Raw genomic sequence first — 72,089 nt, forward strand, 5'->3', positions numbered from 1 at the left:
AAAAAGAAAAAAAAACCAATGAATTCTACTGAAAGAACACATTACAAACAAAGATTATGAATTTATGCTGTTGATGAAAACATTTGATAAGTATAACCCACTGCTAGAACTACGCCTGTCTGTGACCCACTGCTAGGACTACATCTGTCTGTGACCCACTGCTAGAACTACGCCTGTCTGTGACCCACTGCTAGAACTACGCCTCTCTGTGACCCACTGCTAGAACTATGCCTGTCTGTGGCCCACTGCTAGAACTATGCCTGACTGTGGCCCACTGCTAGGACTATGACTGTCTGTGACCCACTGCTAGGACTATGTCTGTCTGTGGCCCACTGCTAGGACTACGCCTGTCTGTGACCCACTGCTAGGACTATGTCTGTCTGTGACCCACTGCTAGGACTACATCTGTCTGTGACCCACTGCTAGGACTATGTCTGTCTGTGACCCACTGCTAGAACTACGCCTGTCTGTGACCCACTGCTAGAACTAAGCCTCTCTGTGACCCACTGCTAGAACTATGCCTGTCTGTGGCCCACTGCTAGGACTATGACTGTCTGTGGCCCACTGCTAGGACTACGCCTGTCTGTGACCCACTGCTAGGACTATGTCTGTCTGTGACCCACTGCTAGGACTATGACTGTCTGTGGCCCACTGCTAGGACTATGACTGTCTGTGACCCACTGCTAGAACTACGCCTGTCTGTGACCCACTGCTAGGACTATGACTGTCTGTGACCCACTGCTAGGACTATGACTGTCTGTGGCCCACTGCTAGGACTATGACTGTCTGTGACCCACTGCTAGAACTACGCCTGTCTGTGACCCACTGCTAGGACTATGACTGTCTGTGGCCCACTGCTAGGACTATGTCTGTCTGTGGCCCACTGCTAGGACTATGACTGTCTGTGGCCCACTGCTAGGACTATGTCTGTCTGTGACCCACTGCTAGGACTATGTCTGTCTGTGACCCACTGCTAGGACTATGCCTGTCTGTGGCCCACTGCTAGGACTATGTCTGTCTGTGGCTTACTGCTAGGACTATGTCTGTCTGTGGACCACTGCGAGAACTATGCCCGTCTGTGACCCACTGCTAGGGCTATGTCTGTCTGGGGGACATCAATGTTTTCGTTACCATGTATGGTTCTTTGAATATTTAATGAGTAAATACATTCTTTTGTTTGTATATTTGTGTAAGACAATAATCTTAATAACATATCACATAATTATAAAGATTATACAAGTTAATTCTATTCCCCATGTTTGTATACATAGTAAATTATTCCCCTTGTTGGTACATATTGTAAATTATTCCCCTTGTTGGTTTACAAAGTAAATTTCCCTTGTTTGTATACATAGTAAATTATATCCCTTGTTGGTATATATTGTAAATTATTTCCCTTGTTGGTATACACAGTAAATTATTCCCCTTGTTGGCATATATTGTAAATTATTCCCCTTGTTGGTACATATTGTAAATTATTCCCGTTGTTGGTTTACAAAGTAAATTCCCCTTTTTTGTATACATAGTAAATTATATCCCTTGTTGGTATACATTGTAAATTATCCCCCTTGTTTGTATACATTGTAAATTATCCCCCTTGTTTGTATACATTGTAAATTATCCCCCTTGTTGGAATACATTGTAAATTATTCCCCTTGTTGGCATATATTGTAAATTATTCCCCTTGTTGGTATATATTGTAAATTATTCCCCTTGTTTGTTTACAATTTAAATTCCCCTTGTTGGTAAATATTGTAAATTATCCCCCTTGTTGGTATACATTGTAAATTATTCCCCTTGTTGATGTACATTGTAAATTATTCCCCTTGTTGATGTACATCGTAAATTATTCCCTTTGATTGTTTACAATGTAATTTCCCCTTTTTTGTTCACATAGTAAATTATCCCCCTTGTTTGTACACATAGTAAATTTTCCCCCTTGTTTGTATACATAGTAAATTATACCCCTTGTTTGTATACATTGTAAATTATCCCCCTTGTTTGTATACATTGTTAATTATCCCCCTTGTTTGTATACATTGTAAATTATCCCCCATGTTGATGTACATTGTAAATTATCCCCCTTGTATGTATACATTGTAAATTATCCCCCTTGTTTGTATACATTGTAAATTATCCCCCTTGTTTGTATACATTGTAAATTATCCCCGTTGTTTGTATACATAGTAAATTATATCCCTTGTTTGTATACATTGTAAATTATCCCCCTTGTTTGTATACATTGTAAATTATCCCCCTTGTTTGTATACATTGTAAATTATCCCCCATGTTGATGTACATTGTAAATTATCCCCCTTGTATGTATACATTGTAAATTATCCCCCTTGTTTGTATACATTGTAAATTATCCCCCTTGTTTGTATACATAGTAAATTTTCCCCCTTATTTGTATACATTGTAAATTATCCCCCTTGTTTGTATACATTGTAAATTATCCCCCTTGTTTGTATACATTGTACAGTAAATCATCCTTCCCCTTATTTATATATACAGTACAGATTTTCCATGTTTTTATACATGTGTACAGTGAATTATTGACTTAAGTCCACAGGTAGAATATTACCCATCTAATATTACAACTTCTAGGTATAAGTGTACATGTTCATCGATAGTTTTAATAATAATTAAATATCACAATATTTTTACCAGTCTTCTAACCAAGGAAGGTACATACCCTCTTTACAAGTAAATACTGTTAGTGCAAGTACATTTTACATGCTTCACATTTTACATGCTTCACATTTTACAAGCTAACAAATAATGAAAAACAAAACGATAATGAGCCACATTTCAAAAAATAAGGAAAAACTGAAGACTGAAGCCAAATTCTAACCTAGAGAAGATCGGTGGTTTCAACAAGTACACAACCTGTATAGGGTTAACACATCTCCTGGGAGTGTTTATATAACCTCCATCAGTGGTGAAGGCAAATTATTCTAATTCTCTTACGTGTAGATAAACATTGAACACTATCTATATAGATAAGTAAATTTTCTTAATCAAATGTAGATATATAATACTCTCAAAACACATACTTTTGATTCATGGTCGATAAATTAAAGTGCACATTCTTAAATAATGTAGATAAACCTACCTCAAAATGGACAGTAGATAAATCTGTCTTAAAACATTAAAAAGTATGTTAACCTTACTCTATCATTTGTAGATAAACCTACCTCAAAATGGACAGTAGATAAACCTAACTTTATTAACTGTATGTATAACGTTATCATTTGTAGATAAACCTACCTCAAAATGGACAGTAGATAAACCTAACTTTATTAACTGTATGTATAACGTTATCATTTGTAGATAAACCTACCTCCAAATGGGCAGTAGATAAACCTTACTCTTTCAACTCTAGATTAAGGTCCCATAGAATACAGTGGAGATAAAACTCATAGACTAGCAACAGTATTAACCTACCTCAAAAGATGATGTAAGGTTAACCATACTCCTATCAAAATAAAGTTAAAACAGCCTACCTGATCACACCTGAAGGTGAGCACCATTAAAAATCTTCATTGCATTAGAAAATCTCTAAACATTGCACCTCCTCCCATACGTGTTAATTATAAATGATTATATACTATAAAACACCAGTCTATTTACATAATAAACAATATGTGTATTTTACACCAATACCTGAAATAAACCCATGGACAGAAGACATATTGTAATGAGCATGGAGTTACCTCCCCTCATTGTGTAGTTATCTTTCTATATAGTGATAGTGAGAGGACAGATAGCACTCATTTACTTAATCTCTACCAGAGTTGTAGTTCCCTACAGTCACAATAGGGTACCACAATGCACTCTGATTGTCATTTCCTGTGTGGAATTGTACATATCAAATAATGGTCTCACACACACATTCACTTCCTGACCAGAAGTACACATCCACTAATGTCAGGTATGAAATTCCACTAATGGACAGACGTACACATCCACTTATGGACAGATGTACACATCCACTAATGGACAGACGTACACATCCACTAATGGACAGACGTACACATCCACTTATGGACAGATGTACACATCCACTAATGGACAGACGTACACATCCACTAATGGACAGACGTACACATCCACTAATGGACAGACGCACACATCCACTAATGGACAGACATACACATCAACTAATGGACAGATGTACACATTCACTAATGGATAGACATACACATCCACTAATGGACAGATGCACACATCCACTAATGGACAGATGTTCACATCCACTAATGGACAGACGTACACATCCACTAATGGACAGACGTACACATCCACTAATGGACAGACGTACACATCCACTAATGGACAGATGTACACATCCACTAATGGACAGATGTACACATCCACTAATGGACAGATGTACACATCCACTAATGGACAGATGTACACATCCACTAATGGACAGATGTACACATCCACTAATGGACAGATGTACACATCCACTAATGGACAGATGTACACATCCACTAATGGACAGATGTACACATCCACTAATGGACAGATGTACACATCCACTAATGGACAGATGTACACATCCACTAATGGACAGATGTACACATCCACTAATGGACAGATGTACACATCCACTAATGGACAGATGTACACATCCACTAATGGACAGATGTACACATCCACTAATGGACAGATGCACACATCCACTAATGGACAGATGTTCACATCCACTAATGGACAGATGTACACATCCACTAATGGACAGATGTACACATCCACTAATGGACAGACATACACATCCACTAATGGACAGACATACACATCCACTAATGGACAGATGTTCACATCCACTAATGGACAGATGTACACATCCACTAATGGACAGATGTACACATCCACTAATGGACAGATGTTCACATCCACTAATGGACAGATGTACACATCCACTAATGGACAGATGTACACATCCACTAATGGACAGATGTACACATCCACTAATGGACAGATGTACACATCCACTAATGGACAGATGTACACATCCACTAATGGACAGATGTTCACATCCACTAATGGACAGATGTACACATCCACTAATGGACAGATGTACACATCCACTAATGGACAGATGTACACATCCACTAATGGACAGACGTACACATCCACTAATGGACAGACATACACATCAACTAATGGACAGATGTACACATTCACTAATGGACAGACATACACATCCACTAATGGACAGATGCACACATCCACTAATGGACAGATGTACACATCCACTCATGGACAGATGTACACATCCACTAATGGACAGATGTACACATGTTCCCTGTCTTTTTTATACCATCAGATATGCAGAGGTAACATACATTGTAACACTATATACATGAATGTAATATGCACCATAATGAAAACCTGATAAATTGTGCGTTGTTATGATTTCTAGTAAATATCGATTCATGCACCAAGATATATGAAGGGAAATAACTCCCTAAGATAATGTTGTCTCATAATAAAAATATGGCACTGATCACATTAACACTAGATACACGACACTGGCTATTATAAGTTCCCTTGTCAGAAGTTCAACATCATTCAAAAGTTTAACTTTGTCTTTACAAATGGCCATTGACTAGTCTTGATATTTCAATACACAAGGACATGCCACAGCTCCCCATCAGCAAGTCAGTAATTTCACATTTTATGACAATACAGTCAGACTGAGAGGGTGGAGAACCTTCCCATGGATTACAATACAGGGAGCAGGGCAGAGTATTAGAGATCTAAATGTGTAATCTATTACAGTAAAAGCTACCACTTAAAATGTCAAGTAATGAGTGAATTTAAAGATACCAAATTCTAAATCAACAGACTATCAAATAATTTCATTTTGTGTATGGGAGCAAAGGAGCAGGTGAGTGACAGGGAGGAAGTAAGAGAAAGACAAGAAGGGAGCAGGTGGAAAGGGAAGTATAAAAATATAGAGGACAGCTAAGTTAACACTTTAACAGTCAACACTAGACATAATGAAAGCTGATAAGTGGAGACTAAATTATAAATGTCTGGTAGTGAGAGGAATCCAGTCAAACTAATATATAGGATAATTTGTGTGGTGAGTAAACGCCCAAGATATTTCTAGGATAGTGAGAGAATGAACAACTGATTGAGGTACATTATAAGGAGGGGGGGGGGGGGGGAGGCTGGGTGGGTGGGGGGGATAGCATGAAGGAAGGAGAGAAAGAGATTAATAAATGAGATAAAGATCGTATGACTAACGTCATTTTCATTATCTAGATGCTGTGGAGTTTCCCGAGGTTTCAGATCCTGATACGGTAGAGGTAGATGCACTGTCACTATGGTAACTGTCATCACCTTCTCCTTTCATTTCTTTGTGGTTTTCCTTGTTTTTTTCCTTGCATAATTCCAGGGCCCTTTCATTTATACTGTGTTGATCCAAAATATCATGTAACCTTATCGAAGCACGCTCAACAGAACTTGTACACATGTGTAGTTTCTCTCGATGTTGTGGCTTCATGACGTCATAGACAAGATCACGTACTGTCTTACAAAGCTGGATACATGCTGATACAACACTCATACAGGACCCTACAACATAAACCATAGTCTGTCTCATCCTACACATATATATTTACTTCTTTGTCAGATTTTAATGAAAATTTAGGAGTTTATAACCAAAAGTTATATATAATTTCTAAGAACTGTACATGTATCAAATTTAAGCTTTCACCCTCTCAACTTCGTCTAAGTAGTGAACTTTCTTTGTTAGAATCAGGCTATTGATACTGTTGTTCTAAACATACTCACCAAGTATTGTCTTCTGTACATCTATTGCTTTTGATGTCAGCAGAGCTTGCTTTCCTGTAAAATCATCCTCTGTGGCAAAACTGACCAACGCTGCGGATGCTGCAAGAACAGGCTCACAGAAAACAATCACTCTGGAATGATGGGTAGTGCTAGGGTGGGATTTGTAAGACTTAATACTGGCTATCAGACATCCTGCAGCACATGTCACACTCTTCACACAAAGTTTGAACTGATCTGATGTGCTTTCCTCGTCAACAGATTCACCTGCCAAACGACAGATGTCCGTGATGATAGCAATGTGGCGTGAGATATTGGAACACAGGTCTATGATTAGTTGTGGAGTTAAATCTTCTATTCTTGCGCGCTTCAGACGATTGCAGCTCATCTTAATCTCTAACCCTGACAACAACATGCTATATTTATCAACAAGTCCATCTTCTGCTAATTCACAGCCAGGAAAGTCCACAGCAACTAGGTAGGCTGTGTGACTGCAGAGCTCAATCAAGTTGATTGTCGTAGAACTCAATTCTTGAAGCCCTTCACATATTTCGAGCCATTTCGTGGAGATCATATGTACATGGGCAAGGATTGCCTTCATCAAAGTCATGATAGTTTTCACAGTGTCTGATATTTTTTCATGGAGGTAGGACGGACTAACAATGTGACTAGAAAAACAAGATCGAAGTGGACGGGCTTCACAAGACAGAAGCAACATTTCTGCTATCATCTGAAGTTTATTCTGATTTCGTTCGCAAGTATTTGCGATCGCACGTGAATGTCCACTATTCATTTCATTACTTAAAATTAAGAAATAAGCACCAGCGAATAAAAAATGTAATTAACATGAAAAACTAAAAAATATTAAATATGGACTAGGCAAACAAGACTTCTTTCGTTTTTTTCACAAAAAACATATAAATAACATAAAAATGTATATCGATTAAAATCTCATGTCTATTTCTGTGGATTGCATGTTATGTCACAACAGTTGTACTATACGTCATCACGTGCGGATACGTGTGCCACTCTGCCACCGATACTGAAGCGGGCATCATCTGTTGAAAGACTCTTGATGTTGACCTATTGTGATCTTGTGTACACAATGTCCTTTGTACGTAAACAAACTTCAACCTCCCACATCTTCCCATGTGTACTTGTTGTGCATTTGCATCAGTCTCGTTACTTTACGAACCGTTAAAGAAGCAAACATATCTGTGTTTGTACACGCTTCTTTCTACCGATGTCATTGTTTAAGGTCAGAATCGCCAGAAATCTTCTCGGATTTGTTAAATTCCCGAGCTAAACTAAAAGTAAAAGGCGTGGCTATCTTTAGCAGGAAGTTGATTTGATGAAATCTCGTGGGCGATCTCGCCGGTGTTCGGTTATACTAAAATCAGTTCAAGAGGTCCGTTATACAGGGATTCGATTACACAGCTAGACAACAAGAACTTCATATATATCTACGTAAAGATCTTTGAAAACTTTTCAGTCAATTGTGTAATAACACCACGTATATATGCCCGATATCTAAATTAATTTAATATTTCAAGAACTGCCCGAAACAACATCTAACATCTAGACAAATTAAATTTTGTTATTATTTACCTTCATCATCATTAATGATCGTTTTTGAAAATTATTTGATATGTGTTTTTAATTATCAAGTGTTTCCAGTTTGAAAAAGACAAAAGCTAAAAGAAACCGCCAAAATGGGCGGGACAATCCAACAGGAAGTAACCTGAAATCGAAGTATCGCAAAGTATCGCCTAGTCCGCTATTTCCCGTTAGCCTTATCACCGCATAAGCTCGCTCGGTAAGTAGATCCAATATTGTAAGATTCCTTGCCCATGACTCATATTCATGAAGTATTTTATATATAATTTCCTGCATATATTTAAATTGAAAATATCTAGTTAACTTAAATATATACTTTTATGAAATTCAACTGATTTTAAGGAATAGGTTTTCACGGCGAAATAATATGATCCCATGTAAAAAGGTCCAAAGCGTTTCCGGACTACTTGTTTTATTTCTAACTTCCGGATGTCTTTGCTCACAAACGAAGTTTCAACCTTTAAGCACACATTAACTGGTAAAAATGTTTTATTTATATACATTTTTTGATTGTCTATTATGTGATTGTCCTATTGATTCGTATGTTTTATGAAGCTTTAGCGGATGTTGATACTTTGGGGTCCTTTTCCGCTCCGACCACATGCAACTTCCGCTGGTATTGTTGTTGACACATTGACAGTGGCGCATAGACGATGTTATACACTGTTAGCTCTTGTCCACTCTGCAGCAAACATAATACTTTGTACGAACATATCGTAGACAAATTAACTTCAGTTTCTATAAAAAGCCATTCAAATCGTGCGATGACTCAACGTAGTAAATAAGAGAGAGACAAAGTCTTTATGGAATTATCGGATTTAAAGAAGGCATATATGTATAACCTCGGCGCATAAGTTTCAGACCTCTTAAGAATCATTATTTCGTTAGCTACGCTATGAACTGCCATCAAGCAAATACAGAAATGACTTGAAATATGTTTACACTTATTTAAAAAACAACCGATAAATCACCGAGACGCTTAATGTGACACAGAAGTACACGTTTTATAATATATTAATGGTGCAAAAGTGGTGGATATCTGTGTTTATGAGTGCATCTTTTCAAAAGGGTTAGATTCAAGATTTTATCGTTTGATCCTTTTTTTCTCTCAAATGAGCCACATTTCTTGGTTAACATCTTTTTTATAATACAAACTATTTGAATAAAGTTGATTTTTCATCTCTCAGTCTACAACTCACCAGTTAAATAAAAGGAAAAAGTGATTCTGCATTGATAACAATCAGAAGTTGAACTTAAGTATTGATTGATGGTAACATACCCTATATTGTTTAAAAGAACAAAAAGTATATTCTGATGTTGATGAATGAAATCTTAAGCATACACTGTGCCAATGTTTTCATGATACTTTTATAACAATATACCTGATCTCTTTTTATTTTGAAAGGCTGGTAGAGCAAGGTTATTTCTCCTCTGGAGAATTGCTAATGCTTTACAGGCCATTCGAAGATAAAGGCAACATTTATGGAAGAGAAAGGGAGGTAATTTATTCCAATGAATTCCCAAACACTAGTTTTTAAAGAGCTGGACCTGAGAGCTGAACTCTTATCATAAAAGTGTTCCACTAGATTTGCAACACCCTTTCAGTGTGGGGTATACATTGGAACTTGAAGCATAGAGGATTTTACTCTTTTTTTCAGTTTGTTAAAGGACCAGCTTGTACATAGTGTTGAATACAGATTCTGTCATTCAGCTGACTGAGCATTCTTCTATGGCTCTGTTGGTAGAACCACAGGTAATAACATCAGAGAAAACAGGAGTGAAAGGACCCAATGTAGCTTTTACTTAGTATTGGTTGCAATTCATAAGCTTAAAAAATAGCTGTCAACATTCTTATGAGGTCTAAAAATCAATGAGCTAAGGATTAAGTACTAAAATAGCAAGAATTAGTAAAGTTAACTTCAGTGAAATGTTACTTTATTTTTTTCAAAATGCACTGACCTGGTCCTGATGAAAAGTCTTCAGTCTGTGAATTGGTTGTGTATTTTGTCATATGTGTGGACTGCTGGAGGAAGCTATTGAACTCCTTCGGACCAGACAGTTCATTGTCTTCATCAGTCTTTGTAAGCAACAAGAAACAAGTACAGAGCAGTGTCATTTTGTAACACTGTCACAGAAATCATACATATGCACACACACAGGACTGTAATTACCAGGGTAGATAATCTACTGACAGATGATTACCAGGGTAGATAATCTACTCATTGTCATTACCAGGGTATATAATCTACTGACAGATGATTACCAGGCTAGATAATCTACTGACAGATGATTACCTGGGTAGATAATCTACTGACAGATGATTACCAGGGTAGATAATCTACTGACAGATGATTACCAGGGTAGATAATCTACTGACAGATGATTACCAGGGTAGATAATCTACTGACAGATGATTACCTGGGTAGATAATCTACTGACAGATGATTACCAGGGTAGATAATCTACTGACAGATGATTACCAGGGTAGATAATCTACTGACAGATGTTTACCAGGGTAGATAATGTACTGACAGATGATTACCAGGGTAAATAATCTGCTGACTGATGATTACCAGGGTAGATAATCTACTGACTGTCATTTCCAGGGTAGATAATCTACTGACTGTCATTTCCAGGGTAGATAATCTACTGATTGTCATTACCAGGGTAGATAATCTACTGACAGATGAACACCAGGCTAGATAATCTACTGACTGATGATTACCAGGCTAGATAATCTACTGACTGATGATTACCAGGGTAGATAATCTACTGACAGATGATTACCAGGGTAGATAATCTACTGACAGATGATTACCAGGGTAGATAATCTACTGACAGATGATTACCAGGGTAGATAATCTACTGACTGTCATTTCCAGGGTAGATAGTCTACTGACAGATGTTTACCAGGGTAGATAATCTACTGACAGATGATTACCAGGGTAGATAATCTACTGACAGATGATTACCAGGGTAGATAATCTACTCATTGTCATTACCAGGGTAGTTTATCTACTGACAGATGATTACCTGGGTAGATAATCTACTGACAGATTACCAGGGTAGATAATCTACTGACAGATGATTACCTGGGTAGATAATCTACTGACAGATGATTACCAGGGTAGATAGTCTACTGACAGATGATTACCTGGGTAGATAATCTACTGACAGATGATTACCAGGGTAGATAATCTACTGACAGATGATTACCTGGGTAGATAATCTACTGTGTGGTCACCTTAAACCAGACTAGAACATTCCCTTTCTTTTATGACAGGTAAGCCTATTTAAGGCTTGATGCAGACGGTGAAGCAGATAAAGCAAGTTCTGGCAGAGGAAGTCAACATCGTTTTACCTAAACGTGAAGGCTTCAAGAACACCTCCGGTATGTCATTGGTGGATCTCGGTAAACGTCTGCTGGATGCAGCCAAGCGTGGTGAGACAGAGGAAGTACGAACACTCATGTCCAATGGGGCGCCCTTTACAACTGATTGGGTAAGTATATAATTACAACAGCAAACACAACATTCTTAACTTCCTCAATAATAAAGGATTCACCAGATCCAAGAACAGTTGTCTTTTTATCATGGTCTTGTCAACCTGTTTACAATATCATTCATGTACAGTTGAAACTCGAAATTGCTGGAGTCGAAATTCTGTTTGAGTCGAAGTAACTTTCAAGTCCCTATTTACATCTTTTTAATTTTAGTTCAGATGATTAAAATTTCAATGAGTCGAAATTTCTGTTGAGTCAAAGCGATTTTTCAGTCCATTCAATTGAACAGCAAGGGGAAAGTCATTGGTTGTCTCGAAATTCATTATTGCCAAAACATTGGCATGTCTTCTGACGAAATTGGTCAATACATACACAGAGTAGGAAGTAATCTATGCATAACACATGGCTAAGGAAGGCGTAACCCTCCATCATACACACAACACTTGGTCATTGGCGATTAATTACCAGTTTAATAATCCAAGGAAAGGTTGGCTTCTTAATTAGTGTCACCATCCTGAAGCAGTGACTTACCTGTACGTTAAAATACTAGCATGTTTACACAAAACATGGAAACATTTAGCTTGGTTGTGTGCATCTTTAGGAATGATGAAAACGAAACCGTCAAACAAGTACAATTTTTTTTACGAAATTTGATCTTCACAATGTGTGTGGGACGGAACGACGCGAGTACAATTGCATTTTATTAGAGGTGTTATTACATGTTTTGTTGTTTGGATGAATAAACAATAAAAGGAGAAAGTAGGATAAATTTATTTGTTTATTTACTGCCGTTTCAAATATCAGATCAAACTACACTGTTTGTGTGCTATCATAGCCCTACTTCATTCAATTGTAATCAACGTCAGAAAACTGATATCGTTGACCTTATTTATACACTTCGTTTGAGTCCAAATACAGTTAAATCAAAATGTTTTCCACTGTTCTTTGAATTTCGAAATAATGAATTTCGACTGTAGATGATTTTTGTTATCTCAGCTCAAGAAATCCTCGTAGCAGTGGAAACAAAGTGCCATTACACTTGCATGAGCCTGATTTCTGACCTTAAATTACCATGGCTACCAACTAGAAAGTATCACTGATTTTGACCCAAACCTACTGGTGCCAGAATGAGGTACTGGTTTGTGGTTCAGCTGGTATCAATGGACCATATAGATGAAAAATTTCTGCCAATCGGCAGATTTCCGCATTTTTCATGGCAAATTTGGTCATTTTTGAGATCGATGCAAATCTGGTGAGAAAATTTCAGGGGTAGGGAGGGGTTAGGTAAGTCTTGATGATGCATTTAATTTTTAAGCAATCTTCATCAATTCCGTTCTTAAATCCTTTGATTTATATGCCCTTATAAACTGTAAAATTAAACGTCGAGCAGTTTTGAGCACCGAGTTTCCGGTATTGTCAAATTGATGATACGAAGGAAGATAACTCTTACATCAGTCGAACGTGTGAAAGCTATAGTTGAATACAACAGATATGAAAAATTTCCACCAATCGGTGGATTTCCGCCTTTTCCGATGCCAGCCACTTTCATCTCTGATGGACGTTGTTTCCGCTTAGCATTTCAGCTGTATAATAACCACTTGCAGTGTCCTGTCCGACAAGCCAGCGCTCTCGTACTTCTTCACTTCAATACTGACAGTTGTGTAGAACCATTGAAAATAATAGAAATTTAACCTGTTGATTATGTAACCATTGTATTTGTGAAGGATGCTAAACCAGACTAAAAACCCCATAAACAGTAAAACATGACATCAAAATATCACTAACAATGGTAAATACTGGTTATTGTAAAATTATGTGATTTGGTGTATTTCTGTCAAACAGCTGAGCATTATGGGTAATATCACACTTTGCGGTATCATGTCTGAATCAGTTGTCTGGTTGGCATATTTTTGCTAATTGTCCAACACTTAAAACTACTCATTTGCTAGAAGAATTTGTTACTGAAACTTGTCAGAAAATTATCAGCACTGTCACCAACAGAGTACTCACATTTCAAGAAATCCTAACTCGGAACTACTTCACAACATGAAGTTTTGTTGACAATAAGGAAATCCCACTTGGTGTAAAACTAACATTTGGTGTGTAGACACAGATACAAGGAATAGCAATCTCTAACCTTAAACAAAATCAAATGGAGGAATAGGTATGAAATATGAAGCCCCACATTGTCGGCTTCAACATGGTTATACCAATTTTAGTGTAGGCAATGGAAGAGCAATGTGATGAAGAAGAACCCATGGCCAAGTATGTACTGCTACCTGGAGCTGCAGAAATGTTTCTGTTGAAGGCTTTATCAGTTTTTAATCTTTAGAAGATAGACTGCTTTGTGATTTGTTATTTTTTAGTGATACTCTTTTGTTTGATCTCTGTTGTGGTTTTATAGCATCATGATTTGTTTAACTGTTGTATGATCAAAGCATAAGATCTTTATCAGAATAATTGCCTGAGGTAAAATTATGTCAAGATGGCACAACAGACGGAGTGTTTGTTCCATTGAATATTTATATGACTTGCATCCTATCCTTATTTCCAGCTTGGCACATCTCCGCTACACTTTGCAACACAGTACGGCCACATAGAGACAGCAGAGATACTGCTGCGTGCTGGAATCAGTCGAGACGCGCGAACAAAGGTTGACCGGACTCCATTACATGTGGCTGCTCAGGAAGGCCATGTAGATATTGTGGAACTCCTCATCCAACACGCTGCAGACATTGACGCCAAAGACATGGTTAGTTATGCCAGACAAATCGAGAAATTACAAAAAAATTTAGGAAATGTCTTCCTTGGCTGTGTGTATAGGAAATGTCTGTCTTGTCTGTGTGTATAGGAAATGTCTGTCTTGTCTGTGTGTATAGGAAATGTCTGTCTTGTCTGTGTGTATAGGAAATGTCTGTCTTGTCTGTGTGTATAGGAAATGTCTGTCTTGTCTGTGTGTATAGGAAATGTCTACCTTGTCTGTGTGTATAGGAAATGTCGGCCTTGTCTGTGTGTATAGGAAATGTCGGCCTTTTCTGTGTGTATAGGAAATGTCTGTCTTGTCTGTGTGTATAGGAAATTCTGCCTTGTCTGTGTGTATAGGAAATGTCTGTCTTTTGTGTATAGGAAATGTCTGCCTTGTCTGTGTGTATATGAAATTCTGCCTTGTCTGTGTGTATAGGAAATGTCTGTCTTGTCTGTGTGTATAAGAAATGTCTACCTTGTCTGTGTGTATAGGAACTGTCTGCCTTGTCTGTGTGTATAGGAAATGTCTACCATTGTAGGAAATGTCTGCTTTGTCTGTGTGTATAGAAAATGTCTGTCTTGTCTGTGTTTAGGAAATGTTTGCCTTGTCTGTGTGTATAGGCAATGTCTGCCTTGTCTGTGTGTATAGGAAATGTCTACCTTGTCTGTGTGTATAGGAAATGTCTGTCTTGTCTGTGTGTATAGAAAATGTCTGCCTTGTCTGTGTATAGGAAATGTCTACCTTGTCTGTGTGTATAGGAAATGTCTGTCTTGTCTGTGTTTAGGAAATGTCTATCTTGTCTGTGTGTATAGGAAATGTCTGTCTTGTCTGTGTATAGGAAATGTCTGTCTTGTCTGTGTGTATAGGAAATGTCTGTCTTGTCTGTGTGTATAGGAAATGTCTACCTTGTCTGTGTGTATAGGAAATGTCTGTCTTGTCTGTGTGTATAGAAAATGTCTGTCTTGTCTGTGTGTATAGGAAATGTCTGTCTTGTCTGTGTGTATAGGAAATGTCTGTCTTGTCTGTGTGTATAGGAAATGTCTGCCTTGTCTGTGTATAGGAAATGTCTACCTTGTCTGTGTGTATAGGAAATGTCTGTCTTGTCTGTGTGTATAGGAAATGTCTGTCTTGTCTGTGTGTATAGGAAATGTCTGTCTTGTCTGTGTGTATAGGAAATGTCTGCCTTGTCTGTGTATAGGAAATGTCTACTTTGTCTGTGTGTATAGGAAATGTCTGTCTTGTCTGTGTTTAGGAAATGTCTATCTTGTCTGTGTGTATAGGAAATGTCTGTCTTGTCTGTGTATAGGAAATGTCTGTCTTGTCTGTGTGTATAGGAAATGTCTGTCTTGGCTGTGTGTATAGGAAATGTCTACCTTGTCTGTGTGTATAGGAAATGTCTGTCTTGTCTGTGTGTATAGGAAATGTCTGCCTTGTCTGTGTATAGGAAATGTCTACCTTGTCTGTGTGTATAGGAAATGTCTGTCTTGTCTGTGTTTAGGAAATGTCTTTCTTGTCTGTGTGTATAGGAAATGTCTGTCTTTTCTGTGTGTATAGGAAATGTCTGTCTTGTCTGTGTGTATAGGAAATGTCTGTCTTGTCTGTGTGTATAGGAAATGTCTGCCTTGTCTGTGTGTATAGGAAATGTCTTGTCTGTGTGTATAGGAAATGTCTACCTTGTCTGTGTGTATAGGAAATGTCTACCTTGTCTGTGTTTATAGGAAATGTCTACCTTGTCTGTGTGTATAGGAAATGTCTGTCTTGTCTGTGTGTATAGGAAATGTCTGTCTTGTCTGTGTGTATAGGAAATGTCTGTCTTGTCTGTGTATAGGAAATGTCTGCCTTGTCTGTGTATAGGAAATGTCTACCTTGTCTGTGTGTATAGGAAATGTCTGTCTTGTCTGTGTTTAGGAAATGTCTATCTTGTCTGTGTGTATAGGAAATGTCTGTCTTGTCTGTGTATAGGAAATGTCTGTCTTGTCTGTGTGTAGGAAATGTCTGTCTTGGCTGTGTGTATAGGAAATGTCTACCTTGTCTGTGTGTATAGGAAATGTCTGTCTTGTCTGTGTGTATAGGAAATGTCTGCCTTGTCTGTGTATAGGAAATGTCTACCTTGTCTGTGTGTATAGGAAATGTCTGTCTTGTCTGTGTTTAGGAAATGTCTATCTTGTCTGTGTGTATAGGAAATGTCTGTCTTTTCTGTGTGTATAGGAAATGTCTGTCTTGTCTGTGTGTATAGGAAATGTCTGTCTTGTCTGTGTGTATAGGAAATGTCTGTCTTGTCTGTGTGTATAGGAAATGTCTGCCTTGTCTGTGTGTATAGGAAATGTCTGTCTTGTCTGTGTGTATAGGAAATGTCTCCCTTGTCTGTGTGTGGAGGAAATGTCTACATTGTCTGTGTGTATCGGAAATGTATACCTTGTCTGTGTGTATAGGAAATGTCTACCTTGTCTGTGTGTATAGGAAATGTAGACCTTGTCTGTGTGTATAGGAAATGTCTTGTCTGTGTGTATAGGAAATGTCTACCTTGTCTGTGTGTATAGGAAATGTCTGCCTTGTCTGTGTGTATAGGAAATGTCTCCCTTGTCTGTGTGTGGAGGAAATGTCTACATTGTCTGTGTGTATAGGAAATGTCTACCTTGTCTGTGTGTATAGGAAATGTCTACCTTGTCTGTGTGTATAGGAAATGTAGACCTTGTCTGTGTGTATAGGAAATGTCTGTCTTGTCTGTGTGTATAGGAAATGTCTGTCTTGTCTGTGTGTATAGGAAATGTCTGCCTTGTCTGTGTGTATAGGAAATGTCTGCCTTGTCTGTGTGTATAGGAAATGTCTACCTTGTCTGTGTGTATAGGAAATGTCTGTCTTGTCTGTGTGTATAGAAAATGTCTGCCTTGTCTGTGTATAGGAAATGTCTACCTTGTCTGTGTGTATAGGAAATGTCTGAATTGTCTGTGTGTATAGGAAATGTCTGCCTTGTCTGTGTGTATAGGAAATGTCTTGTCTGTGTGTATAGGAAATGTCTACCTTGTCTGTGTGTATAGGAAATGTCTACCTTGTCTGTGTTTATAGGAAATGTCTACCTTGTCTGTGTGTATAAGAAATGTCTACCTTGTCTGTGTGTATAGGAACTGTCTGCCTTGTCTGTGTGTATAGGAAATGTCTACCATTGTAGGAAATGTCTGCTTTGTCTGTGTGTATAGAAAATGTCTGTCTTGTCTGTGTTTAGGAAATGTTTGCCTTGTCTGTGTGTATAGGCAATGTCTGCCTTGTCTGTGTGTATAGGAAATGTCTACCTTGTCTGTGTGTATAGGAAATGTCTGTCTTGTCTGTGTGTATAGAAAATGTCTGCCTTGTCTGTGTATAGGAAATGTCTACCTTGTCTGTGTGTATAGGAAATGTCTGTCTTGTCTGTGTTTAGGAAATGTCTATCTTGTCTGTGTGTATAGGAAATGTCTGTCTTGTCTGTGTATAGGATATGTCTGTCTTGTCTGTGTGTATAGGAAATGTCTGTCTTGTCTGTGTGTATAGGAAATGTCTACCTTGTCTGTGTGTATAGGAAATGTCTGTCTTGTCTGTGTGTATAGGAAATGTCTGTCTTGTCTGTGTGTATAGGAAATGTCTGTCTTGTCTGTGTGTATAGGAAATGTCTGTCTTGTCTGTGTATAGGAAATGTCTGCCTTGTCTGTGTATAGGAAATGTCTACCTTGTCTGTGTGTATAGGAAATGTCTGTCTTGTCTGTGTTTAGGAAATGTCTATCTTGTCTGTGTGTATAGGAAATGTCTGTCTTGTCTGTGTATAGGAAATGTCTGTCTTGTCTGTGTGTAGGAAATGTCTATCTTGGCTGTGTGTATAGGAAATGTCTACCTTGTCTGTGTGTATAGGAAATGTCTGTCTTGTCTGTGTGTATAGGAAATGTCTGCCTTGTCTGTGTATAGGAAATGTCTACCTTGTCTGTGTGTATAGGAAATGTCTGTCTTGTCTGTGTTTAGGAAATGTCTATCTTGTCTGTGTGTATAGGAAATGTCTGTCTTTTCTGTGTGTATAGGAAATGTCTGTCTTGTCTGTGTGTATAGGAAATGTCTGTCTTGTCTGTGTGTATAGGAAATGTCTGTCTTGTCTGTGTGTATAGGAAATGTCTGCCTTGTCTGTGTGTATAGGAAATGTCTGTCTTGTCTGTGTGTATAGGAAATGTCTCCCTTGTCTGTGTGTGGAGGAAATGTCTACATTGTCTGTGTGTATAGGAAATGTCTACCTTGTCTGTGTGTATAGGAAATGTCTACCTTGTCTGTGTGTATAGGAAATGTCTACCTTGTCTGTGTGTATAGGAAATGTCTACCTTGTCTGTGTGTATAGGAAATGTAGACCTTGTCTGTGTGTATAGGAAATGTCTGTCTTGTCTGTGTGTATAGGAAATGTCTGTCTTGTCTGTGTGTATAGGAAATGTCTGCCTTGTCTGTGTATAGGAAATGTCTGCCTTGTCTGTGTGTATAGGAAATGTCTGTCTTGTCTGTGTGTATAGGAAATGTCTGCCTTGTCTGTGTATAGGAAATGTCTGCCTTGTCTGTGTGTATAGGAAATGTCTACCTTGTCTGTGTGTATAGGAAATGTCTACCTTGTCTGTGTGTATAGGATATGTCTACCTTGTCTGTGTGTATAGGAAATGTCTGTCTTGTCTGTGTGTATAGGAAATGTCTACCTTGTCTGTGTGTATAGGAAATGTCTACCTTGTCTGTGTGTATAGGATATGTCTACCTTGTCTGTGTGTATAGGAAATGTCTACCTTGTCTGTGTGTATAGGATATGTCTACCTTGTCTGTGTGTATAGGAAATGTCTGCCTTGTCTGTGTGTATAGGATATGTCTGCCTTGTCTGTGTGTATAGGAAATGTCTGCCTTGTCTGTGTGTATAGGAAATGTCGGCCTTGTCTATGTGTATAGGAAATGTCTACCTTGTCTGTGTGTATAGGAAATGTCTGCCTTGTCTGTGTGTATAGGAAATGTCTGCCTTGTCTGTGTGTATAGGAAATGTCTGCCTTGTCTGTGTGTATAGGAAATGTCTGCCTTGTCTGTGTGTATAGGAAATGTCTGCCTTGTCTGTGTGTATAGGATATGTCTACCTTGGACATGAATGAGAAGTGATACTTTAAAATTAGGCTCACACATTGATAAAGAGAATGTAGTGAAAGTTTTACTTTGGATTTTTTTCAACAATCTTGCATTTTGTAGTTAAAGATGACGCCATTACATTGGGCAACAGAGAAAGGCCACCTTGGTGTGATTGAATCTCTAGTAAGACACGGAGCTGATACGAGTTGTGATAACAAGGTAGGTAACTCTAATCTGACTACACAGCTGATACGAATATTATATGTCTTGATTACAGACAGATGTACAAGTTAGTTACACTTTATATATGTCTTGATGACACAGACAGATGTACAAGTTAGTTACACTTTATATATGTCTTGATGACACAGACAGATGTACAAGTTAGTTACACTTTATATATGTCTTGATGACACAGACAGATGTACAAGTTAGTTACACTTTATATATGTCTTGATGACACAGACAGATGTACAAGTTAGTTACACTTTATATATGTCTTGATGACACAGACAGATGTACAAGTTAGTTACACTTTATATATGTCTTGATGACACAGACAGATGTACAAATTAGTTACACTTTATATATGTCTTGATGACACAGACAGATGTACAAGTTAGTTACACTTTATATATGTCTTGATGACACAGACAGATGTACAAGTTAGTTACACTTATGATATGTCTTGATGACACAGACAGATGTACAAGTTAGTTACACTAATGATATGTCTTGATGACACAGACAGATGTACAAGTTAGTTACACTTTATATATGTCTTGATGACACAGACAGATGTACAAGTTAGTTACACTAATGATATGTCTTGATTACAGACAGATGTACAAGTTAGTTACACTTTATATATGTCTTGATGACACAGACAGATGTATAAGTTAGTTACACTTTATATATGTCTTGATGACACAGACAGATGTACAAGTTAGTTACACTAATGATATGTCTTGATGACACAGACAGATGTACAAGTTAGTTACACTAATGATATGTCTTGATGACACAGACAGATGTACAAGTTAGTTACACTTTATATATGTCTTGATGACACAGACAGATGTACAAGTTAGTTACACTTTATATATGTCTTGATGACACAGACAGATGTACAAGTTAGTTACACTAATGATATGTCTTGATGACACAGACAGATGTACAAGTTAGTTACACTAATGATATGTCTTGATGACACAGACCAATTAAATAAGAAAAGAAATAATCTATTTGATCCTTTTCATTTGACTCCTGATTTAGTTTGACAAGACACCTCTTGATATTGCGGTCTCCAATGGACGGTCTGATATAGCACAAATGTTACAGTTAGCACAGGTAAGTACAACATACTGAAGAAATTTTAACACGTACATACATTGTTGTACCCGTTATTTGGAGTCCTATCTTGTTTCACTTCACCATTCCTGTGATTTGATATATTTAGACATTTAGTTCAAATGTATGTAAAGTTCAAGTAAGTAACTTCTAAGGCAAATTTTACTATTTATAGAAAATCATGAACTAATCTTAACATGATTTTTATCATTGATTTCTCAACTTGGAAACTGTATAGGTCTGTAATGATAGAACTCTGTAGTGTGTTTAGATAACAGATCTTCATTGTTTAACAGCACACAGAGATACAGGGTCTAGAGGAGGGAGAATCAGTGACCATAGAAACGACTGAGGTTGAGGCTGATGCCATTGAAACAGTTACCGTGACAACATCAGACACATTACAGTCTGAAGTTGAGAACAAAGATGTCCTCCCTGTGAATCTTTATCACAACATAGCCAAAACCTCCAAAGATGCCAGTAAGTTTGTGTCCTGTTTTATATCTTATCTCAGAGTATGAACATCATTTGTCACCTGTGGCTTTAAACATCTAAATCATAACATAAAATATAGTCACCCAGGTGGGTTTTGGACGAGATTTAAGTTTTCTAGATCATAACATAAAATATAGTCACCCAGGTGGGTTTTGGACGAGATTTAAGTTTTCTAGATCATAACATAAAATATAGTCACCCAGGTGGGTTTTGGACGAGATTTAAGTTTTCTAGATCATAACATGAAATACAATCACCCAGGTTTTGGATGAGGTTAAGTTTTGCACAGGGCTATATTTTATATAAACTAAACTTGACTTGACTTTATGAGTTCTATAAAGTCAGTGTTAGTTCACCAGGCCAGAAACAGAGATTAATGGTAAAGCAAGACCTCAAATCTAAGCAGACAACATGAACAAGCTAGACACCAACATTATCATTGGTCAGAACTATAAAGAGTGTGGTATAGGATAAATTATATGTCAGACATGAAGATTACGTAAAAAATGATGTGGTAGTGTTTACGTTAGATTGATATTTCTTTTTCATGATGGTACAATTTGAAAATGTGGCATGTAAAAATTAGCTCTGTTTTGAGAGAAATTTCCCAACGTTTTTAGTATATATTCTTGTTTATATATCAATGGGGGAATACTACCTTTTTCCGATAGTAAAGTTAGCAGCAGTGTAAGAATTTGGCCATTCAAAAGAGTTGTTCAGTAAAATAAAATCATAAAATATCCAAAGTTGGTGTGATGAATCATTTTCATCAGTTTAGTTCCTTGTGTGTAGAACTTTATAAAATTTGTTTATGACATGGTTACTCTACATTAGATGATGTGACAAACATACAGTGACTAACCTTCTAGTGTGTGCAAGAGTTATCTTTTCCTTAGCAATAACAGAATAACCAAATAAAAGAATTATTCGGAAATTAAACTAGTCGAGGAGGTTTTGTTTAATTTCAATTAAACTACAGCAGACAAAGAGAATATATTACCTTTTTATGTTGGAGATCAATTTATCTCAATCTCGGGCTGACTTGATATATCATTTGGAATTTCTTCAAATGAGATTTTGGGACAGAATGTCAGCCCTTGACTGAGATAAATCACTCGAATTCATACAGGTAGAACATTTTGTCAATGAAATATGTATGTGACAAAAAGATTTGAATTATAATAGCTACGTAGGCCCTGTACAGTTCAAATGTTGTCTACTAGGCCTCCTATGTAAACAAAATGATTTGATCAATTTTCTAGAGAGTTCGGACAACTCTTCAGTCCTGGCAACACTAGCAGCATTGGCAGAGGCGACTGCACCAGGAACAACAACACAAGGTAGTATACTAAGCCTTTATTGTGTTATGTACAGGTAAGGGGACATATTCCCTACCAACATGGTGTTAGGTACGGGTAAGGGGACATATTCCCTACCAACATGGTGTTAGGTACAGGTAAGGGGACATATTCCCTACCAACATGGTGTTAGGTACAGGTAAGGGGTCATATTCCCTACCAATATGATGTTAGGTACAGGTAAGGGGACATATTCCCCACCAACATAGTGTTAGGTACAGGTAAGGGGACATATTCCCCACCAACATAGTGTTAGGTACAGGTAAGGGGACATATTCCCCACCAACATAGTGTTAGGTACAGGTAAGGGGACATATTCCCCACCAACATAGTGTTATGTACAGGTAAGGAGACATATCCCCTACCAATATGATGTTAGGTACAGGTAAGGGGACATATTCCCTACCAACATAGTGTTATGTACAGGTAAGGGGACATATTCCCTACCAACATAGTGTTATGTACAGGTAAGGGGACATATTCCCTACCAACATTGTGTTAGGTACAGGTAAGGGGACATATTCCCCACCAACATAGTGTTATGTACAGGTAAGGGGACATATTCCCCACCAACATAGTGTTAGGTACAGGTAAGGGGACATATTCCCCACCAACATAGTGTTATGTACAGGTAAGGAGACATATTCCCCACCAACATAGTGTTATGTACAGGTAAGGGGTCATATTCCCTACCAACATAGTGTTATGTACAGGTAAGGGGTTGTATCACAAATAAATATTGTATAAGCAATAGGTAAAAAGGGTATCATGTACCAGTTGTATGTTAATTATGGATAAGGGTAAGAATAAGTAAGATTTTATGTTTGTAATTATATTATATATTGTAATTATACAAAAGCAATGCCCTTAATTGTAGGTGTGAACAGTAATGATGCCTTGAGCTGGTTAGAGAGTCAGGGAATCACAATGATTACAACATCTGAGGGAGGAATGATCACGTCAGCTGTGGAGAGTGGACAAACCATCACACTAACAGGTACAACATCTAACATTGTACAAACTATAACACTTACAGGTACTACATCTAACATTGTACAAACTATAACACTTACAGGTACTACATCTAACATTGTACACACTATAACACTTACAGGTACTACATCTAACATTGTACACACTATAACACTTACAGGTACTACATCTAACATTGTACACACTATAACACTTACAGGTACTACATCTAACATTGTACAAACTATAACACTTACAGGTACTACATCTAACATTGTACAAACTATAACACTTACAGGTACTACATCTAACATTGTACACACTATAACACTTACAGGTACTACATCTAACATTGTACAAACTATAACACTTACAGGTACTACATCTAACATTGTACAAACTATAACACTTACAGGTACTACATCTAACATTGTACACACTATAACACTTACAGGTACTACATCTAACATTGTACACACTATAACACTTCATGACAGGTGATGTATTGCAGATTAATGTTCATCTGTTGTTTAGCTCCCCTGGCCTAAACGGCCAAGTTAGCTGTAGTGACACTGTTGCATCCTTTGTCCGTCTGTCAACCCAGGGGACCTGCAGGGCCGGGCCAAATAGGGGAAATCAATCAATTTCTATAAAATGTATCTCATTCTTTAGGAACTGCAGGATATTGTCCCTGTTTTGTGTAAACAGTACATTTTGGCTCCCAAGGGCCAGATGGACGGGGCCCAATAGGGAAAATCCAACCCAAAGTAGATTTAGTTAATTTTCATATCATTGCTTTAAACCATTAACAATTCATTTGAATCTTTGGTTCTTTGAAACAGTTGTGATACCCATTGAATAACTATAGCATTGCTGAGCATCAGGAGATAAACACAATCATAACTAGTAATTTGTCCTTGGGTCTGGTCCCACCCCAGGACAGATTATATCTTTGAAGCCATTGAGATTTGCATCCTATAACTTAATAGCATTGCTGGACTTCAAGAGATTAACAACTGATCTCTGTCCCAACCCCTGGGGAATTTGAAACTGTATCTTTGGGGTGAGGCTCATCAGGGGAAATGCTTTCCTTCTACAGAAGTTTTGCTTTATTGACTTAATATTTAGATGAGTGATACAGGCCTTCTGGGCCTCTTGTTATGTTGATGATTAATTGTTACAGAAAACACAGATACGATATATTGTCGTACCTTTTACCATAAGTGATACATGTGTATACAGATGAAGTAACTTATCTGATCTGTGTTATATAGAGGCTGGGAAAATTGCCCTAAACCTGATTTGACAACTTATCTGAACTGTGTTATATAGAGGCAGGGAAAATTGCCTTAAACCTGATTAAACAACTTATCTGATCTGTGTTATATAGAGGCTGGGAAAATTGCCTTCAACCTGATTAAACAACTTATCTGATCCTTAAACCTGATAAAACAACTTATCTGATCTGTGTTATATAGAGGCTGGGAAAATTGCCCTAAACCTGATTAAACAACTTATCTGATCTGTGTTATATAGAGGCTGGGAAAATTGCCCTAAACCTGATTAAACAACTTATCTGATCTGTGTTATATAGAGGCTGGGAAAATTGCCTTCAACCTGATTAAACAACTTATCTGATCCTTAAACCTGATAAAACAACTTATCTGATCTGTGTTATATAGAGGCTGGGAAAATTGCCTTCAACCTGATTAAACAACTTATCTGATCTGTGTTATATAGAGGCTGGGAAAATTGCCTTAAACCTGATTAAACAACTTATCTGATCCTTAAACCTGATAAAACAACTTATCTGATCTGTGTTATATAGAGGCTGGGAAAATTGCCCTAAACCTGATTAAACAACTTATCTGATCTGTGTTATATAGAGGCTGGGAAAATTGCCTTAAACCTGATTAAACAACTTATCTGATCCTTAAACCTGATAAAACAACTTATCTGATCTGTGTTATATAGAGGCTGGGAAAATTGCCCTAAACCTGATTAAACAACTTATCTGATCTGTGTTATATAGAGGCTGGGAAAATTGCCTTAAACCTGATTAAACAACTTATCTGATCCTTAAACCTGATAAAACAACTTATCTGATCTGTGTTATATAGAGGCTGGGAAAATTGCCCTAAACCTGATTTAACAACTTATCTGATCTGCGTTATATAGAGGCTGGGAAAATTGCCTTCAACCTGATTAAACAACTTATCTGATCTGTGTTATATAGAGGCTGGGAAAATTGCCCTAAACCTGATTAAATAACTTATCTGAACTGTGTTATATAGAGGCTGGGAAAATTGCCTTAAACCTGATTAAACAACTTATCTGATCTGTGTTATATAGAGGCTGGGAAAATTGCCTTAAACCTGATTAAACAACTTATCTGATCCTTAAACCTGATAAAACAACTTATCTGATCTGTGTTATATAGAGGCTGGGAAAATTGCCTTAAACCTGATTAAACAACTTATCTGATCTGTGTTATATAGAGGCTGGGAAAATTGCCCTAAACCTGATTAAATAACTTATCTGATCTGTGTTATATAGAGGCTGGGAAAATTGCCCTAAACCTGATTAAACAACTTATCTGATCTGTGTTATATAGAGGCTGGGAAAATTGCCCTAAACCTGATTAAACAACTTATCTGATCTGTGTTATATAGAGGCTGGGAAAATTGCCCTAAACCTGATTAAACAACTTATCTGATCTGTGTTATATAGAGGCTGGGAAAATTGCCCTAAACCTGATTAAACAACTTATCTGATCCTTAAACCTGATTAAACAACTTATCTGATCTGTGTTATATAGAGGCTGGGAAAATTGCCCTAAACCTGATTAAACAACAAGGTCTCCAAGAGACAGAGGCAACAGAAATCAGTGAGGAGGAGACCGTTGGACTAGAGACTGAACAACAGGTGAGTCATAATGAAGATACTCAAAACCTGTAAACAACTTCTGTTGATTTACAAATGACTGACTTTTCCCCCACTTTCAAAGTGACATTGGTCAGACTTGTTAAAATCCTAAAAAAGATCCCAATTCCTTCTGATGTTGATGTTTGCATGGTTTATGGTTTTGACAAAGACATGATATAAAACTCTGCCTAGCTGTTTAAAAAAGCAACAAATGTGTGATCCTATTGGTATCAATAAATGATTGCTTATATTAACATATCAAACCAAACACTTTAATGTATGAAAGTAAGATTTGATGTGAAAAACCTTCTTTTTTTTTTTGTGATGGAATATCTAGAAGGTTATAACCATAGTCGCTGGTCATGACCAGTCTGAGCTGACGGCCGAGGAGACGACGGTGCTGGAGGAGATTGCTGGCGGTGGAGCCGGGGATGCTACCCTCACTGTTGATACATCAGTAGATACATCAGGTCAGTATACAGAAATGGTGTGTCTAACACAGGTTACCACTCATATCACATCTGTCTAACACAGGTTACCACTCATATCACAAGTCTCTAACACAGGTTACCACTCATATATCAAGTCTCTAACACAGGTTACCACTCATATCACATGTGTCTAACACAGGTTACCACTCATATCACATGTGTCTAACACAGGTTACCACTCATATCACATGTGTCTAACACAGGTTACCACTCATATCACATGTGTCTAACACAGGTTACCACTCCCATTGTTTTCTGCTCATTTGGATAGGTAGACACAAACAATATACGTTGAAATAGGACAGATTGCAGTATAAGTGATGTTTTATTTGGTTATAATTCATGGTTTTGGGAAGACCTTACATTGATATTATGTTTGCATCAGTGGTGTAGCGACTTCCTTTCTGAACTGATCAGACTTGATGCTGTAACTAGGTAATATTTCACTGTGAAGATTACTAAAATCAAGGTCACAGAAGTGAAACAATGACATTTATTTAACACAGGATTTGGGGTATGTTTTATCGGCTCATTTTATAATAGGTCTGATCCCCACATGTTGGTTTTAATTTATGGTTGTGTTTGTAGAGGAGCCCGCAGCCAAGCGACAGCGGACTGATGAAGGAGAGGGAGACTCGGCATCAGAGGATATACAGAAACTGCTTGATGTAAGCACAAAACACAAACTATAAATAAAAAATGATACCACACTATTGTAGTAAGGACTTGTAACGGTTACACTATTGTTACAGAACAAGGACAGACTGGAGAGTTTAGATAAAGATACCACACTATTGTAGTAAAGACTTGTAACTGTTTACACTATTGTTACAGAACAAGGACAGACTGGAGAGTTTAGATAAAGATACCACACTATTGTAGTAAAGACTTGTAACTGTTTACACTATTGTTACAGAACAAGGACAGACTGGAGAGTTTGGATACCACACTACTGTAACCACACTATTGTAGTAAGGACTTGTAACTGTTTACACTATTGTTACAGAACAAGGACAGACTGGAGAGTTTAGATAAAGATACCACACTATTGTAGTAAGGACTTGTAACTGTTTACACTATTGTTACAGAACAAGGACAGACTGGAGAGTTTAGATAAAGATACCACACTATTGTAGTAATGATTTGTAACGGTTACACTATTGTTACAGAACAAGGACAGACTGGAGAGTTTAGATACCACACTATTGTAGTAAGGACTTGTAACGGTTACACTATTGTTACAGAACAAGGACAGACTGGAGAGTTTAGATACCACACTATTGTAGTAAGGACTTGTAACGGTTACACTATTGTTACAGAACAAGGACAGACTGGAGAGTTTAGATACCACACTATTGTAGTAAAGACTTGTAACTGTTTACACTATTGTTACAGAACAAGGACAGACTGGAGAGTTTAGATAAAGATACCACACTATTGTAGTAAGGACTTGTAACGGTTACACTATTGTTACAGAACAAGGACAGACTGGAGAGTCTAGATAAAGATACCACACTATTGTAGTAAAGACTTGTAACTGTTTACACTATTGTTACAGAACAAGGAAAGTCTGGAGAGTTTAGATACCACACTATTGTAGTAAAGACTTGTAACTGTTTACACTATTGTTACAGAACAAGGACAGACTGGAGAGTTTAGATAAAGACACCACACTATTGGAGTAAAGACTTGTAACTGTTTACACTATTGTTACAGAACAAGGACAGACTGGAGAGTTTAGATAAAGATACCACACTATTGTAGTAAAGACTTGTAACTGTTTACACTATTGTTACAGAACAAGGACAGACTGGAGAGTTTAGATAAAGATACCACACTATTGTAGTAAAGATTTGTAACTGTTTACACTATTGTTACAGAACAAGGACAGACTGGAGAGTTTAAATAAAGACACCACACTATTGGAGTAAAGACTTGTAACTGTTTACACTATTGTTACAGAACAAGGAAAGTCTGGAGAGTTTAGATACCACACTATTGTAGTAAAGACTTGTAACTGTTTACACTATTGTTACAGAACAAGGACAGACTGGAGAGTTTAGATAAAGATACCACACTATTGTAGTAAAGACTTGTAACTGTTTACACTATTGTTACAGAACAAGGACAGACTGGAGAGTTTAGATAAAGATACCACACTATTGTAGTAAAGACTTGTAACTGTTTACACTATTGTTACAGAACAAGGACAGACTGGAGAGTTTAGATAAAGATACCACACTACTGTAGTAATGATTTGTAACTGTTTACACTATTGTTACAGAACAAGGACAGACTGGAGAGTTTAGATAAAGATACCACACTATTGTAGTAAAGACTTGTAACTGTTTACACTATTGTTACAGAACAAGGAAAGTCTGGAGAGTCTTGATAAAGATGCCCTGCGTAAACAGCTTGAGGAGATCCAGAAACAAGCCGAGAATTACAAACAGCAGCTCAAACAGAAGGAGGAGGAGGCGGAGGAATACAAGAAAAAACTGAATCAAATTGGCACCACTAAGGAAACGCCGTGACACCGAGATCAGCCGGAACGGGAGAATGTTGATCTAACAGTCCTAATTCTGAACAATTACTGATCCACTATTGTGCTCTGTTGAGGACAGTCAATGTGTGATTCCTGTGGGATATCAGTCAAGAGAACGTTGAGGGCCTCTTTGATAGGAAAGGCCTGTAGTTAGTTTCTCAGTCCTTAACGAAGACATGTCAACTAGTGGGAGAAATTATTTATTATAATTGAGTGGAATTTGTCAACAATTTCTAGTGGAGAAGAATTTGTCAACAATTTCTAGTGGAGAAGAATTTGTCAACAATTTCTAGTTGAGTGGAATTTGTCAACAATTTCTAGTCAACAATTTCTAGTGGAGTGGAATTTGTCAACAATTTCTAGTTGAGTGGAATTTGTCAACAATTTCTAGTGGAGAAGAATTTGTCAACAATTTCTAGTGGAGAAGAATTTGTCAACAATTTCTAGTTGAGTGGAATTTGTCAACAATTTCTAGTTGAGTGGAATTTGTCAACAATTTCTAGTGGAGTGGAATTTGTCAACAATTTCTAGTGGAGTGGAATTTGTCAACAATTTCTAGTGGAGTGGAATTTGTCAACAATTTCTAGTGGAGTGGAATTTGTGGAATTTGTCAACAATTTCTAGTGGAGTGGAATTTGTCAACAATTTCTAGTGGAGTGGAATTTGTCAACAATTTCTAGGACTTCAGTCAATTAAATGAGAAGATTACTTGGCAGCTGGGAGGGAGATCATTAATATGAAAGAACCTGGTGAGGGATGTTACGTTAAAATATCCATCACACAAAATCATGTATGGATGGTAGATACTGTAGCATGATACAGCAGAACATGTTTATAACAAACGACAAAATGAGTGCTCTCCAATGTATAGATAAGAATTTAATTGTACAAAGAATTTCTGATAATGAATACTGTAAATCACTCTATATTTCGCGTGTTATACCTTTTCATATTATCACAAACTGCTAGAGAAATGTTATTTATAAATTCAAACATCTTTATAATCTATACTTTTAAATGACATCCTGGTATTGCTGCCTGTGGAACCTCACAAATTTAAACGTAGCATCATTCAAATATACAGCTCAAAATTACATTTAACAAGGATGAGGAAACTTTGTGTATACAATGATAATACAATGTACAGTGTACCAATGTCACAGCCTGAAACCCCATTAATGCAGAACTATTGTCCATTGTTAAGATTTTGTGTCCAATCAGGTTGTTTTCAAGGAGAATCAATCAGTTTCACTGATTCTCTTGTCTTTCACTATCTTTTGCATCTGATAGAAATGTAATCGTGTAGATTGGATGACATACAATTTCTAGGTAAATCAATGACATTATATCAAAATATTTCTGAGAAAAAGAAGCAAATATGGTCGCCAAGTACGTTTGTATATCTTTACATGTTGATTGAATTTTTCATTCAGTAAAATAATTATTTACACATTGATATGTTGTACATTTATGTGATAGATCGGCTGTAATGAGCAATATTTACGTGTGTAACAAACTGTCCCTGTGTATAAACATGTTTTACTGTATGTAGTACAGTTTGAAGTTATCACTTTGGTTTATGATATCTACTGGGAAAATGTAGAGATCCACATCAATCAGATGTTTGATTAGAATAGTCTTTACCAGGTGTACCAGGGTATGAAGAAAAGCTTAGGAAATGAATCAGATCATTATACAAAGTGCTAGGTGATGTGTACATTAGTTTCAGGTGGTGTTACCAGAGAAACCTAATCAGGTTTTGTATTGATTGAAACTGGGTTTCATTTAAAAAACAAGCGAGGTAATTGTCTGTTAAATGTATGTTTACCTAAAGCTCCAACAGTAATGAATATTAAGAAGTTAGCTTTGAGTAACGGGAGCAAGTGAAACACTCGACTTAATTATTTAGTGTGAAGCATCATTGCATTACATTTTTGTGTATAAATGGAACAATGAAGGTGTGGATGGATGTATGAGAGAAAATTGTGTTGTAAAATGTGTACAAGTGTACAGAGGTTGACAGTAAGTATATAACAACTGTCTCTAGGATTTTACTTATTTACAAACAGATATCAATTGATGAGAAATCTGAAGTTAGGATTTAAAACGCTAAGTCATTCCAACATTCTACATTATTATAAAACTAGCTGCCTTTGCTGTGCAACTTTTCCAAGGAAATGTTCACTAGAATCCTGATAGATTGAGCCTCATGCTGGGATCATTTAGTCTTGAAATCATTCAGATGTAAAAGGGCCAACAGTCAGCAGAATTTTTCTGTACATTGAAACTTGATATGTAATAATACATACATAATCTATGTAGACTTTTTTTTCTGTAACCGAGGTGAATGAATGCCTGGGTGTTCCTAGCCATTTTTGAAGGCATAATCGTCTCGGTTAATATTCATTGTCACTTTCCAGTGAGGGTTTCTATGTGATAAATACACTGCTGCCCTACTTGTGCTTTTATAACAAAATCATTATTTATGTATAAAGATAGTTGTATCAATTCATAAGATAAAGATGTTACTGGTTATTTTTAGATCTGTCTTTGTGACTGTTCAGGTCCAATATCACCAATACAAAACTCTGTACATCCTTTCTCTCTGTCCTAATCACACAATGGTAGTCCAATATAACACCAATGTGTGTACCCAGGATAACTCTGTACATCCTGATTCTCTCTGAATCTAACACCTTATGTGTGTCCTTAATGTTGAAGGAGATGACACAATGATATGTAGTCATATCTTACGTGTCCTGATACCAGAATCTAACACTGAGTTCTATAGATGTGTGTACCCTTAATGTTGAAGGATATGACTTTGGTGTTTCTCTAGTTATAAATGAATCTAACACTGAGTTCTATAGATGTGTGTACCCTTAATGTTGAAGGATATGACTTTGGTGTTTCATCATGTATGTATATGTAGTTATATCTTACGTGTCCTGATACCAGAATCACCTTCTCTGTTTAAATGAATCTAACACTGAGTTCTATAGATGTGTGTACCCTTAATGTTGAAGGATATGACATGTATGTATATGTAGTTATATTAGGTGATACCAGAATCTAACACTGAGTTCTATAGATGTGTGTACCCTTAATGTTGAAGGATATGACTTTGGTGTTTCATCATGTATGTATATGTAGTCATATCTTACGTGTCCTGATACCAGAATCACCTTCTCTGTTTAAATGAATCTAACACTGAGTTCTATAGATGTGTGTACCCTTAATGTTGAAGGAGATGACTTTGGTGTTTCATCATGTATGTATATGTAGTTATATCTTAGGTGTCCTGATACCAGAATCTAACACTGAGTTCTATAGATGTGTGTACCCTTAATGTTGAAGGATATGACTTTGTTGTTTCATCATGTGTGTATATGTAGTTATACGAATGTTTTCTGATGCAATGAATTGTGCTTTAAATTATATTTTATCTTTAAAAAAAATGAAACATTTTAACATATCAAAAGTGTTTTGTTTTACTTGACATAATGAAGGGCTTAGATCCATGCCATAATGCTTTGATGACTGATATCTGTATTATAAAACTTCAACAAGCTGATATTTCTGAAATCAAAACACAAAACTTCATACTGAGGTTATTTCTGATAGCCTGAAGTTTGAATTTCCATTATTATGCCAATATAATGCTACAAATATCTTACAGTGTATATCAATTCTTATCATCACTTTTTCTAGAGACGTGGATCATCGCCAAATTTGATCTGGAGGTTCCCCATGGTTCCTGATTGTGCATTTTCTACTTTCAGACAGATTAATAAATTGAGATGGCTGACAGGTAGCCATCTTGGATTTTATCAGCTATAGTTTATTACCCATCCTCTTGGTTCCTAGTTGTACCTTTTGATTGTAGGACTGATCAGAAAAACGAAATGGTTGACAGGCAGCCATTTTGGAGTTTACAATGAAAAAACATATTTTTGCTATTTCTTGAGAAAAACTGGATGGTTCTTTCTCAGATTTTATGTCAGTTTCCCTTGGGACCTAGTTGTGCCCTTTTGATTTAGGGACTGGAAAACCAAAATGACTGACAGGTAGCCATCTTTTATTTTGACAGTGAAAGTTTATTATAGCTATCTGTGGAGAAGTACTTTGATGAAATCACTCAATACAGTTTATAAAGCTAGGTACAATATACATAACCACCTACTTGTGAATTATGTCACTCGAATGGGTTTACATAAGCTTTGGTAGGAACATTTCTAGTGTCATGAAGGCATGAAAGAAAAACCTTTTTGCAAACTGAATGAATGTGCATATTCCTATCAACACTTAATATTCATTTCTTAGATACTTTTCAAAAAACTTTATAAATGAATATTTTTTAAAGAAATCACCAAGCATAACAGCTTGTACGACATAACATGACGTCATTGACAGCTGATTAGCACCATTTTCATTCATCTAAAATTCATTCACATTCAAAACAGATACAACAGACAACATAAAAATACATCCTGTAATGGTAAGTTGGGCACAAAATTTATATGGTGACTGTTTTGATCTAAAAGTGTAGTATAAAACTGATTAAAATACAGATCTCAATTTACCACTCCAATACTTTCCGAACAGATGGTATAGGTATTGAAGTGGTAAATTAAGATCTGTGTTTCAATAAGATTGGTGTAAGGTTGCTTTCAGCTTGAAGTTCAAAATGTGAACCTAAAAATATGAAATAAATCTGAAATCTGTTACATTGTAAGAGGTTTGAATATTGTGTGATTTAGTCATTTGCTTGTTTTAGTTTAAACATATTTTATTGCTAAGTGTAAGAGCCAAAGGATTTGACACAAGTTATTTCAACTTACGAGGTCTTCTCCTTAAGAAGAATTTGTTTGTTCAAATGACAGTGTTCCTACACCTGGTGAATATAAACCTATATTCCATTCATAAAAAAAAGTTCCAACAGACCAACCCTGTGGTGTTTATAAATTCCAGGCCTACCACATACCTAAATAAACTCCGAATACCAGAAGCTGCAGAACAGGTGAGCGATACATGATATACCATAGTAGGCTGATTTAACCCTTTTTCGTTGACTGTTGACTACAGAACTTTCCTTTTACCAGACGAGAATAAAATCAATAAAAACGTTCTTTGAAAATCGTGGACTTTTAAACAGTTTGATCATGGACGACAATGAGTGATCGCTCCAAGTTATTTTCCGGATATAATCGACTGATGTTGAGTCCATTAATTTTACGATTAGTTTGACTATTCAGGCTCACAGAAGCGCTTGTCGATCGACGTTACTTTCGTTTTTGTCAGCAAAGGAGATGAGCTCAAGGAGAGAGACCGTCGTCATGTAACAATACCATGTAAGTAGGATTTCACGAGACATACTGACATGTAAGTATGATTAATGGAAAACAACGCTTACACGAATTAATTCCATGTGATCCGAGTAATTTCATCAGATAATTACATCATGATGATGAAATCGTTTTTGTGTGTCAGTTTCAATTGCCTACAGGAAATTTTCTTTTATGACAAGCCCCAAAACGTATTCCTTCATGGAAGCAGTGATCTGGACCACAAATAAACTCTTCCCAAAACACCAACAAAAATGGGTACTCTAGTGTCGCTCTTCTTAAAATGGTATCAAAGATAAATGGACGAAGGAATTGGACAAAAGCAGAAGTGTCAATACTATATGCCTTGATTTTCAAAGTAAGTGTTTCGATATGATTCTGAATCAATGATTATTAGCCAAACTCCATAGTTCCAGAATTGAAAGTGGTGAACTGAAGTGGTTTGTTAATTAAACTCCATAGATACAGTATTACAAGTGGTGGACTGAAGTGGTTTGTTAATTACACTCCATAGTTACAGCATTACAAGTGGTGGACTGAAGTGGTTTGTTAATTACACTCCATAGTTACAGCATTACAAGTGGTGTACTGAAGTGGTTTGTTAATTACACTCCATAGTTACAGCATTACAAGTGGTGTACTGAAGTGTTTTAATCCTGATTTCACAGGTACACATGTCAAGGTCCATGGCAACTGAGTTAACATGGCTGGTGTGACTTTTGTATTTCGATGCCGAAAGTGCCGGGAATATGTTTTAGATTCTCAATGTGTTGTTACTATACATGGACAGCAGTATCCTGTGTCTTGTAAGTATAGAAATCAGAACAAATAGGCAAATATAATAGCAGTAAACAGTCATCTTCTACAGAACAAATAGTAAACAGTCATCTTCTACAGAACAAATAGCAGTAAACAGTCATCTTCTACAGAACAAATAGCAGTAAACAGTCATCTTCTACAGAACAAATAACAGTAAACAGTCATCTTCTACAGAACAAATAGTAAACAGTCATCTTCTACAGAACAAATAACAGTAAACAGTCATCTTCTACAGAACAAATAGCAGTAAACAGTCATCTTCTACAGAACAAATAGTAAACAGTCATCTTCTACAGAACAAATAAAAGAAAACAGTCATCATCTCCAGAACAAATAGTAAACAGTCATCTTCTACAGAACAAATCATCTTCTACAGTAAACAGTCATCTTCTACAGAACAAATAGCAGTAAACAGTCATCTTCTACAGAACAAATAGCAGTAAACAGTCATCTTCTACAGAACACATAGCAGTAAACAGTCATGTTCTACAGAACAAATAGCAGTAAACAGTCATCTTCTACAGAACAAATAGCAGTAAACAGTCATCTTCTACAGAACAAATAGCAGTAAACAGTCATCTTCTACAGAACAAATAGTAAACAGTCATCTTCTACAGAACAAATAACAGTAAACAGTCATCTTCTACAGAACAAATAGCAGTAAACAGTCATCTTCTACAGAACAAATAGTAAACAGTCATCTTCTACAGAACAAATAGCAGTAAACATTCATCTTCTACAGAACAAATAGCAGTAAACAGTCATCTTCTACAGAACAAATAGAAAACAGTCATCTTCTACAGAACAAATAGTAAACAGTCATCTTCTACAGAACAAATAGCAGACATTCCTCTTCTACAGAACAACTAGCAGTAAACAGTCATCTTCTACAGAACAAATTTGTAAACAGTTCTTCTACAGAACAAATAGCAGTAAACAGTCATCTTCTACAGAACAAATAGCAGTAAACAGTCATCTTCTATAGAACAAATAGCAGTAAACAGTCATCTTCTACAGAACAAATAGCAGTAAACAGTCATCTTCTACAGAACAAATAGCAGTAAACAGTCATCTTCTACAGAACAAATAGCAGTAAACAGTCATCTTCTACAGAACAAATAGCAGTAAACAGTCATCTTCTACAGAACAAATAGTAAACAGTCATCTTCTACAGAACAAAAGTAGTAAACAGTCATCTTCTACAGAACAAATAGTAAACAGTCATCTTCTAGAACAAATAGCAGTAAACAGTCATCTTCTACAGAACAAATAGTAAACAGTCATCTTCTACAGAACAAATAGCAGTAAACAGTCATCTTCTACAGAACAAATAGTAAACAGTCATCTTCTACAGAACAGTAAACAGTCATCTTCTACAGAACAAAAATAAACAGTCAGTAAACAGTCATCTTCTACAGAACAAATAGCAGTAAACAGTCATCTTCTACAGAACAAATAGTAAACAGTCATCTTCTACAGAACAAATAGCAGTAAACAGTCATCTTCTACAGAACAAATAGTAAACAGTCATCTTCTACAGAACAAATAGCAGTAAACAGTCATCTTCTACAGAACAAATAGCAGTAAACAGTCATCTTCTACAGAACAAATAGCAGTAAACAGTCATCTTCTACAGAACAAATACAGAACAGTAAACAGTCATCTTCTACAGAACAAATAGTAAACAGTCATCTTCTACAGAACAAATAGCAGTAAACAGAACAAATCATCTTCTACAGAACAAATAGCAGTAAACAGTCATCTTCTACAGAACAAATACGAGTAAACAGTCATCTTCTACAGAACAAATAGTAAACAGTCATCTTCTACAGAACAAATAGCAGTAAACAGTCATCTTCTACAGAACAAATATCAGTAAACAGTCATCTTCTACAGAACAAATAGCAGTAAACAGTCATCTTCTACAGAACAAATAGTAAACAATCTTCTAGCAGTAAACAGTCATCTTCTACAGAACAAATAGTAAACAGTCATCTTCTACAGAACAAATAGCAGTAAACAGTCATACAGAACAAATTAAACTATCTTCTACAGAACAAATAGCAGTAAACAGTCATCTTCTACAGAACAAATAGCAGTAAACAGTCATCTTCTACAGAACAAATAGCAGTAGACAGTCATCTTCTACAGAACAAATAGCAGTAAACATTCATCTTCTACAGAACAAATAGCAGTAAACAGTCATCTTCTACAGAACAAATAGTAAACAGTCATCTTCTACAGAACAAATAGCAGTAAACAGTCATCTTCTACAGAACAAATAGCAGTAAACAGTCATCTTCTACAGAACAAATAGTAGTAAACAGTCATCTTCTACAGAACAAATAGCAGTAAACAGTCATCTTACAGAACAAATAGCAGTAAACAGTCATCTTCTATAGAACAAATAGCAGTAAACAGTCATCTTCTATAGAACAAATAGCAGTAAACAGTCATCTTCTACAGAACAAATAGCAGTAAACATTCATCTTCTACAGAACAAATAGCAGTAAACAGTCATCTTCTACAGAACAAATAGTAAAGAGTCATCTTCTACAGAACAAATAGCAGTAAACAGTCATCTTCTACAGAACAAATAGCAGTAAACAGTCATCTTCTACAGAACAAATAGCAGTAAACAGTCATCTTCTACAGAACAAATAGCAGTAAACAGTCATCTTCTACAGAACAAATAGTAAACAGTCATCTTCTATAGAACAAATAGCAGTAAACAGTCATCTTCTACAGAACAAATAGCAGTAAACAGTCATCTTCTACAGAACAAATAGCAGTAAACAGTCATCTTCTACAGAACAAATCGCAGTAAACAGTCATCTTCTACAGAACAAATAGCAGTAAACAGTCATCTTCTACAGAACAAATAGCAGTAAACAGTCATCTTCTACAGAACAAATAGCAGTAAACAGTCAAAGAACAAATAGCAGTAAACAGTCATAGAACAAATAGCAGTAAACAGTCATCTTCTACAGAACAAATAGCAGTAAACAGTCATCTTCTACAGAACAAATAGCAGTAAACAGTCATCTTCTACAGAACAAATAGCAGTAAACAGTCATCTTCTACAGAACAAATAGCAGTAAACAGTCATCTTCTACAGAACAAATAGCAGTAAACAGTCATCTTCTACAGAACAAATAGTAAACAGTCATCTTCTACAGAACAAATAGTAAACAGTCATCTTCTACAGAACAAATAGCAGTAAACAGTCATCTTCTACAGAACAAATAGCAGTAAACAGTCATCTTCTACAGAACAAATAGTAAACAGTCATCTTCTACAGAACAAATATCAGTAAACATTCATCTTCTACAGAACAAATAGCAGTAAACAGTCATCTTCTACAGAACAAATAGTAAACAGTCATCTTCTACAGAACAAATAGCAGTAAACAGTCATCTTCTATAGAACAAATAGCAGTAAACAGTCATCTTCTACAGAACAAATAGCAGTAAACAGTCATCTTCTACAGAACAAATAGCAGTAAACAGTCATCTTCTACAGAACAAATAGTAAACAGTCATCTTCTACAGAACAAATAGCAGTAAACAGTCATCTTCTACAGAACAAATAGCAGTAGACAGTCATCTTCTACAGAACAAATAGCAGTAAACAGTCATCTTCTACAGAACAAATAGCAGTAAACAGTCATCTTCTACAGAACAAATAGCAGTAAACAGTCATATTCTACAGAACAAATAGCAGTATACAGTCATCTTCTACAGAACAAATAGCAGTAAACAATCTTCTACAGAACAAATAGCAGTAAACAGTCATCTTCTACAGAACAAATACAGTAAACAGTCAGAACAAATAGCAGTAAACAGTCATCTTCTACAGAACAAATAGCAGTAAACAGTCATCTTCTACAGAACAAATAGTAAACAGTCATCTTCTACAGAACAAATAGCAGTAAACAGTCATCTTCTACAGAACAAATAGTAAACAGTCATCTTCTACAGAACAAATAGTAAAATAGTAAACAGTCATCTTCTACAGAACAGTAAACAGTCATCTTCTACAGAACAAATAGCAGTAAACAGTCATCTTCTACAGAACAAATAGCAGTAAACAGTCATCTTCTACAGAACAAATAGCAGTAAACAGTCATCTTCTACAGAACAAATAGCAGTAAACAGTCATCTTCTACAGAACAAATAGTAAACAGTCATCTTCTATAGAACAAATAGCAGTAAACAGTCATCTTCTACAGAACAAATAGCAGTAAACAGTCATCTTCTACAGAACAAATAGCAGTAAACAGTCATCTTCTACAGAACAAATAGCAGTAAACAGTCATCTTCTATAGAACAAATAGCAGTAAACAGTCATCTTCTACAGAACAAATAGTAAACAGTCATCTTCTACAGAACAAATAGCAGTAAACAGTCATCTTCTACAGAACAAATAGCAGTAAACAATATCAGTAAACAGTCATCTTCTACAGAACAAATAGCAGTAAACAGTCATCTTCTACAGAACAAATAGTAAACAGTCATCTTCTACAGAACAAATAGCAGTAAACAGTCATCTTCTACAGAACAAATAGCAGTAAACAGTCATCTTCTACAGAACAAATAGAAAACAGTCATCTTCTACAGAACAAATAGCAGTAAACAGTCATCTTCTACAGAACAAATAGCAGTAAACAGTCATCTTCTACAGAACAAATAGCAGTAAACAGTCATCTTCTACAGAACAAATAGTAAACAGTCATCTTCTACAGAACAAATAGTAAACAGTCATCTTCTACAGAACAAATAGTAAACAGTCATCTTCTACAGAACAAATAGTAAACAGTCATCTTCTATAGAACAAATAGCAGTAAACAGTCATCTTCTACAGAACAAATAGTAAACAATCTTCTACATAGTAAACAGTCATCTTCTACAGAACACAATCTTCTACAGAACAAATAGTAAACAGTCATCTTCTACAGAACAAATAGCAGTAAACAGTCATCTTCTACAGAACAAATAGCAGTAAACAGTCATCTTCTACAGAACAAATAGCAGTAAACAGTCATCTTCATAGAACAAATAGCAGTAAACAGTCATCTTCTATAGAACAAATAGCAGTAAACAGTCATCTTCTATAGAACAAATAGCAGTAAACAGTCATCTTCTACAGAACAAATAGCAGTAAACAGTCATCTTCTACAGAACAAATAGCAGTAAACAGTCATCTTCTACAGAACAAATAACAGTAAACAGTCATCTTCTACAGAACAAATAGTAAACAGTCATCTTCTATAGAACAAATAGCAGTAAACAGTCATCTTCTACAGAACAAATAGCAGTAAACAGTCATCTTCTACAGAACAAATAGCAGTAAACAGTCATCTTCTACAGTAAACAAAGAACAAATAGCAGTAAACAGTCATCTTCTACAGAACAAATAGCAGTAAACAGTCATCTTCTACAGAACAAATAGTAAACAGTCATCTTCTACAGAACAAATAGTAGTAAACAGTCATCTTCTACAGAACAAATAGCAGTAAACAGTCATCTTCTATAGAACAAATAGCAGTAAACAGTCATCTTCTACAGAACAAATAGCAGTAAACAGTCATCTTCTACAGAACAAATAGCAGTAAACAGTCATCTTCTACAGAACAAATAGCAGTAAACAGTCATCTTCTACAGAACAAATAGTAAACAGTCATCTTCTACAGAACAAATAGTAAACAGTCATCTTCTACAGAACAAATAGCAGTAAACAGTCATCTTCTACAGAACAAATAGCAGTAAACAGTCATCTTCTACAGAACAAATAGTAAACAGTCATCTTCTACAGAACAAATAGTAAACAGTCATCTTCTACAGAACAAATAGCAGTAAACAGTCATCTTCTACAGAACAAATAGTAAACAGTCATCTTCTACAGAACAAATAGCAGTAAACAGTCATCTTTACAGAACAAATAGCAGTAAACAGTCATCTTCTACAGAACAAATAGCAGTAAACAGTCATCTTCTACAGAACAAATACAGTAAACAGAACAAATAGCAGTAAACAGTCATCTTCTACAGAACAAATAGTAAACAGTCATCTTCTACAGAACAAATAGTAAACAGTCATCTTCTACAGAACAAATAGCAGTAAACAGTCATCTTCTACAGAACAAATAGCAGTAAACAGTCATCTTCTACAGAACAAATAGCAGTAAACAGTCATCTTCTACAGAACAAATAGCAGTAAACAGTCATCTTCTACAGAACAAATAGCAGTAAACAGTCATCTTCTACAGAACAAATAGCAGTAAACAGTCATCTTCTACAGAACAAATAGTAAACAGTCATCTTCTACAGAACAAATAGCAGTAAACAGTCATCTTCTACAGAACAAATAGCAGTAAACAGTCATCTTCTACAGAACAAATAGCAGTAAACAGTCATCTTCTACAGAACAAATAGTAAACAGTCATCTTCTACAGAACAAATCAGTAAACAGTCATCTTCTATACAAATAGTAAACAAATAGAACAGTAAACAGTCATCTTCTACAGAACAAAAGTAAACAGTCATCTTCTACAGAACAGTAAACAGTCATCTTCTACAGAACAAATAGTAAACAGTCATCTTCTACAGAACAAATAGCAGTAAACAGTCATCTTCTACAGAACAAATAGTAAACAGTCATCTTCTACAGAACAAATAGTAAACAGTCATCTTCTACAGAACAAATAGCAGTAAACAGTCATCTTCTACAGAACAAATAGCAGTAAACAGTCATCTTCTACAGAACAAATAGTAAACAGTCATCTTCTACAGAACAAATAGCAGTAAACAGTCATCTTCTACAGAACAAATAGCAGTAAACAGTCATCTTCTACAGAACAAATAGCAGTAAACAGTCATCTTCTACAGAACAAATAGCAGTAAACAGTCATCTTCTACAGAACAAATAGCAGTAAACAGTCATCTTCTATAGAACAAATAGTAAACAGTCATCTTCTATAGAACAAATAGCAGTAAACAGTCATCTTCTATAGAACAAATAGCAGTAAACAGTCATCTTCTACAGAACAAATAGCAGTAAACAGTCATCTTCTACAGAACAAATAGCAGTAAACAGTCATCTTCTACAGAACAAATAGCAGTAAACAGTCATCTTCTACAGAACAAATAGCAGTAAACAGTCATCTTCTACAGAACAAATAGCAGTAAACAGTCATCTTCTACAGAACAAATAGCAGTAAACAGTCATCTTCTACAGAACAGAACAAACAGAAGCAGTAAACAGTCATCTTCTACAGAACAAAAGCAGTAAACAGTCATCTTCTACAGAACAAATAGCAGTAAACAGTCATCTTCTACAGAACAAATAGCAGTAAACAGTCATCTTCTACAGAACAGTAAACAGTCATCTTCTACAGAACAAATAGCAGTAAACACTCATCTTCTACATAACAAATACCAGTAAACAGTCATCTTCTACAGAACAAATAGCAGTAAACAGTCATCTTCTACAGAACAAATAGCAGTAAACAGTCATCTTCTACAGAACAAAGCAGTAAACAGTCATCTTCTACAGAACAAATAGCAGTAAACAGTCATCTTCTACAGAACAAAACAGTAAAAATACAGAATAGTAAACAGTCATCTTCTACAGAACAAATAGTAAACAGTCATCTTCTACAGAACAAATAGTAAACAGTCATCTTCTATAGAACAAATAGCAGTAAACAGTCATCTTCTACAGAACAAATAGCAGTAAACAGTCATCTTCTACAGAACAAATAGCAGTAAACAGTCATCTTCTACAGAACAAATAGTAAACAGTCATCTTCTACAGAACAAATAACAGTAAACAGTCATCTTCTACAGAACAAATAGTAAACAGTCATCTTCTACAGAACAAATAGTAAACAGTCATCTTCTACAGAACAAATATAGTAAACAGTCATCTTCTACAGAACAAATAACAGTAAACAGTCATCTTCTACAGAACAAATAGCAGTAAACAGTCATCTTCTACAGAACAAATAGCAGTAAACAGTCATCTTCTACAGAACAAATAGTAAACAGTCATCTTCTACAGAACAAATAGCAGTAAACAGTCATCTTCTACAGAACAAATAGCAGTAAACAGTCATCTTCTACAGAACAAATAGCAGTAAACAGTCATCTTCTACAGAACAAATCTAAACAGTCATCTTCAGAACAAATAGCAGTAAACAGTCATCTTCTACAGAACAAATAGTAAACAGTCATCTTCTACAGAACAAATAGCAGTAAACAGTCATCTTCTACAGAACAGTAAACAGTCATCTTCTACAATAGACAAATAGTAAACAGTCATCTTCTACAGAACAAATAGCAGTAAACAGTCATCTTCTACAGAACAAATAGCAGTAAACAGTCATCTTCTACAGAACAAATAGCAGTAAACAGTCATCTTCTACAGAACAAATAGTAAACAGTCATCTTCTACAGAACAAATAGTAAACAGTCATCTTCTATAGAACAAATAGTAAACAGTCATCTTCTACAGAACAAATAGCAGTAAACAGTCATCTTCTACAGAACAAATAGTAAACAGTCATCTTCTACAGAACAAATAGTAAACAGTCATCTTCTACAGAACAAATAGCAGTAAACAGTCATCTTCTACAGAACAAATAGTAAACAGTCATCTTCTACAGAACAAATAGCAGTAAACAGTCATCTTCTACAGAACAAATAGCAGTAAACAGTCATCTTCTACAGAACAAATAGTAAACAGTCATCTTCTACAGAACAAATAGCAGTAAACAGTCATCTTCTACAGAACAAATAGCAGTAAACAGTCATCTTCTACAGAACAAAACAGTAAAAAGAACAAATAGCAGTAAACAGTCATCTTCTACAGAACAAATAGTAAACAGTCATCTTCTACAGAACAAATAGCAGTAAACAGTCATCTTCTACAGAACAAATAGCAGTAAACAGTCATCTTCTACAGAACAAATAGCAGTAAACAGTCATCTTCTACAGAACAAATAGTAAACAGTCATCTTCTACAGAACAGTAAACAGTCATTCTACAGAACAAATAGCAGTAAACAGTCATCTTCTACAGAACAAATAGCAGTAAACAGTCATCTTCTACAGAACAAATAGCAGTAAACAGTCATCTTCTACAGAACAAATAGCAGTAAACAGTCATCTTCTACAGAACAAATAGCAGTAAACAGTCATCTTCTACAGAACAAATAGCAGTAAACAGTCATCTTCTACAGAACAAATAGTAAACAGTCATCTTCTACAGAACAAATAGCAGTAAACAGTCATCTTCTACAGAACAAATAGCAGTAAACAGTCATCTTCTACAGAACAAATAGCAGTAAACAGTCATCTTCTACAGAACAAATAGCAGTAAACAGTCATCTTCTACAGAACAAATAGTAAACAGTCATCTTCTACAGAACAAATAGCAGTAAACAGTCATCTTCTACAGAACAAATAGTAAACAGTCATCTTCTACAGAACAAATAGCAGTAAACAGTCATCTTCTACAGAACAAATAGCAGTAAACAGTCATCTTCTACAGAACAAATAGCAGTAAACAGTCATCTTCTACAGAACAAATAGCAGTAAACAGTCATCTTCTACAGAACAAATAGTAAACAGTCATCTTCTACAGAACAAATAGTAAACAGTCATCTTCTACAGAACAAATAGTAAACAGTCATCTTCTATAGAACAAATAGTAAACAGTCATCTTCTACAGAACAAATAGCAGTAAACAGTCATCTTCTACAGAACAAATAGCAGTAAACAGTCATCTTCTACAGAACAAATAGCAGTAAACAGTCATCTTCTACAGAACAAATAGAAGTAAACAGTCATCTTCTACAGAACAAATAGCAGTAAACAGTCATCTTCTATAGAACAAATAGTAAACAGTCATCTTCTACAGAACAAATAGCAGTAAACAGTCATCTTCTACAGAACAAATAGCAGTAAACAGTCATCTTCTACAGAACAAATAGCAGTAAACAGTCATCTTCTACAGAACAAATAGTAAACAGTCATCTTCTACAGAACAAATAGCAGTAAACAGTCATCTTCTATAGAACAAATAGCAGTAAACAGTCATCTTCTATAGAACAAATAACAGTAAACAGTCATCTTCTACAGAACAAATAGCAGTAAACAGTCATCTTCTACAGAACAAATAGCAGTAAACAGTCATCTTCTACAGAACAAATAGCAGTAAACAGTCATCTTCTACAGAACAAATAGCAGTAAACAGTCAAGAACAAAGCTAGTAAACAGTCATCTTCTACAGAACAAATAGCAGTAAACAGTCATCTTCTATAGAACAAATAGCAGTAAACAGTCATCTTCTACAGAACAAATAGCAGTAAACAGTCATCTTCTATAGAACAGTAAACAGTCATCTTCTACAGAACAAATAGCAGTAAACAGTCATCTTCTATAGAACAAATAGCAGTAAACAGTCATCTTCTATAGAACAAATAACAGTAAACAGTCATCTTCTACAGAACAAATAGCAGTAAACAGTCATCTTCTACAGAACAAATAGCAGTAAACAGTCATCTTCTATAGAACAAATAGCAGTAAACAGTCATCTTCTATAGAACAAATAGTAAACAGTCATCTTCTACAGAACAAATAGCAGTAAACAGTCATCTTCTATAGAACAAATAGCAGTAAACAGTCATCTTCTATAGAACAAATAGCAGTAAACAGTCATCTTCTACAGAACAAATAGCAGTAAACAGTCATCTTCTATAGAACAAATAGTAAACAGTCATCTTCTATAGAACAAATAGTAAACAGTCATCTTCTACAGAACAAATAGTAAACAGTCATCTTCTATAGAACAAATAACACTAAGATATTGTCAATTTCTTTTTTTTGTCGCAATATTTTCAACTGATTATCAGCTCCATGTCATGAAAATTATATACATTATGAATATTTCAGTTTTTTACTTTTATAAACATTAATAGATAGTTACTATGAGAGACATTTCATTTTCAGAAACATGTTGTTGTATATATATCATTGGTAATATGTCAGATGTTGTAGGTGGAGCTACCATGATGCCATCTGACGATTCCTGTACAGATGTTGCCATGGAAACTGTATGGTACATCAATGAAGAATCTGCTCCAGCCTGGATATTGAAGGCTATTAAAACAGTGAGGAATTACTTACTATGGTAACACTTTACATAGGACTGCACCAACCAACATTCCCAGATTTTTAACCTGACACATCTTAACCTCTGTGTTCATAGGAAAAGATTAAATTTGGCCTCTCAATCTTCATTTCTTTTTTATTTTAAATTTTTTTTTCCTTTTTATTCTTAGAGAAGACTGATTATAATACTGATGTGGGTCATCACTGTCTATACAGCTAGAGGGGACTGATTATAATACTGATGTGGGTCATCACTGTCTATACAGCTAGAGGGGACTGATTATAATACTGATGTGGGTCATCACTGTCTATACAGCTAGAGGGGACTGATGATAATACTGATGTGGGTCATCACTGTCTATACAGCTAGAGGGGACTGATATGACCCACTGTCTATACAGCTAGAGGGGACTGATTATAATACTGATGTGGGTCATCACTGTCTATACAGCTAGAGGGGACTGATGATAATACTGATGTGGGTCATCACTGTCTATACAGCTAGAGGGGACTGATGATAATACTGATGTGGGTCATCACTGTCTATACAGCTAGAGGGGACTGATATGACCCACTGTCTATACAGCTAGAGGGGACTGATATGACCCACTGTCTATACAGCTAGAGGGGACTGATTATAATACTGATGTGGGTCATCACTGTCTATACAGCTAGAGGGGACATCACTGTCTATACATATGACTGATGTGGGTCATCACTGTCTATACAGCTAGAGGGGACTGATTATAATACTGATGTGGGTCATCACTGTCTATACAGCTAGAGGGGACTGATGATAATACTGATGTGGGTCATCACTGTCTATACAGCTAGAGGGGACTGATTATAATACTGATGTGGGTCATCACTGTCTATACAGCTAGAGGGGACTGATTATAATACTGATGTGGGTCATCACTGTCTATACAGCTAGAGGGGACTGATTATAATACTGATGTGGGTCATCACTGTATATACAGCTAGAGGGGACTGATTATAATACTGATGTGGGTCATCACAAGACCTTGATAGTTTATCTGGACATTGAAGTTCATTACTTGTATACTGAAGCTGTCATATGAAATATCAATAACAGCTGTTGAAGTTACAGAAGGACCACTACTGTATACACTTAATTAATCTACATTTCAGGCCTTATGGACCAAAGGCAAGTTACATTGCCCAAAGTGTGGAGGTCGTCTCGGATCATTTAATTTTACGAAGACAGTGAAATGTGCATGTGCAGAGTTCACAGTTCCTCCTGTCCACATACTACAGGGTCGTGTTGACCTTATTACACCGCCTGTTACACAGGTCTCAGAGCAAGGAAGAATGAGAGGTGAAGATACAGAGCAAAATCATGACATGTTAAGTGAGGAAAGGAATGTAATCAACAAGGGAGATAACCCACAGCTGACTGCGAATCCACAACAACAACCACATGGTAAGATTGTATCTGATACTGAGGCTGAATGTGTGTTTTTCCTCATTTGTCAAGAATCCTTCAAAAAGCCTCTCCCATCAGACAAACTGAAAACACTTAGGTTGTATTTGGTATGGACCATGAGGTGATATATAATGTACAATGGATTGGGACACAAATGTCTATATTGTAATACAAACTTCTTGGATACCGAGTGATTTTCACCCACCTTTGTATTTCATTGTACTACATTTGTATGGAGAAACTTTATTTTCTGTAACACACAGGTATTAAAAGAAACCAGAAAGTGACAAGTTCATCGTAATGTTGCTGTATTTATCCTGAATCTCTTGTGTTGTAGGAGGAAGAAGTCTGTCTCACAAAGTCACAAAACCTGAGGCATGTTCAGAGTCAAGTCAGGGTATAAACTCAGGGCCAGGTCAGGGTCATAACTTGTTACATGACAGTCAGAGCCATATCTCAGCATCAGATCAGGAATTTTACTTGTTACCTGTAGGTCAAGGTCAAAGCTCAGTGTCAGATCAGGGTCATAACTTGTTATCTGAAGGTCAAGGTCATAAGTCAGTGGCAGATCAGGGTGTTTACTTGTTATCCAAAGGTCAAGGTCATAGCTTGGTGTCAGATCAGAGTCATAACTTGTTACCAGAAGGTCAAGGTCATACTTTGGTGTCAGATCAGGATCATAACTTATTACCTGAAGGTCAAGGTCATAGCTCAGTGTCAGATCAGGAACATAACTTCTTACCTGAAGGTCAAGGTCATACTTTGTTGTCAGATCAGGAACATAACTTGTTACCTGAAGGTCAAGGTCATACTTTGGTGTCAGAGCAGGATCATAACTTATTACCTGAAGGTCAAGGTCATAGCTCAGTGTCAGATCAGGAACATAACTTCTTACCTGAAGGTCAAGGTCATACTTTGGTGTCTGATCAGGAACATAACTTCTTACCTGAAGGTCAAGGTCATACTTTGTTGTCAGATCAGGAACATAACTTGTTACCTGAAGGTCAAGGTCATACTTTGGTGTCAGATCAGGAACATAACTTGTTATCTGAAAGTCAAGGCCATACTTTGGTGTCAGATCAGGGACATAACTTGTTGTCTGTAGATCTAGGTCTCTTGGAGATTTCTGATGACCCAGGTCCCAGTACCACAGAGGGTTCTGAGGGCAGCCAGAGACATAAGAAATCTTCAGGAAGGTTCAACCATAAAAATGGTCACAGACGAGGAAAACGAAACAGTGCAGCCTCGCGAGCTGATCATGAAGAGGTATGTGTATCTGCTATCACCCCTAGTAACTCTCAATATGTAAGCAGAACACTGGGTCACCAAAATGTCCAGGGTCAGGATGTCCAGCCTGCTTTCTCGATTGTTCAAGTGAATGGCTTTGATATACCTTCAAGGTCATAAAGGTCAAACCGGTTGACCTTTTGAAATGACTTGTTCTCAATAACCAATAGGCACATGGTCATGATGTTTACTCACTTTCAAGTAACAAGAGTCAAAAGTTTTATAAAAAAGAAGACAGGCCATGAAACTTCACTTGAAATAACAAATATAAATTCTCCAAAGTCTCCTCATAAGCTGCGGTACAGGTGAGTGTTACAGGTCTATTGGGCCTTGTATATCTATATTATAACAATTAATAAACACATCATCACATTAATAATTAGATTTTAACAGTTTGGGACAACAACTACCAATATGGAAAATATATCTTTAATTGGTAAATACCTACCAATATTAACTAGGTGACACATGTTGAGGTATTGACTAGGTGACACATGTTGAGGTATTGACTAGGTGACACATGTTGAGGTATTGACTAGGTGACACATGTTGAGGTATTGACTAGGTGACACATGTTGAGGTATTAACTAAGTGACACATGTTGAGGTATTAACTAGGTGACACATGTTGAGGTATTAACTAGGTGACACATGTGGAGGTATTAACTAAGTGACACATGTTGAGGTATTAAGTAGGTGACACATGTTGAGATATTGACTAGGTGACACATGTGGAGGTATTAACTAAGTGACACATGTTGAGGTATTAACTAGGTGACACATGTGGAGGTATTAACTAAGTGACACATGTTGAGGTATTAAGTAGGTGACACATGTTGAGATATTGACTAGGTGACACATGTTGAGGTATTGACTAGGTGACACATGTTGAGGTATTAACTAGGTGACACATGTGGAGGTATTAACTAAGTGACACATGTGGAGGTATTAACTAAGTGACACATGTGGAGGTATTAACTAAGTGACACATGTTGAGATATTGACTAGGTGACACATGTTGAGGTATTGACTAGGTGACACATGTGGAGGTATTGACTAGGTGACACATGTTGAGGTATTAAGTAGGTGACACATGTTGAGGTATTAACTAAGTGACACATGTTGAGGTATTAACTAGGTGACACATGTTGAGGCATTAACTAGGTGACACATGTGGAGGTATTAACTAAGTGACACATGTTGAGGTATTAAGTAGGTGACACATGTTGAGATATTGACTAGGTGACACATGTGGAGGTATTAACTAAGTGACACATGTTGAGGTATTAACTAGGTGACACATGTGGAGGTATTAACTAAGTGACACATGTTGAGGTATTAAGTAGGTGACACATGTTGAGATATTGACTAGGTGACACATGTGGAGGTATTAACTAGGTGACACATGTGGAGGTATTAACTAAGTGACACATGTTGAGGTATTAAGTAGGTGACACATGTTGAGATATTGACTAGGTGACACATGTGGAGGTATTAACTAAGTGACACATGTTGAGGTATTAAGTAGGTGACACATGTTGAGGTATTAACTAGGTGACACATGTTGAGGTATTAACTAGGTGACACATGTTGAGGTATTAACTAGGTGACACATGTGGAGGTATTAACTAAGTGACACATGTTGAGGTATTAAGTAGGTGACACATGTTGAGGTATTAACTAGGTGACACATGTTGAGGTATTAACTAGGTGACACATGTTGAGGTATTAACTAAGTGACACATGTTGAGGTATTAAGTAGGTGACACATGTTGAGGTATTAACTAGGTGACACATGTTGAGGTATTAACTAGGTGACACATGTGGAGGTATTAACTAAGTGACACATGTTGAGGTATTAAGTAGGTGACACATGTTGAGGTATTAACTAGGTGACACATGTTGAGGTATTAACTAGGTGACACATGTTGAGGTATTAACTAAGTGACACATGTTGAGGTATTAAGTAGGTGACACATGTTGAGATATTGACTAGGTGACACATGTGGAGGTATTAACTAGGTGACACATGTGGAGGTATTAACTAAGTGACACATGTTGAGGTATTAAGTAGGTGACACATGTTGAGATATTGACTAGGTGACACATGTGGAGGTATTAACTAAGTGACACATGTTGAGGTATTAAGTAGGTGACACATGTTGAGGTATTAACTAGGTGACACATGTTGAGGTATTAACTAGGTGACACATGTGGAGGTATTAACTAAGTGACACATGTTGAGGTATTAACTAGGTGACACATGTTGAGGTATTAACTAGGTGACACATGTGGAGGTATTAACTAAGTGACACATGTTGAGGTATTAAGTAGGTGACACATGTTGAGATATTGACTAGGTGACACATGTGGAGGTATTAACTAAGTGACACATGTTGAGGTATTAACTAGGTGACACATGTGGAGGTATTAACTAAGTGACACATGTTGAGGTATTAAGTAGGTGACACATGTTGAGATATTGACTAGGTGACACATGTTGAGGTATTGACTAGGTGACACATGTTGAGGTTTTGACTAGGTGACACATGTTGAGGTATTAACTAAGTGACACATGTTGAGATATTAACTAGGTGACACATGTGGAGGTATTGACAAAGTGACACATGTTGAGGTATTAACTAAGTGACACATGTTGATGTATTAACTAGGTGACACATGTTGAGCTATTAACTAAGTGACACATGTAGAGGTGACATATGATAAATTAGTTAAATCCTGTTATTTGTAAGCACACCTTTTTTCATGTAGAATCTTTTCTGATATCTATTTTTAGAATGAGGATGTTGACCCAGTATTTCCAGAGGAACACACCTGTCCAATATGCTTTGACTTGTACTGTCATCCAATGAGAACCAGCCCATGTGGCCATATTTTCTGTGAAATGTGTCTGCGGCGCTTGGCGAAGACAAAACCAGTGAAGACACCCTGTCCTCTGTGTAGACAGGTCATTGTCAAATGTCATGCTGAAGAAAGTAAGTATAGTAAGATATTGTTTAAAAGTGTATGAGTAAACAAGGTCATTTTATTGTTGGAACGATGTGTACAAAGGGGTTGTTTCAAGATATAAATATTGTACCCTCTGGAAAATGTACTTGATTGTAGGGGAGGTGTCCATACCAAATGTGCATGTCTCCATCTTTACCTGTGTGGCACAAAGATATTTTGTGACACACTCAACATACTTACACTATCAATTCCTACATCTGATTATACTTTGGTGGTCATGGGTCAAGATTAAAGGTCAAATGTCACACTTGACCGATTTGGAATTAACAGTTTGTGTGACTAGGTGAGATTTGCACCATCAAGGTTTACCGGATTAGATTTTGGTGGACATTAAAACTGAAGGAAAATTCCAGACAGTTTCTGGATGTTCTGTACCTTTGACAGACCCTTTCTTACCAATGGAAATTACCCATAACCAGTTCAAAGTTTGACAGACTAAATATAGCACATTTATCACGTTATGATTTTAAAAATGGAACTAGAAGCTGGATATCAAATCCAACCATCAGTGACACTGTTATTAATAGTTATTACTCTCGTGTTATTTATGTTCTACACTTACAATACTACAATTATTTAACACATATTTTTATCACCTGGATATTTTTAGACGTCTCCTGTGGATCCTACGATGGAGACTCACTGCAGTCAAGTCTGTCATTCAAATGGGGCTCAGTTTTCATGTTATTTTTTTTAAATCCTATTTTGTAGAAGTTTGATTTGATACATAGATATAATTCAAATACCTACTTACAACTGGGTATACGTGTCACAAGAAATTTTGGGCAAATGAATTTGTGGATTAACAGTTCCCATGAAATGAACAAAATAAATTAATGACTCTACGGTAGAAAGTGAGGACAATCTTGTCACTTTGAATATAAAAGAATATAAAAATCTACAAGTGAAGTAAAATTGTATTTAAGACTTGTTGTCTGATGTTGAAAATAAGGATAACCAACTTGATAGCTTAACAAATGACTATATACTTATAGCCACATATTAATGGTGAATGCTGCAGGCCAACTGGGCCTCTTGTCAAACTTCTACTTGTCATTATTTATACATACATAGTTTACTGGAAACTCTGATAAGCATAAATATTGTCAGTTGATACTCAGATAATTTTTGAGAAAACAGAAAAAAGTTCTTTGGAAATATGAATAATCTGTGGTTTCATTTGATGTTTAAAACTGAACAAAATAAATGATTACACAAGCTTGTGAGGTATAGTGCTTTTGTCTGATGATTTCAAAGTTTATTTGTACATGGTGAGGAAAAGGTACAGTATCCAGGAATATGGTAGATTCTGTCAATGACTCAAGAATAATCGGGTATAGAATTCCTCGTGTAGAATATATAACTCGTACATACACAGGATTTATCCTATATATCTGTAATTCGGGTATAAAATTCCTCGTGTAGAATATATAACTCATACATACACAGGATTTATCCCATATAAAAGTATTTTGTTCTGTTGAAGAGTTTGCCCGAGATCTGAAGACTCAGTATACTGGACTCTACAAGAAACGTCAAAGTATGGAGCGGAAATTCCATAACAACTCTTTCCATAGACTTCCTGAGATAAACTCATCTGTGTTGAGGTTGCCTGACAGATTAGGTCAGGATCCGTGGCAACCAGTCCGGCAAAGAAACAATGACTGGATGAGAATGCTCCTGCCCTCAGTCCATAACATTCATATGTATGTTACATTACTTGTGATAGTGTTGTTAAACACATTACAAAGACATCGTACAGTGGTTTTAATGGCCTGCCTTTTTCTCCTCACGTGCCTTGCTGTGCCTGTACTTGTTTTCCTCTCCAATGCTGTCAGGGTGATTGGTTCTCTGTCACAGGTTCTAGGCCAGGCTGTAGTGGAGCATGGAGGCAGTATGGTAATATCACCTTCTGTGGAAGCTTTCCAGTCCGACTCGACACAAAACTTGTTACCTACGAGTGTCAGAATTCGTGCTCTGACGGCAAATTTCTTCCTCATCGTCATTGTAGTCCTTGTTTGTCGTTATGTCTTCTTCCGTCGGGTAATGATCCAACTTGGTCGAAATGTGTAGATATTTTGTATTCTAGTACAGTGACTACACTGACACATACTACTGTAGGACGGAGATCCTTTATCTATTGATTTCGTGGAAGACAAAATTTTTTGTAAGATTTTATCATTATGTAATACACTTTAAAAATAAAGCAAGTATCAATCACAACAAGCTCAAGATAAATGGTATTAGGTTTATTAGATCTACGTCGACCGGTTTCGCCCGAACTATTTGGGCTTCATCAGGACCTGAGCTTGTTGCGATCGATACTTGCTTTGTTTTGTCCCTATTCCTCAATCGCCCTGCCTACCAGGTGATATCCAAGCAAGGGATATCAGGAACACCCCTACCTACACCTAGCACCACGGCGTTGGCTCTCATCCCTGTTTACACTTTAAAAATGTTACAGACATATGTAGTGGTCTGTCCATACATAAAGTTTTTTGTTGGGAGTCCATTTCTCACAGTTTTCTCCACATTAAAAACATTTTTGGTTTATTTATCATTTTCTTGAAGTTGTGGAACACTATAGTTTTCAATCTGGACGTTTAAACAAACGTAATTGCTTGGCATTTGATCGTTGTTTTGAAAAAAATTCACTGCTCCTTGTCACTTGCCTGTCAGTGTTTGACAGATGTTTTATCAAACACCAACTTTTTGTATCACAGGGATTTGGCAAGAATTCTCAACTCATGGTTTATATAAAGGATTGTATTATGTTGGCTTTAGTTATATATCCCATAGGTTGGATATTTGTGCCAAGTCCCTGTGATCTGTTCATCCATTTGTCAGTCAATCATTGGTTAGAGATTTTGAACAAATTACATCATAATGTACATTTTACATGCTGTATTTATAACCATGGGCATGGTTACTATACACAGTTGAGAGAGATGAAAGTGTTGGAGAACAATTCAAGTTTTAAGTTGTTGTTTTAATATTTTTACAGTATAAATTTTAATGGCAATGTTGTTTTAGGTACAAAAAGTATCTAAGAAGAGAAATATTCATACAACTAAATCTCTGTATAAAAATTGCACTCAACAGAGATAAATACCATGGGCATGATGTGGTGTCCTCTGTTCTGGCTGAGGTCATCTCTCAAGGCTGTGATATAATTTGTCTCCTTGACACCATCTTAGGACCAGCGCTGGTCCTAGTCCGACACTGATGATGTGATGAGTGTTTAGGCGGTCCCATATGTAGACCTAACACGACAACAGTCTGTGTACTGTCCTGACATTGGAGTGGTTATGTTGGACCTAACAGACCAATCTGTGTACTGTCCTGACATTGGAGTGGTTATGTTGGACCTAACAGACCAATCTGTGTACTGTCCTGACATTGGAGTGGTTATGTAGGACCTAACAGGACAACAATCTGTGTACTGTCCTGACATTGGAGTGGTTATGTTGGACCTAACAGACCAATCTGTGTACTGTCCTGACATTGGAGTGGTTATGTTGGTCCTAACAGGACAACAATCTGTGTACTGTCCTGACATTGGAGTGGTTATGTTGGTCCTAACACGACAACAATCTGTGTACTGTCCTGACATTGGAGTGGTTATGTTGGACCTAACAGACCAATCTGTGTACTGTCCTGACATTGGAGTGGTTATGTTGGACCTAACAGACCAATCTGTGTACTGTCCTGACATTGGAGTGGTTATGTTGGACCTAACAGACCAGTCTGTGTACTGTCCTGACATTGGAGTGGTTATGTTGGACCAAACACGACAACAATCTGTGTACTGTCCTGACATTGGAGTGGTTATGTTGGACCTAACAGACCAATCTGTGTACTGTCCTGACATTGGAGTGGTTATGTTGGTCCTAACACAACAACAATCTGTGTACTGTCCTGACATTGGAGTGTTGTTGACACCTCTCCTACATAGGATGGTGGACAATCCATTCATTTAATGTGATATCAGATTTGTCCATGGTTATAGAGTGACCTATTGTGATATTATTCAATTTGATATTAAAGATAAAATGTTTCTGTGAAGGTGTAGATGTACACTTTGAAGAGGTGCTTATCTAAAACACAAACTGCGATTGAAAACTTTTATTTTATTGCTTTCAAAAAAGTCTGTTTCTTATATCAAGCTAAAACAAGTTTATCAAAGTGCCAATACTATATGTTTTAAACTCTTGTTATTAATGATTGTTATCAAATAATTTAATTAAAATTACTATTTTATCATATGAAGACTTGTGATCTTTATTTTTAATCAAAATGTTATAACTACTACTGTATATCACTAGTGATGGGGGAAACTGTTACTGTATATCACTAGTGATGGGGGAAACTGTTACTATATATACCTGGTGATGGGGGAAACTACTACTGTATATCACTAGTGATGGGGGAAACTGTTACTGTATATCACTAGTGATGGGGGAAACTGTTACTATATATACCTGTTCATGTGGGAAACTGTTACTGTATATACCTGGTGATGGGGGAAACTATTACTGTATATACCTGGTGATGGGGAAACTGTTACTATATATACCTGTTCATGTGGGACACTGTTACTGTACATACCTGGTTCTGGGGAAACTGTTACTGTATATACCTGGTGATGGGGGAAACTGTTACTGTATATACCTGGTGATGGGGGAAACTGTTACTGTATATACTTGGCGATGGGGGACACTGTCACTGTATATACCTGGTGATGGGGGAAACTGTTACTGTATATACTTGGCGATGGTGGAAACTGTAACTATATATACCTGTTCATGTGGGAAAATGTTACTATATATACCTGGTGATGGTGGAAACTGTTACTATATATACCTGGTGATGGGGGAAACTGTTACTGTACATACCTGGTGATGGGGGACACTGTCACTGTATATACCTGGTGATGGTGGAAACTGTTACTGTATATACTTCGCGATGGGGGAAACTGTAACTATATATACCTGTTCATGTGGGAAAATGTTACTATATATACCTGGTGATGGTGGAAACTGTTACTATATATACCTGTTCATGTGGGAAAATGTTACTGTATATACCTGGTGATGGGGGAAACTGTTACTCTATATACCTGATGGGGGAAACTGTTACTTTATATATCTGGTGGTGGGGGAAACTGTTACTTTATATACTTGGTGAGGGGGGAAACTGTTACTATATATACCTGGTGATGGGGAAACTGTTACTATAAACCTGAGTGATGGGGGAAACTGTTACTGTATATCACTAGTGATGGGGGAAACTGTTACTGTATATCACTAGTGATGTGGGAAACTGTTACTGTATATCACTAGTGATGGGGGAAACTGTTACTGTATATCACTAGTGATGGGGGAAACTGTTACTGTATATCACTAGTGATGGGGGAAACTGTTACTGTATATCACTAGTGATGGGGGAAACTGTTACTGTATATACCTGGTGATTGGGGAAACTGGTACTCTATATACCTGGTGATGGGGGAAACTGTTACTTTATATATCTGGTGGTGGGGGAAACTGTTACTTTATATACTTGGTGATGGGGGAAACTGTTACTATATATACCTGGTGATGGGACAACTGTTACTATAAATACCTGATGATTGGGGAAACTTACTGTATATACCTGGTGATGGGGGAACTGTTACTATATATACCTAGTGATGGGGGAAACTGTTACTATATATACCTGGTGATGGGGGAAACTGTTACTATCCTATGTTGTCTGTGTATCAATCCCTGAACACCTGTTAACTATCCTATGTTGTCTGTGTATCAATCCCTGAACACCTGTTAAGTATCCTATGTTGTCTGTGTATCAATCCCTGAACACCTGTTAACTATCCTATGTTGTCTGTGTATCAATCCCTGAACACCTGAACACCTGTATATCACTATGATTAACTATCCTATGTTGTCTGTGTATCAATCCCTGAACACCTGTTAACTATCCTATGTTGTCTGTGTCTGTGTATCTGTGTAATCCCTGAACACCTGTTAACTATCCTATGTTGTCTGTGTATCAATCCCTGAACACCTGTTAAGTATCCTATGTTGTCTGTGTATCAATCCCTGAACACCTGTTAACTATCCTATGTTGTCTGTGTATCAATCCCTGAACACCTGTTAACTATCCTATGTTGTCTGTGTATCAATCCCTGAACACCTGTTAACTATCCTATGTTGTCTGTGTATCAATCCCTGAACACCTGTTAACTATCCTATGTTGTCTGTGTATCAATCCCTGAACACCTGTTAACTATCCTATGTTGTCTGTGTATCAATCCCTGAACACCTGTTAACTATCCTATGTTGTCTGTGTATCAATCCCTGAACACCTGTTAACTATCCTATGTTGTCTGTGTGTATCTGTGTAATCCCTGAACACCTGTTAACTATCCTATGTTGTCTGTGTATCAATCCCTGAACACCTGTTAACTATCCTATGTTGTCTGTGTATCAATCCCTGAACACCTGTTAACTATCCTATGTTGTCTGTGTATCAATCCCTGAACACCTGTTAACTATCCTATGTTGTCTGTGTATCAATCCCTGAACACCTGTTAACTATCCTATGTTGTCTGTGTATCAATCCCTGAACACCTGTTAACTATCCTATGTTGTCTGTGTATCAATCCCTGAACACCTGTTAACTATCCTAAGTTGTCTGTGTATCAATCCCTGAACACCTGTTAACTATCCTATGTTAACTGAACACCTGTTATATCCTATGTTGTCTGTGTATCAATCCCTGAACACCTGTTAACTATCCTATGTTGTCTGTGTATCAATCCCTGAACACCTGTTAACTATCCTATGTTGTCTGTGTATCAATCCCTGAACACCTGTTAACTATCCTATGTTGACTGTGTATCAATCCCTGAACACCTGTTAACTATCCTATGTTGTCTGTGTATCAATCCCTGAACACCTGTTAACTATCCTATGTTGTCTGTGTATCAGTCCCTGAACACCTGTTAACTATCCTATGTTGTCTGTGTATCAATCCCTGAACACCTGTTAACTATCCTATGTTGTCTGTGTATCAATCCCTGAACACTTCTTAACCATCCTGTTGTCTGTGTATCAATCCCTGAACACCTGTTAACTATCCTATGTTGTCTGTGTATCAATCCCTGAACACTTCTTAACCATCCTGTTGTCTGTGTATCAATCCCTGAACACCTGTTAAGTATCCTATGTTGTCTGTGTATCAATCCCTGAACACCTGTTAACTATCCTATGTTGTCTGTGTATCAATCCCTGAACACCTGTTAACTATCCTATGTTGTCTGTGTATCAATCCCTGAACACCTGTTAACTATCCTATGTTGTCTGTGTATCAATCCCTGAACACCTGTTAACTATCCTATGTTGTCTGTGTATCAATCCCTGAACACCTGTTAACTATCCTATCCTATGTTGTCTGTGTATCAATCCCTGAACACCTGTTAACTATCCTATGTTGTCTGTGTATCAATCCCTGAACACCTGTTAACTATCCTATGTTGTCTGTGTATCAATCCCTGAACACCTGTTAACTATCCTATGTTGTCTGTGTATCAATCCCTGAACACCTGTTAACTATCCTATGTTGTCTGTGTATCAATCCCTGAACACCTGTTAACTATCCTATGTTGTCTGTGTATCAATCCCTGAACACCTGTTAACTATCCTATGTTGTCTGTGTATCAATCCCTGAACACCTGTTAACTATCCTATGTTGTCTGTGTATCAAACCCTGAACACCTGTTAACTATCCTATGTTGTCTGTGTATCAATCCCTGAACACCTGTTAACTATCCTATGTTGTCTGTGTATCAATCCCTGAACACCTGTTAACTATCCTATGTTGTCTGTGTATCAATCCCTGAACACCTGTTAACTATCCTATGTTGTCTGTGTATCAATCCCTGAACACCTGTTAACTATCCTATGTTGTCTGTGTATCAATCCCTGAACACCTGTTAACTATCCTATGTTGTCTGTGTATCATTCCCTGAACACCTGTTAACTATCCTATGTTGTCTGTGTATCATTCCCTGAACACCTGTTAACTATCCTATGTTGTCTGTGTATCAATCCCTGAACACCTGTTAACTATCCTATGTTGTCTGTGTATCAATCCCTGAACACCTGTTAACTATCCTATGTTGTCTGTGTATCAATCCCTGAACACCTGTTAACTATCCTATGTTGTCTGTGTATCAATCCCTGAACACCTGTTAACTATCCTATGTTGTCTGTGTATCAATCCCTGAACACCTGTTAACTATCCTATGTTGTCTGTGTATCAATCCCTGAACACTTAACTATCCTATGTTGTCTGTGTATCAATCCCTGAACACCTGTTAACTATCCTATGTTGTCTGTGTATCAATCCCTGAACACCTGTTAACTATCCTATGTTGTCTGTGTATCAATCCCTGAACACCTGTTAACTATCCTATGTTGTCTGTGTATCAATCCCTGAACACCTGTTAACTATCCTATGTTGTCTGTGTATCAATCCCTGAACACCTGTTAACTATCCTATGTTGTCTGTGTATCAATCCCTGAACACCTGTTAACTATCCTATGTTGTCTGTGTATCAATCCCTGAACACCTGTTAACTATCCTATGTTGTCTGTGTATCAATCCCTGAACACCTGTTAACTATCCTATGTTGTCTGTGTATCAATCCCTGAACACCTGTTAACTATCCTATGTTGTCTGTGTATCAATCCCTGAACACCTGTTAACTATCCTATGTTGTCTGTGTATCAATCCCTGAACACCTGTTAACTATCCTATGTTGTCTGTGTATCAATCCCTGAACACCTGTTAACTATCCTATGTTGTCTGTGTATCAGTCCCTGAACACCTGTTAACTATCCTATGTTGTCTGTGTATCAATCCCTGAACACCTGTTAACTATCCTATGTTGTCTGTGTATCAATCCCTGAACACCTGTTAACTATCCTATGTTGTCTGTGTATCATTCCCTGAACACCTGTTAAGTATCCTATGTTGTCTGTGTATCAATCCCTGAACACCTGTTAACTATCCTATGTTGTCTGTGTATCAATCCCTGAACACCTGTTAACTATCCTATGTTGTCTGTGTATCAATCCCTGAACACCTGTTAACTATCCTATGTTGTCTCTGTGTATCAGTATCCCTGAACACCTGTTAACTATCCTATGTTGTCTGTGTATCAATCCCTGAACACCTGTTAACTATCCTATGTTGTCTGTGTATCAATCCCTGAACACCTGTTAACTATCCTATGTTGTCTGTGTATCAATCCCTGAACACTTAACTATCCTATGTTGTCTGTGTATCAGTCCCTGAACACCTGTTAACTATCCTATGTTGTCTGTGTATCAATCCCTGAACACCTGTTAACTATCCTAAGTTGTCTGTGTATCAATCCCTGAACACCTGTTAACTATCCTATGTTGTCTGTGTATCAATCCCTGGAATCTGGATGAGTTTTATGGAACTATAGATCTTCATTGTATTTCCCCAATTTATATAAATTGTCCATTTGTTTAAAATGTGACAAGGAAACTTTCAGATAACATATGTAAGTCAAAAGGAACTGAAGTTATCTAGGGAAAAAAATTCCTATTTATATTGACGGTGACCTTGATCTTTGACCTTGGTAACTGAAAAGCAATCCCAAGCAAGCATTTCTGATAAGAAAGCACTTTAGATTGGCCATAGGGAACTGAAATTATTGCCAAAAAAAAAAATTATTTATTGTAATGGTGACCTTGACCTATGGCCTTTGAACCCGAAAGGCAATTCCATGCAAGCACTTTTGGAGCGTAGGCATTTTATGAAGTTTGAGCTTGATAAGCCAAAGGGAACTCAAGTTATCAAGCTTTTGTGTGGACAATGACACCGCCGATGGGAACACCGACAGAGTAATACTTATATGTCGATTTTCGTTGTCGACACAAAAAAACCAAGTAGGTGTAAGTAAGAATGAAGATAATTGCCCAATTTTCATGCAAGTTTACGTCCAACACTATAGAGCATTCTCGTCACAGTAGTACTGTAATGACCTCAAATCTTCTGTTTATAAAATAACAACAAACAGACTGCTTTAGCTGGTGATAAGATATACATTTGTACAAATTACATACTTACAAGCATACAATCATGACATCTGTTCAATGTTTATCAACAAAATTCATAATGTTTCATAGCTGTACATATAGATTAAACATAGTCTCTTGAGAAAAAGCACAGGAAAAATAAAAATTTCTTCATACAGGATGGTGTGAAGCCATATATAATGATAATCTATACATGGTCCATCTTACTGGAAAACAACACGAGTCTTGGACTCGCACATTAGTCCAACCACATTTCACAAGTGCAAAAAAAAACAATTATGTGCTTACAGATTTCTGTATGAGGCGGTAGGTTGTACCCCTAAACAAACCCTGTGGATGAGGAATAGTGTATGTTACTAATTCTATTAGATCAGGTGTATTTAACAGAAGAATATTTTTGGAGACCAGATTTACATACATATTTATACCTGATTAACACAATATCCGTACAACAGAAATACAGCTCTAAAAATCCTTCCTCTGTAAAATACCACTCACCTGAAGGGTTTGCTGGCTTATTGTACAGTCAGGGTCATTTAAGGAAATGCCAAGTCGGGTAGTGGAGGAAATCTGGAGATCTCGGAGAATAACCACAGACATGCAGGCAACCATAGCCCCCTACCCACCGTCTAACAGCTTGTAGGCCACCATAGCCTCCTACCCACCGTCGAACAGCTTGTAGGCCACCATAGCCCCCTATCCACTGTCGAACAAGCTTGTAGGCCACCATAGCCTCCTACCCACCGTCGAACAAGCTTGTAGGCCACCATAGCCACCTACCCACCTTCTAACAGCTTGTAGGCCACCATAGCCCCCTACCCACTGTCTAACAGCTTGTAGGCCACCATAGCCACCTACCCATCGTCCAACAGATTGTAGGCCACCATAGCCCCCTACCCACTGTCTAACAGCTTGTAGGCCACCATAGCCACCTACCCATCGTCCAACAGCTTGTAGGCCACCATAGCCACCTACCCATCGTCCAACAGATTGTAGGCCACCATAGCCCCCTACCCACCGTCTAACAGCTTGTAGGCCACCATAGCCCCCTACCCACCGTCTAACAGATTGTAGGCCTACCCACCGTCTAACAGCTTGTAGGCCACCATAGCCCCCTACCCACCGTCTAACAGCTTGTAGGCCACCATAGCCCCCTACCCACCGTCTAACAGATTGTAGGCCTACCCACCGACTAACAGCTTGTAGGCCACCATAGCCCCCTACCCACCGTCTAACAGCTTGTAGGCCACCATAGCCCCCTACCCATCGTCTAACAGACATGCAGGCCACCATAATGTCACAACAAACTGATAACAGAAGGAATCACTACAAGTTCCTAGGTTATTAGCATTTGCTAAATAAACATTACTGTCATATCATGATTTGCTCAATTAATCAGCAAGGATTTCGAGTCATGAAATTATTCTGTCTTATCTGATTAAATACACGATAACTGATCACACTAATAATGCCAATTGTCATGTGATCTCTCCCGTTCCACTCTGTACAAAGTCATGTGATCTCCCCTGTTCCACTCTGTACAAAGTCATGTGGTCTCCTCTGTTCCACTCTGTACAAAGTCATGTGATCTCCCCTGTTCTTCTCCATGTAGTGGTTTTCTTGACCCAGTTTCCAATAATCATTAAACATTTACACTACTATGGTCCCAAGAACCCAATCACCCACCTCATGCATACCACAATATGGGACACATGAACATATATGAAATCACGAGTTTTCTCTCTCAAACCTTATTACATGTTGGCATTCATAGCAAAGGTTTAATTGGCTTTATAACACTGGTGAGCTGTAAGTATGGCTACATACAATTATATAAAAAAATAATGAAGATAGAAACATGCGACTTGTGAAATGTAGTCAGTACCTTTTATTTGTTACACAGATCTCCCTACTTATTTCCAACAGACGGTCACGATATGCAGCTCCTACTCTGCAATTTTTCTAAATATATCATAGTGCATATGGTGTTATTTAAATCCAGGAATAAAAAAAAACAAGAAACACCATATACATAAACAGACAGCCCTGCTATTCTGACTGAACCTTAAGTACAAAACTTTAATATCAAGTTTTTCAAACCTTTTCTTTGTTTCTCTTAAACACTCACGAAGCTTCCTGCTATCTTAAAACTCTCCACATGTAAAACTTACCATTCACAATGCATGAAATATTCTGGGAGTACTGTGTAACAAGGCAAAGGCATTATACAACTAAATGGTTCATTAAACACCTTCTAAGTTGCAGTACCATGGTGTATGCAGGACAGACACTAGACATAACATATGGCATGGTACAAAGATTTCATCACAGTAGTTCTCCACGCACATATTTCATTCTTTCAGAACATTGTTAAAGGTTCCTCATTAAATTTCATGACAGATCAATCCTTGATATTTTCTGAGGAAATGTTTCCATCAATCTTGCACACATAAAGTGACAGAGTCTTTTAATCCTCAGAGCTCTGTCTCAACACTCCCCTCCCAAATGAATAAATAATGATACTTCATTTTATACATGTACAGAAACTGAAAATTCGAATTTCAGAATTGCTGTACATTCACACATGGAATAATCAATCATTTCATATTGATGACTTTGTGAGGAATCATGATAATTGTGTTTTCTATCATCAGGTCTGAAGTTCTGATGATATTTCAACCCCCTTCCATCACCTCTACAGAAATTAAATTGTTACCAAAAACTGATGTCACTTTTATATATAAAAACTTTAAACATTTCATCTCTACAGCTCTTTTCTCTGATATCACCGTTTTAATAAAATTTTTGTTCTTGTCACAGAAAGTTTCCTGTATCAGATAACTGATACATTTCATCGGAACCTTTTCCAGAAAGACACTGCGGTCCCCTCCCGATCTGAACTTGGACTCCTCCAAATATCCTCCTCTCGATTGGAAAGTTAAGTGAATGTTCGGTGCCCTCCTTATGGCCATAGAACCACGCGTTGTGGACTGCCTCAGACATTACAACACTTTTGTGGGCGAGGCATAGAATTGTCTGTAGGCGCCACCTGTATTGTCTGTACATTGCTACTGGGAGAGTTATCATCATCATTACTGTCTCGTATCTGTTTCATAGATACTATTTTGTAAATCTCTGTAAACAGAAAAAATAACATGGATTCAGCAAGTGGTGTTTTTGATATGGGTACTGAGAATATATTGGTAATCACTTTGAGTTGTCTCCCTTTCATTATCCATAGTGACATCTGACTATCCTCAATACAGGACAGGCAATCATTATATGTCAGGTCCACGGGGACTAAAGTCAATACCTACCAATATAATAAAATTGTTACGATTATTCAGATACAATTACTGTATTGTAAGAAAGATAAAACCTATTTTACTTACCTGTTAATATATTTTGGAATGCCGTTTCTACATTAGTAGAATCCAGCGCTGATGTTTCAATGAAAGACAGGTTATTCTTTTCTGTAATTAGAAATGAAACGTTTTTTGATTCTTCAATTCTGAAAATGAACTCCAATCTGACATTAAACCCGTAAATACAACTCTTTTAGAGGAGATCAAAACTTGTCTCATACATTACAGAACACGCTTTAATAGGACTATAAAATAAATCTCAGGTTTTTGTTCTAGAAATATACAAAAAAAGTTCCTATCCCATTTGGTGGGATCAGATGTCTATACTATAAAGTAAATTTGTTCAAAGTTTTGATTAACTGAGCTAAACTATTTTTTTCAAAATTCAGCTCTGTCTCAATAATTTCCAGTTGCTGGACCATATAATTTTGAAATGACTGATGAAGTGTCCGCTATGTGAAGTAGCTATATACCAAGTTTGGTAAGCTGGACTTGATTAATCTTAAACAACACATCTCTAACTACAAAACTTCATATCAAAATGTTACAGAAAAAGCAACACAATATTCCCCCTTCACTAACTTATCATGAGACATAAAACTACAGCCTATAACAATCCAGAATGGATATCTCCTGGCAGGATATAGAACCATTCAACTTAAAATTCTTTTTTACATTACCTGCAAAGGCTTTGGCCTCATCTGTAGGTACAGCTCGTAGATGACGCAAATCACTTTTGTTGCCCACCAGCATGATGACGATATTGTTATCAGCATGGTCTCGCAGCTCCTTCAGCCAGCGCTCCACATTCTCATATGTCAGGTGTTTAGCTATATCATAGACTAGTAACGCCCCCACAGCTCCACGATAATACCTAAAATATGACATCATTTTTATTGGACCAAGCTAAGTCTGGTTTCAAATGGTTTTAAGGCTTTCTAACATTGAGAGTACTGACTAAAAACACATAATTTTAGACAGCTTTTACTTGACAAACCTTTCAGTAAGCTGATGGTATCAACTTTGTACATAATTCACTTTGACATAGTGTCTTCCCAGAAAAGAGAATAGATCTTAAATATATAAAAACAGCCCTCAAGGTATACTTACGCACTAGTGATGGCTCTATAACGCTCTTGACCAGCTGTGTCCCAGATCTGTGCCTTAATTGTCTTTCCATCCACTTGTATACTCCTGGAAATATTTAGAACATTTAATATGATATGCATGACTTTCATGAGGAGACTGACCTAGTGCTTAGCTGGTTATAAACAATCATACAGTTAGTGTTGCATCCAACACTCTTCCCCTGCCGTTATTATAAGCAACATAGACCTTGATAGCAATGAACAGATGTCTCATTTTAGCAATTGAAAGTCTTCCTTCCAAAAACCTGTGTCTTGACAGGAAGGATACAAAAACCAGAAAATAACAAGGAAAAAGCTTTAAATGCATTCTCATATGCTTAATACTATATGAAGTTTTCATCATGTTTGTCATCCATAATACAAGTGATTATCTGGAAAATAAACTAAAACACGGACATGTCAAAAAGGACCTGGATTTGTGTCCGGCCTTTCAGACTAAATTTAACCACTCTAGTTACATTGTTAGTATACACATGATATAAAATTTGACCAACACCTTTTGACACAGTGACCTTAAACATTGGTCAGTTGTCTACTAGTGTTACTCTGACAAACTCTGCTTTCTGCATCTTTGATGCGGGGCCCTAAAAAAGATGACAAATGTCTATTGTCTACTGTGACCTTCACAGTAGAACTTTTTGATCCCTAATCAATCCCAACTTATATATTTTCTAACAATTTTAAATTGCATTAAGTTTCAATACAATTGATCAACCCTATCACAAGTTATCTGGAAGCCAAAATATGAAGATAAAGGTCTATTTTTAGTAAGTGACATTCTTAGTTGACCTTTTGACCCCAAATTCAATCTAACCCTATATTACTTCATAAGCTAAATCCATTCTGAAGTTATCATCTGGAAACCAAAATCTGATGAAAAATACCTATCTTTAGCAAGTGACCTTTGTACTTGACCTTTGACCCCAAACTCAATCCCACTCTGTATTATCTGATAACTTTAAATCTAAGTTTTATTCAAATCTTTTTCTCAGTTGTCTGGAGACCCAACATTCCAATAAACAAAAGGGCGGACAGACAGACAAGCACTATAGTCCCCTCCAGTTTCACCAGCAGGGGACTAAAACAGTACAATGACTGTCATGTAGCAGGTGTTATCATGTTATATAGAGCCAAAACAAATCCTTAAATGTGCCAGGTTTGTCCAGCTGGACAGATGCCCTGACAGTTTATAGAGTGTATTTCATTTCTTTATAGGTCTAACCAGACAACATTGCATAATATAATACCTTTTTACCAATGAATATTACATTTTGAGACAAAATGGGAGATCTGCAGGGTTTTTCTGATTTTTACCTAAGTCAGCAGTCTAAATGTCCCTCTATCAGCAGTGTCAATGCTGCAGTATAACACCAATCTCTTATTTTTATAAGATTGCATGGCAAATACAGAAATAGTAATTATCTAGAAAGAGTAATTTTAGTTCTTGAACTTCAATAATAAAAACATGACAGGAATCAAAATGATATTTTCCATTGGTGAAAGTGTGTAGCAACATAAACCCATCATACTATATTCAAATTTTATCTTTCGTTGCTGTAATTTTAACAAGAAAGACAGACATTCATCACAGCTGTAGTTTTAACACGAAAGACATACCCTGACATAACCATTATACTGTATATATAATTTATCTTTCATTACAGCTGTAGTTTTAACAAGAAAGACAGACATTCATTACAGCTGTAGTTTTAACAAAATAGACATTCACTACAGCCGTAGTTTTAACAAGAAAGACAGACCCCCTAACATTACCCTATATTTGACTAATGGTGCAAACAAAACTGAAAACAAAAAACAGAACTGTTATTATCAATCTAGACTGTTTACCAAGTACCAGTAGGTAATACATACCTTGTAGCAAACTCCACACCAATGGTGCTTTTACTTTCTAAGTTGAACTCATTCCTAGTGAATCTGGACAACAGGTTACTTTTCCCTACTCCGGAGTCTCCTATAAGCACCACTGAAAAAAATCAACAATGAACATACTTTAAAGATTACAAGTAATTTACAGGAACATGCATGAAAATATGCTGAAGAAAATCTACATCAATAATTACCACCATGGACCCAGCCAACCAATGCATCTTTAACACTGTCCAGCCATAAAGTAAACAAAACAAAATAATCCTTTATGAAATAGCCTTACACACCTTTACACATGTAGTGATAGTCATCATCTGCATACACGTGGCCTTTCCTGAAGCTAGACCCAAACCTATGGCCACAGGCAGTGCAGCGAGAGTTCATACAAGACATCATGACAATATCTATTTTTCTGAGTTGTCAACTGAATATTAAACTTTAGTAAATATAATTTAAAAAAGTTCTCAAAATTTGGGAAATTACTCGTAATAGGTAAAATAGCACAACACTTTTTTAAAATAAGAAATAATTTTCAGCATAGAGAAGTCGATAATCTAAGTCTACACTAGACAGTTGTCCACCTAATGCTGACAGAGTCCTGAAGTCCATGTTTTATAGTATTTCAAACAAATAATGTCTAAATTTGGCTGACACTATCATACATGATATGGTTATGTGGCCATGTCATCATTTGTTTACAAACATACAAAGTATGACTCATTCTAGTTACTTCACGAGATAAAAATAGATATTACCTACATTTGGGAAAGACCATACATATTTCGTGTTACAACTGGGTAGAACAATACCTTCATGTTTTGATTGATGTATCTGTGTATTTCTGTAGTTTTCTTAAACTTTTAAACAGTAAATTAAACACTTAACATCTTCATCATAAGATACAACTCCAATATATTCCTTTGGTGTTCTACATTAATTAGCCAATGAAAATCCTCATTTGTTTTAATTGGTACAGTTAAATATTCCATAATTAGGTACAGATATTTTATTTGGTTCCAAATAGTATTTTTTTTTCAATTTTTCATTTTTAATTCACATTTTATATAATTCAACACATTAAAAAATTAATTTGCAATATCAACAACAAAGTGATTTACATTTTTACGGTAGTTCATATACACATACATCAAACACATTTCACACATCTAGTATTGAAAAATATGGAATGCTTCACAAATTTGCATGCTCCTTGCTCAGGGGCCATGCTAATCTTTATATCCTTCCAATTTTAATATATGTACTGCCAAAGCAGGTATATGAATATCAATTAAGTTTTTCTCGCTTTAAACTGGTTTAAAGGCTACCAATTTTTGTTTTAATAATAGTTCTTAAGCCATTTTATTTTTGTTGTGAAGGGACAAGATTCTTATTGTTTAATTTTTTGCTGATCTTGTTAAACTTTTAAAGGTAGATCAAATTCATTAAAATTTGAATTTGAAAAACAATATTTAGAAGCTTGACAAGTAATAAACAATAAACTTAACAGCCGTGTATATTAAGCGGTGTTAATTACTTAGTGTGAGTGGTGGTGTGTTGTTTGGAAGTATGTTTCACTACAACGTCGGTTACCACCAGACCTAGTACGGATATACAGGAAACTAGCCAAGGCTGCCGACGTCGTTAGACTAGAACATGTGTATAACTCTCTGACCGTAACATTTGCAAGATACACATGTATAACTTTATAAAACATAAGCTGTAAACTGTTTACAAAACAAGGCTACTTCTCATTATATAATATTGGGTATTTCACTAAAAACAAGACTAACATACAGATGCTCTACCTAAGTACATGTGTCCAAACTACGGAAAACTTTATCCACGAAAACCTCTTTCAAGTTATTACATCGTGGTCAAAGAAGGACAATCATAATGGTAGTAATTGGAGGGTAAAAGTTTATTAAACACACAAATGAGACAAAGAGCAGTTGAGTTCATTACATACCAGTAAAATCTTAATTCCTTGTTTGCTTTTAATTACATACTTCCGAGGTTACTACTTCAAAACATGTTGGGTAATTATTTCACTAAATAGACAAACTAAACCTTATGAATTAGATGATAGGAATGCTCCCACAAGTCTAGTGCCATTTTCATTGTTTTTCTCTCCACATTTGTCTTCATTGCTGTCTAGCATAGATGTGTACAATAATAGACTCATCATAACACTGAATAGCAATAATAAATATTACAAATCAGGGATCCATCTAGACAAATTTTACTGCCAAAAAAGGTAGTATGCTCAGTGCTATGTTTTTCCCTCCAAATATAAACAAATTCCTCATTAAGAAAATATACTGAAAACATTTAAAATTTCCCCGAAATAGAAAAAACTTTCTCCAAAACAGAGCTGTTTAATATATTATCACATAGCATGCTGTCAAGAAAAAGAGGCATCAATGTAACCTCAACATTTTGATATCTTATCCATGTAATCATCATGTATGTCATACAGTTTTACCATATCCGTCATTTGAACTGGAGACCAAAAGGACGGTCTGAAATTCTTCCATTCTCAA

At 36.5% G+C, this 72,089-nt stretch overlaps 5 protein-coding genes and 1 non-coding gene across 10 annotated transcripts in view; 2 read left to right on the forward strand and 4 right to left on the reverse strand.

Annotated features, from left to right (window-relative positions):
- Positions 1-6,207: 6,207 nt before the first annotated feature.
- On the reverse strand, positions 6,208-7,603 carry LOC132554888 (talin rod domain-containing protein 1-like). The gene is made up of 2 exons (XM_060219221.1): positions 6,814-7,603; positions 6,208-6,594 (listed from the first exon to the last, which is right to left on the reverse strand). The coding sequence occupies exons 1-2, from the start codon at positions 7,601-7,603 to the stop codon at positions 6,275-6,277; spliced, it is 1,110 nt and encodes a 369-aa protein (XP_060075204.1). The 3' UTR covers positions 6,208-6,274.
- A 1,230-nt stretch (positions 7,604-8,833) lies between these two features.
- LOC132554869 (GA-binding protein subunit beta-1-like) lies at positions 8,834-30,230 on the forward strand. Of its 3 annotated transcripts, none has more exons than XM_060219192.1 (12): positions 8,834-8,905; positions 11,711-11,928; positions 14,484-14,681; positions 19,899-19,997; positions 21,054-21,128; positions 21,425-21,608; positions 22,886-22,963; positions 23,859-23,978; positions 26,772-26,878; positions 27,216-27,348; positions 27,958-28,037; positions 29,736-30,230. In XM_060219192.1, exons 2-12 carry the CDS (start codon positions 11,731-11,733, stop codon positions 29,901-29,903), a joined length of 1,440 nt encoding a protein of 479 aa, XP_060075175.1. In that variant the 5' UTR covers positions 8,834-8,905; positions 11,711-11,730; the 3' UTR covers positions 29,904-30,230. The 3 variants fall into 3 exon arrangements, with proteins under 3 accessions (XP_060075175.1, XP_060075177.1, XP_060075176.1); XM_060219194.1 differs by having other exon boundaries at positions 27,219-27,348; XM_060219193.1 differs by lacking the exon at positions 8,834-8,905 and adding an exon at positions 10,135-10,180.
- Positions 30,231-35,219: 4,989 nt separating this feature from the next.
- LOC132554823 (uncharacterized) lies at positions 35,220-57,278 on the forward strand. Of its 3 annotated transcripts, none has more exons than XM_060219140.1 (7): positions 35,220-35,265; positions 35,928-36,065; positions 47,128-47,249; positions 48,403-48,694; positions 49,035-49,963; positions 52,781-52,979; positions 54,500-57,278. In XM_060219140.1, the coding sequence occupies exons 2-7, from the start codon at positions 35,963-35,965 to the stop codon at positions 55,084-55,086; spliced, it is 2,232 nt and encodes a 743-aa protein (XP_060075123.1). In that variant the 5' UTR covers positions 35,220-35,265; positions 35,928-35,962; the 3' UTR covers positions 55,087-57,278. The 3 variants fall into 3 exon arrangements, with proteins under 3 accessions (XP_060075123.1, XP_060075126.1, XP_060075125.1); XM_060219143.1 differs by having other exon boundaries at positions 47,137-47,249; XM_060219142.1 differs by having other exon boundaries at positions 35,238-35,296.
- A 5,857-nt stretch (positions 57,279-63,135) lies between these two features.
- Positions 63,136-72,089, reverse strand: part of LOC132554825 (ras-related protein Rab-11A) — a 10,725-nt gene continuing 1,771 nt past the window's right edge. Inside the window, exons 2-6 of the mRNA XM_060219145.1 lie at positions 69,535-69,646; positions 67,625-67,708; positions 67,195-67,388; positions 66,542-66,622; positions 63,136-66,284 (exon numbers count right to left, since the gene is read on the reverse strand). Coding sequence (XP_060075128.1) covers positions 66,145-66,284; positions 66,542-66,622; positions 67,195-67,388; positions 67,625-67,708; positions 69,535-69,646 — 611 coding nt within the window. The 3' untranslated portion in view covers positions 63,136-66,144. The remainder of the gene's footprint in view (positions 66,285-66,541; positions 66,623-67,194; positions 67,389-67,624; positions 67,709-69,534; positions 69,647-72,089) is intronic.
- Positions 63,846-64,442, reverse strand: LOC132554843 (spidroin-1-like). The gene has a single exon (XM_060219166.1). The coding sequence runs from the start codon at positions 64,440-64,442 to the stop codon at positions 63,846-63,848; it is 597 nt and encodes a 198-aa protein (XP_060075149.1).
- Positions 70,725-70,822, reverse strand: LOC132554895 (U6 spliceosomal RNA). Its single transcript, XR_009554407.1, has one exon. It is a non-coding gene; the product is annotated as a U6 spliceosomal RNA (small nuclear RNA).

This window comes from Ylistrum balloti, unplaced genomic scaffold (genome assembly GCF_031769215.1).
Source record: "Ylistrum balloti isolate Yb309-2 unplaced genomic scaffold, AGI_CSIRO_Ybal_v1 Utg370448, whole genome shotgun sequence".
Lineage (NCBI taxonomy): Eukaryota > Metazoa > Mollusca > Bivalvia > Pectinida > Pectinidae > Ylistrum > Ylistrum balloti.

Excerpts from the sequence above, each read along its gene's own strand:
- LOC132554888 (XM_060219221.1), bottom strand. The coding sequence starts at position 7,603 with ATGAATAGTGGACATTCACGTGCGATCGCAAATACTTGCGAACGAAAT. Across the intron at positions 6,595-6,813 it reads TGTACAGAAGACAATACTTG|GGTCCTGTATGAGTGTTGTA; the intron begins GTGAGTATGTTT and ends TTTATGTTGTAG.
- LOC132554869 (XM_060219192.1), top strand. The coding sequence starts at position 11,731 with ATGCAGACGGTGAAGCAGATAAAGCAAGTTCTGGCAGAGGAAGTCAAC. Across the intron at positions 11,929-14,483 it reads CGCCCTTTACAACTGATTGG|CTTGGCACATCTCCGCTACA; the intron begins GTAAGTATATAA and ends CCTTATTTCCAG. Across the intron at positions 14,682-19,898 it reads ACATTGACGCCAAAGACATG|TTAAAGATGACGCCATTACA; the intron begins GTTAGTTATGCC and ends TGCATTTTGTAG.
- LOC132554823 (XM_060219140.1), top strand. The coding sequence starts at position 35,963 with ATGGCTGGTGTGACTTTTGTATTTCGATGCCGAAAGTGCCGGGAATAT. Across the intron at positions 36,066-47,127 it reads ACAGCAGTATCCTGTGTCTT|ATGTTGTAGGTGGAGCTACC; the intron begins GTAAGTATAGAA and ends GTAATATGTCAG. Across the intron at positions 52,980-54,499 it reads CAAATGTCATGCTGAAGAAA|AGTTTGCCCGAGATCTGAAG; the intron begins GTAAGTATAGTA and ends GTTCTGTTGAAG.
- LOC132554843 (XM_060219166.1), bottom strand. The coding sequence starts at position 64,442 with ATGGTGGCCTGCATGTCTGTTAGACGATGGGTAGGGGGCTATGGTGGC.